The following is a 71,777-nucleotide window of genomic DNA, read 5'->3' on the forward strand; positions in this document are numbered from 1 at the left end:
ACTATTCAAGTTGTGATCTACTGTAGCATAAATTTCTAAGTGGAAGTTCAACTTCATAGTCTCCACTAAGCACCGATATATAAAACAATGTTTTGGAACTAAATGATGAGATGTGCCAATGAGACTTTGTGGGGGATTGTTGGAATTTTGCTAGTAGGCCTTTGGCCCAAAGCCCAACTAAAATTCTGAAATTCTCTTGGCCCGTCATGCACACATGTGAGTGGAGTGAGTGAGGCTAAAGTTTAGTCCCACCCTGGAAGTTGAGAGAGAGTTGCACCTTTTTATAAGGTGAGCTCTTCTACCACTTGTATGAGCATGAGAAGAGGAGACCTACACGCGCGCTCCTCCTCCTCGCTCGCCTCGCCACGTCACGACGCGCCGCGGGTTGCGGGATTGAGCCGAGCCGAGGACAGAGCTATGCACGTTGTCTATATTTTTGCTGCATGGGAAAATTAATGAGTCATTAATTAATAATTAACGGACGCGTTAATTACTGAACCGTTTCCGATTCTTTTGGATCGTGACGACTCGGACGTGGGGTTTACTCCCACGACCTACCCGGCCCGCACTATATAGTCAGGCAGACATCTACCCTAGCCGCCGCCGCTTCGTATGGTTTCTCACCACCGTTCCAGATCATTGCGCCGCAAGCATGTCTTCTCCATCCCTCCTTCCGGCGTGCACCGCGAGAAGGGACAACAGGCCTCCGGAACCCCGCCTCTCGTGATCCTGTACGGGAGAGGGGCGATCAGATTTTTGGGGAGCGCACTCGCGCGACTGCTGGCAGCGATGACTTCGCGAATGACGACTTCTTCCCCGACCTTGGCAACCTCGTCCACGACGACATGGGCGACAACGTCAACGCCGGCGGTGCTGCACCCGCTGCACCGTATGTGATTCTATTCTTCCTGTTCGAGATCGTGGTAGAATTCATGCTTCTAGTATGTGCCCTAGATGTGATATGTTCATCTGGTATGCTAGTTCGCATGATTAGTTTAATCTCTGCTGCTGTGGTCATGATTTATCTTCTACTTATTCGGATTAAATCTCGTAGTAATTTGCTCATATTTCCAACAAGAAGAAGGGAGTGTCTAACTAACAGCCTTCTGATTTTTTGTTTTGTTTGGGCCGTTTTTTCTACCGGTCCCATGAAGACACGTGTGTGTGCTGAGTACTCAGAACAAGAAAAACCCAAAACCTATAAAGAGGCGCTGGCTTGTTTGTCTTACAGAGCAAACGCGCTCGAGCGCCGTCCGATTCTCATCTCGCGGCCGCGCGCTTCCCAGGTGAAAACCGCTGTGTCGTCCGATTAAATCGGACCGGTCAGGAGGAAACCCACGAGGCCCTGATCGACCACCCACTCCCCGTCCCCTCACTCTCTGTCCCCTTCTTCCTCCTTTGGTCCTGCCTCAATCCCTGCCGACGCATCGCCGGGGACCCGAGCCACCGCACCCTACTAGCCCCTCCATCCTACCTCCGCCGACCTGTCCCGACCCCCTCCATTATCAACCGCTACCTGTGCTCCTCCCCTGGCGCTACCCCAGCAATCCCGCCGCGCTCTGGACGAACGACAGCATCACCCTGCGCCGGATTTGGGCCACCCCGTGCCGGATCCGCACCCCCAGCATCAGATCCCGCGGGTTGTCTTCTCGTACATGGTGGCCTCCCGCCCCCCAGGCCATGGATCGCCTACACGCCCAGCAGGGTCGGTTTGTTGGGGTGGTAGGAGCCCGTGGATGGAGGGCAACCATGGCCGCCGACATCGCCAGAACAGCTCCGCTTCTCGTACACCAATGGAACCGGGTAAGTTTTCCCCTGCATACTGCTAGCAACATCGTATCTTCATGGTTATGGCTCGTGCAAAAGACATGCGTACCATGGGCACCTACATAATCTGAAACAAGCAATTCAAGTGTCGGATTTGGTGCAGTAGCTGCAAGATTCATTCAATTTCAGCGCTGAATTCTCCCTAACATGGATTTGGCTTTTGGTCAGGTTCATTGGGAGAGGGGGTCCAAGGGGACTGGGGTGTTGTATAGAGCAATCTGATTAATGACTGAACTTAGCAAATTTTCCAAAAAAAAAATGGTGCGCATGATTCCAAGTTCTGCTGCACAAGCTCACAATATTAGCATATCTTCCTGCAGGAACTAGCAAGTAATGTATAAATGTGAAGCAAATAAATCGGTAACACAAGGCAACTAGGGTGATAAACACTAGAACCAAAGTGTTCCCCTCTTTTCGTGTTGTATATTTGCAGCAAACAATAAACAAGTTTTCTCTTTCTTTTTCATCTGTGTTCAATAGGTGAAATCAGAGGAAACATGGACAGAGGTAAAGCAGTAATTGAAAACAGCACAGGGAGGGTGCAGGCTCACACTTCTATGGCAATATGTTCCCAAAAAATTTAGCAAGCAACACTATAGCTAGTTACACCTTTTGTGTTTTTCCGTGTATCTCCAAAAAACAGTAGAGCATATTTGTTATCTGTGCGGGGGTCTGGTATATCGATGATTTTTTTTGGTGTACCTAGCCCTGTGAATAGCTCTATATGTGAACCTTTTTATTATCTCCATGCATATGAATTGCTTGTTCTGTGTAATGCGACTTGCCCTCGAGCCTGTGTATCGGGGATGCAGTACCAGTTTCACCATGTGTCCCTCTCTGTGCTTTTACAGTTTTTTGCAGGATAATTCTCGAAAAAAGGGAGCCCAGTAATCTGCACATTTACAATTAAGAAACTTCATCATGTGCTCCCAGGTAACCTACTAGACTTGCCTGGAATTAGTATGAATTTTGCCTAAATTTCATGCTAAATTGCGCACTAGCTGGTTGTCAAGTTGTCTAAAAGTACTAAAGTAAGCATATTGATTGAAGTTACAACACAATCTGCATCATCATACCTTTGTAGGCAATTTGTAGAAATAGTCGTGCAACTTAGAATCGTAAGTACATGTAACCATCTTTTTTGCTGTGATTTCGGAGTGTTGTTTTCGTGTGAAAGTATTAGTACTAGCACATAAGTTGCGTCGGTACCTAAAAGGGTCACCATTTTTTTGATTGACTCTATGTACCCTATTTTCTAGTAATATATTGGATCAGATGGTGATATGATCTGTTGAGATATAGGAGTGCTGATTATTGGTGAAAAAGGTGCTTTGGAACCCTATAGCTATAATGTTTAATGTGTTCACGTCATCCCTTCTAATTTACCCAAATTTAACTGCAAATTGCTTACACCATCAATTAATCGATTTTTTTTTTACTGGAGGTACGTATCATACAAGAGGACATTTTCATAGCAACAAAATGTTTTGGTATTCACGAAACTTGCTATATCACCAGGTTAACTAACCTACATAGCAATAGTTTTTGCTGAAGCAATTGGTAGAAGTTGCCTACATGTAGTTAATTTCTTGCCTGTACCAACAGTAAGTGCAGCTTCACTTTTCAATAGCTTTGGGTGCACACACGCGATCGCCGTCCGATTTAAATCGCTCGTCGTGCACGTGGTCAAGTGGCCTCCATTGTTTTTAAGGCGGTAAGGCGATCTAAGGCGAGCACACCCCGCTCTAGCGTCTAGGTGACGCCTAAGCGCCTAAGGCAGACGGCTAAGGCGGGCATATTTGTAAAGCGCTGCCAGAGCGCCTTATCGCCTAAGCGTCCAAGGTAGGACGCCTTAAAAACAATGGTGGCCTCTGGTCAGAACCGACTGTTTCGTCCGTGCACATCGCGAATTTATTAAAAACGGCCGAAGTGGAGACAGTGTTAGGGGGCCACCACTAACACAAGCGGCGCTCTCCATTTCCTCTATTGCCGCATACAATTCAAAATTCCAGGAGAGAGGAGTAGGGGCGGTGCTGCCTGAAGTTGGTTTGTTCGCCCAAATCGACCGCTGCCCAAATTCGCTATTATGATGGATTTGCTGAAGGAAATATGCCCTAAAGGCAATAATAAAGTTATTATTTATTTCCTTATTTCATGATAAATGTTTATTATTCATGCTAGAATTGTATTAACCGGAAACATAATACATGTGTGAATACATAGACAAACAGAGTGTCACTAGTATGCCTCTACTTGAGTAGCTCGTTAATCAAAGATGGTTATGTTTCCTAACCATAGACAAAGGAGTTGTTATTTGATTAACGGGATCACATCATTAGTTGAATGATCTGATTGACATGACCCATTCCATTAGCTTAGCACCCGATCGTTTAGTATTTTGCTATTGCTTTCTTCATGACTTATACATGTTCCTATAACTATGAGATTATGCAACTCCCGTTTACCGGAGGAACACTTTGGGTACTACCAAACGTCACAACGTAACTGGGTGATTATAAAGGAGTACTACAGGTGTCTCCAAAGGTACATGTTGGGTTGGCGTATTTCGAGATTAGGTTTTGTCACTCTGATTGTCGGAGAGGTATCTCTGGGGCCCTCTCGATAATACACATCACATAAGCCTTGCAAGCATTGTAACTAAGATGTTAGTTGTGAGATGATGTATTACGGAACGAGTAAAGAGACTTACCGGTAACGAGATTGAACTAGGTATTGGATACCGACGATCGAATCTCGGGTAAGTAACATACCGATGACAAAGGGAACAACGTATGTTGTTATGCGGTCTGACCGATAAAGATCTTCGTAGAATATGTAGGAGCCAATATGGGCATCCAGGTCCCGCTATTGGTTATTGACCGGAGACGTGTCTCGGTCATGTCTACATTGTTCTCGAACTCGTAGGGTCCGCACGCTTAAGGTTATGATGACAGTTATATTATGAGTTTATGCATTTTGATGTACCGAAGGTTGTTCGGAGTCCCGGATGTGATCATGGACATGACGAGGAGTCTCGAAATGGTCGAGACGTAAAGATTGATATATTGTAAGCCTATGTTTGGATATCGGAAGTGTTCCGGGTGAAATCGGGATTTTACCGGAGTACCGGGAGGTTACCGGAACCCCCCGGGAGCCATATGGGCCTTAATGGGCTTTAGTGGAAAGGAGAAAGGGGCAGCCCAAGGTGGCTGCGCACCTCCCCCCTCCCCTAGTCCTATTAGGACTAGGAGAAGGTGGCCGGCCCCCCTCTCCCTCTTTCCCCCTCGGGGAATCCTAGTCCAACTAGGATTGGGGGGGGGGGGGAGTCCTACTCCCGGAAGGAGTAGGACTCCTCCTCGTGGCCGGCGCCCCCCTCCCCCTTGGCTCCTTTATATACTGAGGTAGAGGCACCCCAGAAACACACAAGTTGATCCACGTGATCTATTCCTTAGCCGTGTGCGGTGCCCCCTGCCACCATAGTCCACTGTAGCGGAGTTTAGGCGAAGCCTTGCTGCTGTAGTACATCAAGATCGTCACCACGCCGTCGTGCTGACGGAACTCTTCCCCGACACTTTGCTGGATCGGAGTCCGGGGATCGTCATCGAGCTGAACGTGTGCTCGAACTCGGAGGTGCCGTAGTTTCGGTGCTTGATCGGTTGGATCGTGAAGACGTACGACTACTTCCTCTACGTTGCGTCATCGCTTCCGCAGTCGGTCTGCGTTGGGTACGTAGACAACACTCTCCCCTGTCGTTGCTATGCATCACATGATCTTGCGTGTGCGTAGGAAATTTTTTGAAATTACTACGAAACCCAACAGTGGCATCCGAGCCTAGGTTATTTATGTTGATGTTATATGCACGAGTAGAACACAAGTGAGTTGTGGGCGATATAAGTCATACTGCCTATCAGCATGTCATACTTTGGTTCGGCGTTATTATTGGACGAGACGACCCGGACCAACCTTACGCGTACGCTTACGCGAGACCGGTTTCCCCGACGTGCTTTGCACACAGGTGGCTTGCGGGCGACTGTCTCTCCAACTTTAGTTGAACCAAGTATGGCTACGCCCGGTCCTTGCGAAGGTTAAAACGGAGTGTATTTGACAAACTATCGTTGTGGTTTTGATGCGTAGGTGAGATTGGTTCTTACTTAAGCCCGTAGCAGCCACGTAAAACTTGCAACAACAAAGTAGAGGACGTCTAACTTGTTTTTGCAGGGCATGTTGTGATGTGATATGGTTAAGGCATGATGCTGAATTTTATTGTATGAGATGATCATGTTTTGTAACCGAGTTATCGGCAACTGGCAGGAGCCATATGGTTGTCGCTTTATTGTATGCAATGAAATCGTGATGTAATGCTTTACTTTATTACTAAGCGGTAGTGATAGTCGTGGAAGCATAAGATTGGCGAGACGACAACGATGCTACGATGGAGATCAAGGTGTCGCGCCGGTGACAATGGTGATCATAACGGTGCTTCGGAGATGGAGATCACAAGCACAAGATGATGATGGCCATATCATATCACTTATATTGATTGCATGTGATGTTTATCCTTTTATGCATCTTATCTTGCTTTGATTGACGGTAGCATTATAAGATGATCTCTCACTAAATTATCAAGATGTGTTCTCCCTGAGTATGCACCGTTGCCAAAGTTCGTCGTGCCCAGACACCACGTGATGATCGGGTGTGATAAGCTCTACGTCCATCTACAACGGGTGCAAGCCAGTTTTGCACACGCAGAATACTCAGGTTAAACTTGACGAGCCTAGCATATGCAGATATGGCCTCGGAACACGGAGACCGAAAGGTCGAGCGTGAATCATATAGTAGATATGATCAACATAACGATGTTCATCATTGAAAACTACTCCATCTCACGTGATGATCGGTTATGGTTTAGTTGATTTGGATCACGTAATCACTTAGAAGATTAGAGGGATGTCTATCTAAGTGGGAGTTCTTAAATATTTTGATTAATTGAACTTAAATCTATCATGAACTTAGTCCTGGTAATATTTTGCAAATCATGTTGTAGATCAATAGCTCGCGTTGTTGCTTCCCTGTGTTTATTTTGATATGTTCCTAGAGAAAATTGTGTTGAAAGATGTTAGTAGCAAAGATGCGGATTGGATCCGTGATTTGAGGTTTATCCTCATTGCTCACAGAAGAATTATGTCCTTGATGCATCGCTAGGTGACGGACCTATTGCAGGAGCAGATGCAGACGTTATGAGCGTTTGGCTAGCTCAATATGATGACTACTTGATAGTTTAGTGCACCATGCTTAATGGCTTAGAACCGGGCCTTCAAAGACGTTTTGAACGTCATGGAGCATATGAGATATTCCAGGAGTTGAAGTTAATATTTCAAGCAAATACCTGAGTTGAGAGATATGAAGTCTCCAACAAGTTCTATAGCTAAAAGATGGAGGAGAATCGCTTAACTAGTGAGCATGTGCCCAGATTGTCTGAGTACTACAATCGCTTGAATCAAGTGGGAGTTAATCTTCCAGATAAGATAGTGATTGACAGAATTCTCTAGTCACCATCACCAAGTTAGTAGAACTTCGTGATGAACTATGATATGCAAGGGATAACGGAAACGATTCCCAAGCTCTTCGTAATGCGGAAATCGAGAAAAACATCAAGTGTTGATGGTAGACAAGACCACTAGTTTTAAGAAAAAGGGCAGAGGGAAGAAGGGGAACTTCAAAAAGAACAGCAAGCAAGTTGCTGCTCAAGTGAAGAAGCCCAAGTCTGGTCCTAAGCCTGAGACTAAGTGCTTCTACTGCAAAGGGACTGGTCACTGGAAGCGGAACTGCCCCAAGTATTTGGCGTATAAGAAGGATGGCAAAGTGAACAAAAGTATATTTGATATACATGTTATTGATGTGTACTTTACTAGTGTTTATAGCAACCCCTCAGTATTTGATACTGGATCAGTTGCTAAGAGTAGTAACTCGAAACAGGAGTTGCAGAATAATCAGAGACTAGTTAAGGGTGAAGTGACGATGCGTGTTGGAAGTAGTTCCAAGATTGATATGATCATCATCGCACACTCCCCTATACTTTCGGGATTAGTGTTGAACCTGAATAAGTGTTATTTGGTGTTTGCGTTGAGCATGAATATGATTTGATCATGTTTATTGTAATACGGTTATTCATTTAAGTAAGAGAATAAATTGTTGTTCTGTTTACATGAATAAAACCTTATATGGTTACACACCCAATGAAAATAGTTCGTTGGATCTCGATCGTAGTGATACACATAATCATAATATTGAAACCAAAAGATGCAAAGTTAATAATGATAGTGCAACTTATTTGTGGCACTGCCGTTTAGATCATATTGGTGTAAAGCGCATGAAGAAACTCCATGCTGATGGGATTTTGGAATCACTTGATTATGAATCACTTGATGCTTGCGAACCATGCCTTATGGGCAAGATGACTAAAACGCCGTTCTCCGGAACAATGGAGCGAGCAACAGATTTGTTGGAAATCATACATACTGATGTATGTGGTCCGATGAATATTGAGGCTCGCGATAGGTATCATTATTTTCTGATCTTCACAGATGATTTGAGCAGATATGAGTATATCTACTTGATGAAACAAAGGTCTGAAACATTTGAAAAGTTCAAAGAATTTCAGAGTGAAGTGGAAAATCATTGTAACAAAAATGAAAATTTCTACGATATGATCGTAGAAGTAAAATATTTGAGTTACGAGTTTGGTCTTTAATTAAAAAAATTGTGGAATAGTTTCGCAACTCACGCCACCCGGAACACCACAGCGTAATGGTGTGTCCGAACGTCGTAATCGTACTTTACTAGATATGGTGCGATCTATGATGTCTCTTACTGATTTACCGCTATCGTTTTGGGGTTATACTTTAGAGACGGCCGCATTCACGTTAAATAGGGCACCATCAAAATCCGTTGAGACGACACCTTATGAACTGTGGTTTGGCAAGAAACCAAAGTTGTCGTTTCTTAAAGTTTGGGGCTGCGATGCTTATGTGAAAAAGCTTCAACCTGATAAGCTCGAACCCAAATCGGAGAAATGTGTCTTCATAGGATACCCAAAGGAGACTGTTGGGTACACCTTCTATCACAGATCCGAAGGCAGGACATTCGTTGCTAAGAATGGATCCTTTCTAGAGAAGGAGTTTCTCTCGAAAGAAGTGAGTGGGAGGAAAGTAGAACTTGACGAGGTAACTGTACCTGCTCCCTTATTGGAAAATAGTACATCACAGAAAACTGTTTCTACGACATCTATACCAATTAGTGAGGAAGCTAATGATGTTGATCATGAAACTTCAGGTCAAGATACTACTGAACCTCATAGATCGACCAGAGCGAGATCCGCACCAGAGTGGTACAGTAATCCTGTTCTGGAAGTCATGCTACTAGATCATGATGAACCTACGAACTATGAAGAAGCGATGGTGAGCCCAGATTCCGCAAAGTGGCTTGAAGCCATGAAATCTGAGATAGATCCATGTATGAGAACAAAGTATGGACTTTGGTTGACTTGCCCGATGATCGGCAAGCGATTGAGGATAAATGGATCTTCAAGAAGAAGACTGACGCTGATGGTAATGTTACTGTCTACAAAGCTCGACTTGTCGCAAAAGGTTTTCGACAAGTTCAAGGGGTTGACTACGATGAGACCTCACCCGTAGCGATGCTTAAGTCTGTCCGAATCATGTTAGCAATTGCCGCATTTCATGATTATGAAATTTGGCAGATGGATGTCAAAACTGCATTCCTGAATGGATTTCTGGAAGAAGAGTTGTATATGATACAACCGGAAGGTTTTGTCGATCCAAAGGGAGCTAACAAAGTGTGCAAGCTCCAGCGATCCATTTATGGACTGGTGCAAGCCTCTCGGAGTTGGAATAAACGTTTTGATAGTGTGATCAAAGTATTTGGTTTTATACAGACTTTTGGAGAAGCCTGTATTTACAAGAAAGTGAGTGGGAGCTCTGTAGCATTTCTGATATTATATGTGGATGACATATTGCTGATTGGAAATGATATAGAATTTCTGGATAGCATAAAGGGATACATGAATAAGAGTTTTTCAATGAAAGACCTCGGTGAAGCTGCTTACATATTGAGTATCAAGATCTATAGAGATAGATCAAGACACTTGATAAGTTTTTTCAATGAGTACATACCTTGACAAGATTTTGAAGTAGTTCAAAATGGAATAGTCAAAGAAAAGGTTTCTTGCCTGTGTTACAAGGTGTGAAGTTGAGTAAGACTCAAAGCCCGACCACGACAGAAGATAGAAAGAGAATGAAAGTCATTCCCTATGCCTCAGTCATAGGTTCTATAAAGTATGCCATGCTGTATACCAGATCTATTGTATGCCCTACCACTGAGTTTGGCAAGGGAGTACGATAGTGATCTAGGAGTAGATCACTGGACAGCGGTCAAAATTATCCTTAGTGGAATAAGGATATGTTTCTCGATTATGGAAGTGAAAAAAAGGTTCGTAGTAAAGGGTTACGCCGATGCAAGTTTTGACACTAATCTAGATGACTCTAAGTCTCGGTCTAGATACATATTGAAAGTGGAGCAATTAGCTAGAGTAGCTTTATGCAGAGCATTGTTGACATAGAGATTTGCAAAATACATGCGGATCTGAATGTGGCAGACCCGTTGATTAAGATTCTCTCACAAGCAAAACATGATCACACCTTAGTACTCCTTGGGTGTTAATCACATAGCGATGTGAACTAGATTACTGAATCTAGTAAACCCTTTGGGTGTTGGTCACATGGCGATGTGAACTATGGGTGTTAATCACATGATGATGTGAACTATCGATGTTAATCACATAGTGATGTGATCTAGATTATTGACTCTAGTGCAAGTGGGAGACTGAAGGAAATATGCCCTAGAGGCAATAATAAAGTTATTATTTATTTCCTTATTTCATGATAAATGTTTATTATTCATGCTAGAATTGTATTAACCGGAAACATAATACATGTGTGAATACATAGACAAACAGAGTGTCACTAGTATGCCTCTACTTGAGTAGCTCGTTAATCAAAGATGGTTATGTTTCCTAACCATAGACAAAGGAGTTGTTATTTGATTAACGGGATCACATCATTAGTTGAATGATCTGATTGACATGACCCATTCCATTAGCTTAGCACCCGATCGTTTAGTATGTTGCTATTTCTTTCTTCATGACTTATACATGTTCCTATAACTATGAGATTATGCAACTCCCGTTTACCGGAGGAACACTTTGGGTACTACCAAACGTCACAATGTAACTGGGTGATTATAAAGGAGTACTACAGGTGTCTCCAAAGGTACATGTTGGGTTGGCGTATTTCGAGATTAGGTTTTGTCACTCCGATTGTCGGAGAGGTATCTCTGGGGCCCTCTCGGTAATACACATCACATAAGCCTTGCAAGCATTGTAACTAAGATGTTAGTTGTGAGATGATGTATTACGAAACGAGTAAAGAGACTTACCGGTAACGAGATTGAACTAGGTATTGGATACCGACGATCGAATCTCTGGTAAGTAACATACCGATGACAAAGGGAACAACGTATGTTGTTATGCGGTCTGACCGATAAAGATCTTCGTAGAATATGTAGGAGCCAATATGGGCATCCAGGTCCCGCTATTGGTTATTGACCGGAGACATGTCTCGGTCATGTCTACATTGTTCTCGAACCCGTAGGGTCCGCACGCTTAAGGTTACGATGACAGTTATATTATGAGTTTATGCATTTTGATGTACCGAAGGTTGTTCGGAGTCCCGGATGTGATCATGGACATGACGAGGAGTCTCGAAATGGTTGAGACGTAAAGATTGATATATTGGAAGCCTATGTTTGGATATCGGAAGTGTTCCGGGTGAAATCGGGATTTTACCGGAGTACCGGGAGGTTACCGGAACCCCCCGGGAGCCATATGGGCCTTAATGGGCTTTAGTGGAAAGGAGAAAGGGGCAGCCCAAGGTGGCTGCGCACCTCCCCCCTCCCCTAGTCCTATTAGGACTAGGAGAAGGTGGCCGGCCCCCCTCTCCCCCTTTCCCCCTCGGGGAATCCTAGTCCAACTAGGATTGGGGGGGGAGTCCTACTCCCGGAAGGAGTAGGACTCCTCCTCGTGGCCGGCGCCCCCCTCCCCCTTGGCTCCTTTATATACTGAGGCAGAGGCACCCCAGAAACACACAAGTTGATCCACGTGATCTATTCCTTAGCCGTGTGCGGTGCCCCCTGCCACCATAGTCCTCGATAATACTGTAGCGGAGTTTAGGCGAAGCCCTGCTGCTGTAGTACATCAAGATCGTCACCACGCCGTCGTGCCGACGGAACTCTTCCCCGACACTTTGCTGGATCGGAGTCCGGGGATCGTCATCGAGCTGAACGTGTGCTTGAACTCGGAGGTGCCGTAGTTTCGGTGCTTGATCGGTTGGATCGTGAAGACGTACGACTACTTCCTCTACGTTGCGTCATCGCTTCCGCAGTCGGTCTGCGTTGGGTACGTAGACAACACTCTCCCCTCTCGTTGCTATGCATCACATGATCTTGCGTGTGCGTAGGAATTTTTTTGAAATTACTACGAAACCCAACATTTGCCCGAGTGGCTATGCATGGAGGAGGAGGGAGGCTTGGTGCTATAGCCACGATCGGCGCGTAAATTCTCATTTCCGAGGGGAGGGGACTCGGGATGGCGGCGGGGGGGGGGGGGGGGGGGGATTTTGTGCCACCTTCGACATTGCACATTATGGCCATCAAGGAGGTAGATTTTTCTCCGTAGTTGTACCATTGGGGGTGCGGCGCTCTGAGTGTTTAATTCACCACACACACACTGGGAGGGGGGACACCGAGGTAGTTTTTGTAGGCGGGGTGCTAGGAGGTGGACGTTGGATGGGGGGAAAGGTGGTAGGCCGGGTAGGGGATAGGAAGCAGATCTACAGATGCCATTTTCGTGTAGGGGCGAGGTTGATATGCAGGGCAAGAGGGGATGGTTTTTGATGGCAATAGCATTTTTCCTCGGTGTAGTTTGCCCTAGAATTTTTTTGAACATCAGGTAATTTTTGGTAGGGCTCGAGATGGAAGTTGCCCCGCGCAAAGGGGCACGAGTTGCTGCATATGTAATTTGAGGAACTACTAGGCAGAGGACACGACTGGAGCGCCTCTGAAAAATGCCAAAACTTGCCCAACATCTAAGACTGAAGTTGGCATAGATGCATGGTGTGAGTTGCCCAAGGATGTTTTTAACTTGCCTAACAATCGCCTTGTAGTTGCCTCAAAATCATGCAAACTTGCCATCTCTTTTCATTATATACTTATTAGATGATAGATTGTTGTTATATCGATATGCGTTACATATGCTATTCATTATATACTCAGATGGTAGACTTGCCCAACATCTGAGAAGTTCGTACATGCCTAAAAACCTCATTACTTGCCTAAAGTTTTTTCCAGTGATGACGGTAAAACTATCATGCACTAAAAAATACATACTCCCTCCGTCCCACAATATAAGTGGTTTTTGCATCAAAAACCACTTATACTATGGGGCAGAGGGAGTAGAAAGGAAAGCGGTGATGTACAAACATATGGATATAGTAGCATAGGAAGAAAAAAGAACAATCATTAATGGTTGCTAGATGTGAGAGAGGGTCTAGTTCCTGTTTTGTGAAATGAGTTATTTGCCAGATCTCCGTCCTACCATGGAGTATGGCCTTTTCTGTGTTTTGTCCATTTTTCAACTTTGGCTAACCATTGCTTTGTAGTTGCCTCAAAATGATGCAAAACTTGCCATTTTTTCATTTATATACTCAATAATATATTGTTTGCTACAAGGGGGCCTCCATCTTTACTGAACATGATAGGCAACTGCACACATCTAGACGAGGCAATTTTGATACACACATATCAAGCAACTTAATACAATTGAAATCAAATACTAGTTTTTCCCACTGTTCTGATAGCTCAGAAAACATACACATCAAGGTTAGGCAACTCCACATAGCTATACTAGCCAATTGGTACTCACAAATCAAGCAACTTAAAGAAACTGAAGTCAATCAAATATTTAGAATGCAGAGAAAAGTCGGGTAAGTGACATCTTAGGCACACATTTTAGGGGGATAGGAAGGGGGATTGGGCGGCAGACAATTTGTGTATGTGGAAACACAAAACTCATAATTTTTTTTCTAAACAACAGGCAAGTCACGCATAAAAATCTAGCAAGTCCCCCATAGTTTTCTAGCAAGTCACATACAAGACCACGGTAGCTTTCTTTGTTACGCAAACCATGGCAAACCCTTTTGTGTTTTCCTTTTTTTGTAGGACCCACCTAAAACATGTCAAAGCTATCCAAGGAATGCCTAAGTAAGAAACCTCCACCAACTACTCACATGTAATCTTCATACCCTTGCCCTGGAGATTAGTTGCTTACTATCTAGAGAGAAATCAATCATGTGTGATTACTTATTGTACTAAACTTGCTTAAGAAAACCTAGGCACTTGCCTACAGTTTCTTTTCAGTGAGGACCGTAAAACTGAATAAGAGCCTAGTATACTAGTGATTGGTAGGAAATCAGTTGCTCACGACCAGCGTGCACGAGCACGAAGTTGCTTAATGGCAGAACTAGAGTTGCTTAAAACAACCCAGCTAGATGTTTGTGTTGGGGAACGTAGTAATTTTAAAAAATTTCCTACGCACACGCAAGATCATGGTGATGCATAGCAACGAGAGGGGAGAGTGTTGTCTACGTACCCTCGTAGACCGAAGCGGAAGCGTTGACGCAACGTAGAGGAAGTAGTCGTACGTCTTCCCGGTCCAACCGATCCAAGCACCGTTACTCCGGCACCTCCGAGTTCTTGGCACACGTTCAGCTCGATGACGCTCCCCGGGCTCCGATCCAGCAAAGCTTCGGGGAGGAGTTCCGTCAGCACGGCGGCGTGGTGACGATCTTGATGTTCAACCGTCGCAGGGCTTCGCCTAAGCACCGCTACAATATGACCGAGGTGTAATATCGTGGAGGGAGGCACCGCACACGGCTAAGGAACGATCACGAAGATCAACTTGTGTGTCATGGGGTGCCCCCCTGCCCCCGTATATAAAGGAGCAAGGGGGAGGGGGCGGCCGGCCTAGGAGGGGGCGCGCCAAGGGGAGTCCTACTCCCACCGGGAGTAGGACTCCCTCCTTCCTTGTTGGAGTAGGAGAAGGGGAAAGAGGAGGAGAGGAAGAAGGAAAAGGGGGCTGCGCCCCTTGTCCAATTCGGACCAGAGGGGGGGCGCAGGCCTCCTTCCTTTTGGCCTCTTTCCTCTATTCCCATATGGCCCAATAAGGCCCATATACTCCCCGACGAATTCCCGTAACTCTCCGGTACTCCGAAAAATACCCAAATCACTCGGAACCTTTCCGATGTCCGAATATAGTCGTCCAATATATCGATCTTTACGTCTCAATCATTTCGAGACTCCTCGTCATGTCCCCGATCTCATCCGGGACTCCGAACTCCTTCGGTACATCAAAACTCATAAACTCATAATATAACTGTCATCGAAACCTTAAGCGTGCGGACCCTACGGTTCGAGAACAATGTAGACATGACCGAGACACGTCTCCAGTCAATAACCAATAGCGGAACCTGGATGCTCATATTGGCTCCTACATATTCTACAAAGATCTTTATCGGTCAGACCGCATAACAACATACGTTGTTCCCTTTGTCATCGGTATGTTACTTGCCCGAGATTCGATCGTCGGTATCCAATACCTAGTTCAATCTCGTTACCGGCAAGTCTCTTTACTCGTTCCGTAATACATCATCCCACAACTAACTCATTAGTTGCAATGCTTGCAAGGCTTATGTGATGTGCATTACCGAGAGGGCCCAGAGATACCTCTCCGACAATCGGAGTGACAAATCCTAATCTCGAAATACGCCAACCCAACATGTATCTTTGGAGACACCCCAGTTACGTTGTGACGTTCGGTAGCACACAAAGTGTTCCTCCGATAAACGGGAGTTGCATAATCTCATAGTCATAGGAACATGTATAAGTCATGAAGAAAGCAATAGCAACATACTAGACGATCGGGTGCTAAGCTAATGGAATGGGTCATGTCAATCAGATCATTCAACTAATGATGTGATCCCGTTAATCAAATAACAACTCTTTGTTCATGGTTAGGAAACATAACCATCTTTGATTAACGAGCTAGTCAAGTAGAGGCATACTAGTGACTCTGTTTGTCTATGTATTCACACATGTATTATGTTTCCGGTTAATACAATTCTAGCATGAATAATAAACATTTATCATGATATAAGCAAATAAATAATAACTTTATTATTACCTCTAGGGCATATTTCCTTCAGTTTGCTTCTTTTCTTTTAAAATTTTACCACATACGTTGTACAAAGCAAACTAAATTCATAAGAGACAAATGAGTTGCTTATCCTTTTTCCACATTTTTTTATTTTGCTTAAAAGTGCCCCAGTAATTGCCCACATGGTTATGCATAGCTACGAGAGAGGAGAGTGTTGTCTACGTACCCTCGTAGACCGAAAGCGGAAGCGTTAGCACAACGCGGTTGATGTAGTCGTACGTCTTCACGGCCCGACCGATCAAGCATCGAAACTACGGCACCTCCGAGTTCTAGCACACGTTCAGCTCGATGACAATCCCCGGACTCCGATCCAGTAGAATGTCGGGGAAGAGTTCCGTCAGCACGACGGCGTGGTGACGGTCTTGATGTTCTACCGTCGCAGGGCTTCGCCTAAGCACCGCTACAATATTATCGAGGATTATGGTGGAAGGGGGCACCGCACATGGCTAAGAGATTATTGATCAATTTTTGCGTCTTTGGGGTGCCCCCTTGCACCCGTATATAAAGGAGCAAGGGAGGAGGAGGCCGGCCCTAGGAGGGGGCGCGCCAAGTGTGGAGTCCTACTAGGACTCCCTAGTCCTAGTAGGATTCCACCTCCCATATGGAATAGGAAAAGAGGAAGGGAAAAGGAGAAGGAAGGAAGGGGGCGCCCTCCTTCCCTAGTCCAATTCGGACCAGACCAAGGGGAGGGGTGCGGCCACCCTTGAGGCCCTTTTCCTTCTTTCCCGTATGGCCCAATAAGGCCCAATATGTATTCCCGTAACTCTCCGGTACTCCGAAAAATACCTGAATCATTCGGAACCTTTCCGATGTCCGAATATAGTTGTCCAATATATCGATCTTTACGTCTCGACCATTTTGAGACTCCTCGTCATGTCCATGATCATATCCGGGACTCCAAACAACCTTCGGTACATCAAAACTCATAAACTCATAATATAACCAACATCGAAACGTTAAGCGTGCGGACCCTACGGGTTCGAGAACTATGTAGATATGACCGAGACATGTCTCCGGTCAATAACCAATAGCGGAACCTGGATGCTCATATTGGCTCCCACATATTCTACGAAGATCTTTATCGGTCAGACCGCATAACAACATACGTTGTTCCCTTTGTCATCGGTATGTTACTTGCCCGAGATTCGATCATCGGTATCTCAATACCTAGTTCAATCTCATTACCGGCAAGTCTCTTTACTTGTTCCGTAATACATTATCCTGCAACTAACTCATTAGTTGCAATGCTTGCAAGGCTTAAGTGATGTGCATTACCGAGAGGGCCCAGAGATACCTCTCCGACAATCGGAGTGACAAATCCTAATCTCGAAATACGCCAACCCAACAAGTACCTTCGGAGACACCTGTAGAGCACCTTTATAATCACCCAGTTACGTTGTGACGTTTGGTAGCACACAAAGTGTTCCTTCGGTAAACAGGAGTTGCATGATCTCATAGTCATAGGAACATGTATAAGTCATGAAGAAAGCAATAGCAACATACTAAACGATCGGGTGCTAAGCTAATGGAATGGGTCATGTCGATCACATCATTCTCCTAATGATGTGATCCCATTAATCAAATCACAACACATTCTATGGTTAGGAAACATAACCATCTTCGATTAACGAGCTAGTCAAGTAGAGGCATACTAGTGACGTTTGGTTTGTCTATGTATTCACACAAGTATTATGTTTCCGGATAATACAATTCTAGCATGAATAATAAACATTTATCATGATATAAGGAAATAAATAATAACTTTATTATTGCCTCTAGGGCATATTTCCTTCAGTCTCCCACTTGCACTAGAGTCAATAATCTAGTTCATATCGCCATGTGATTTAACAGCAATAGTTCACATCACCATGTGATTAACACCCATAGTTCACATCGATATGTGATCAACACCCAAAGGGTTTACTAGAGTCAGTAATCTAGTTCACATCGCTATGTGATTAACACCCAAAGAGTACTAAGGTGTGATCATGTTTTGCTTGTGAGAGAAGTTTAGTCAACGGGTCTGCCACATTCAGATCCGCATGTATTTTGCAAATTTCTATGTCAACAATGCTCTGCATGGAGCTACTCTAACTAATTGCTCCCACTTTCAATATGTATCCAGATTGAGACTTAGAGTCATCTGGATCAGTGTCAAAACTTGCATCGACGTAACCCTTTACGACGAACCTTTTGTCACCTCCATAATCGAGAAATATATCCTTATTCCACTAAGGATAATTTTGACCACTGTCCAGTGATCTACTCCTAGATCACTATTGTACTCCCTTGTTAAACACAGTGTAGGGTATACAATAGTTCTGGTACACAGTATGACATACTTTATAGAACCTATGACTGAGGCATAGGGAATTACTTTCATTCTCTTTCTATCTTCTGCCGTGGTCGGGCTTTGAGTCTTTACTCAACTTCACACCTTGTAACACAGGCAAGAACTCTTTCTTTGACTGTTCCATTTTGAACTACTTCAAAATCTTGTCAAGGTATGTACTCATTGAAAAAACATATCAAGCGTCTTGATCTATCTCCATAGATTTTGATGCTCAATATGTAAGCAGCTTCACCGAGGTCCTTTCTTTGAAAAACTCCTTTCAAACACTCCTTTATGCTTTGCAGAATAATTCTACATTATTTCCGATCAACAATATGTCATTCACATATACTTATCAAAAATGTTGTAGTGCTCCCACTCACTTTCTTGTAAATACAGGCTTCACCGAAGTCTGTATAAAACTATATGCTTTGATCAACTTATCAAAGCGTATATTCCAACTCCGAGATGCTTGCACCAGTCCATAGATGGATCGCTGGAGCTTGCATATTTTGTTAGCACCTTTAGGATTGACAAAACCTTCTGGTTGCATCATATACAACTCTTCTTTAAATCCATTAAGGAATGTAATTTTGTTTATCCATTTGCCAGATTTCATAAAAATGCGGCAATTGCTAACATGATTTGGACAGACTTAAGCATCGCTACGAGTGAGAAAATTTCAACGTAGTCAACACCTTAGACTTTGTCAAAAACCTTTTTCAACAAGTCTAGCTTTGTAGATAGTAACACTACTATCAACGTTCGTCTTCCTCTTGAAGATCCATTTATTTTCAATGGCTTGCCGATCATGGGGAAAATCCATCAAAGTCCATACTTTGTTCTCATACATGGATCATATCTCAGATTTCATGGCCTCAAACCATTTCGTGGAATCTGGGCTCATCATCGCTTCCTCATAGTTCGCAAGTTCGTCATGGTCTAGTAACATGACTTCCAGAACAGGATTACCGTACCACTCTGGTGCGGATCTCACTCTGGTTTACCTACGAGATTCGTTAGTAACTTGATCTGAAGTTACATGATCATCATCATTAGCTTCCTCACTAATTGGTGTAGTAGTCACAAGAATAGATTTCTGTGATGAACTACTTTCCAATAAGGGAGAAGGTACAATTACCTTATCAAGTTTTCTACTTTCCTCCTACTCACTTCTTTCGAGATAAACTCCTTCTCTAGATAGTTTCCGAGTTTAGCAACAAAAGTCTTTCCTTCGGATCTGTGATAGAAGGTGTATCCAATAGTTTCCTTTGGATATCCTATGAAGACGCACTTCTCCGATTTAGGTTTGAGCTTATCAAGTTGAAACTTTTTCACATAAGCATTGCAACCTCAAACTTTAAGAAACGACAGCTTAGGTTTCTTGCTAAACCATAGTTCATACGGTGTCATCTCAAACGGATTTAGATGGTGCCCTATTTAACGTGAATGTAGCTGTCTCTAATGCATAACCCCAAAACAATAGCGGTAAATCTGTAAGAGACATCATAGATCGCACCATATCAAATAAAGTACGATTACGACGTTCGAACACACCATTACACTGTGGTGTTCCAGGTGGAGTGAGTAGTGAAACTATTTCACATTGTTTTAACTGAAGACCAAACTCGTAATCCAAATACTCTTCTCCATGATCAGATCGTAGAAACTTTATTTTCTTGTCACGATGATTTTCCACTTCACTCTGAAATTCTTTGAGCTTTTCAAATGTTTCAGACTTATGTTTCATCAAGTAGATATACTCATATCTGCTCAAATCATCTGTGAAGGTTAGAAAATAACGATACCCGCCGCGAGCCTCAACACTCATTGGACTGCATACATCAGTATGTATTATTTCCAATCAAGTTTGTTGCTCGCTCCATTGTTCCAGAGAACATAGTCTTAGTCATCTTGCCCATGAGGCATGGTTCGCAAGTACCAAGTGATCCATAATCAAGTGGTTCCAAAAGTCCATAAGTATGGAGTTTCTTCATGCGCTTTACACCAATATGACCTAAACGGCTGTGCCACAAATAAGTTGCACTATCATTATTAACTTTGCATCTTTTGGTTTCAATATTATGAATATGTGTATCACTACGATCGAGATCCAATGAACTATTTTCATTGGGTGTGTAACCATATAAGGTTTTATTCATGTAAACAGAACAACAATTTATTCTTTTACTTAAATGAATAACCATATTACAATAAACATGATCAAATCATATTCATGCTCAACGCAAACACCAAATAACACTTATTTAGGTTCAATACTAATCCCGAAAGTATAGGGAGTGTGCGATGATGATCATATCAATCTTGGAACCACTTCCTACACATATCGTCACTTCACCCTTAACTAGTCTCTGTTCATTCTGCAACTCCCGTTTCGAGTTACTACTCTTAGCAACTGAACTAGCATCAAATACTGAGGGGTTGCTATAAACACTAGTAAAGTACACATCAATAACATGTATATCAAATATACTTATGTTCACTTTGCCATCCTTCTTATCCGCCAATCACTTGGGGTAGTTCCGCTTCCAGTGACCAGTCCCTTTGCAGTAGAAGCACTTAGTCTCAGGCTTAGGACCAGACTTGGGCTTCTTCACATGAGCAGCAACTTGCTTGCTGTTTTTCTTGAAGTTCCCCTTTTTCCTTTGCCCTTTTCTTGAAACTAGTGACCTTGTCAACCATCAACACTTGATGCTCTTTCTTGATTTCTACCTCCATCGATTTCATCATCATGAAAAGCTCGGGATTCATTTTCGTCATCCCTTGCATACTATAGTTCATCACGAAGTTCTACTAACTTGGTGATGGTGACTAGAGAATTCTGTCAATCACTATCTTATCTGGAAGATTAACTCCCACTTGATTCAAGCGATTGTAGTACCCAGACAATCTGAGCACATGCTCACTAGTTGAGCGATTCTCCTCCATCTTTTAGCTATAGAACTTGTTGGAGACTTCATATCTCTCAACTCGGGTATTTGCTTGAAATATTAACTTCAACTCCTGGAACATCTCATATGGTCCATGACGTTCAAAACGTCTTTGAAGTCTCGATTCTAAGCCGTTAAGCATGGTGCACTAAACTATCAAGTAGTCATCATATTTAGCTAGCCAAACGTTCATAACGTCAGCATCTGCTCCTGCAATAGGTCTGTCACCTAGCGGTGCATCAAGGACATAATTCCTCTGTGCAGCAATGAGGATAAACCTCAGATCACGGATCCAATCCGCATCATTGCTACTAACATCTTTCAACACGATTTTCTCTAGAAACATATCAAAATAAACACAGGGAAGCAACAACGCGAGCTATTGATCTACAACATAATTTGCAAAATACTACCAGGACTAAGTTCATGATAAATTTAAGTTCAATTAATCATATTACTTAAGAACTCCCACTTAGATAGACATCCCTCTAATACTCTAAGTGATCACGTGATCCAAATCAACTAAACCATGTTCGATCATCACGTGAGATGGAGCAGTTTCATTGGTGAACATCACTATGTTGATCATATCTACTATATGATTCACGCTCGACCTTTCGGTCTCCGTGTTCCGAGGCCATATCTTTATATGCTTGGTTCGTCAAGTATAACCTGAGTATTCCGCGTGTGCAACTGTTTTGCACCCGTTGTATTTGAACGTAGAGCCTATCACACCTGATCATCACGTGGTGTCTCAGCACGAAGAACTTTCACAACGGTGCATACTCAGGGAGAACACTTCTTGATAATTAGTGAAAGATCATCTTAAAATGCTACCGTCAACCTAAGCAAAATAAGATGTATAAAAGATAAACATCATATGCAATCAAAATATGTGACATGATATGGCCATCATCATCTTGCACCTTTGATTTCCATCTCCAAAGTACTGTCATGATCTCTATCATCACCGGCATGACACCATGATCTCCATCATCTTGATCTATATCAATGTGTCGTCACGTGGTCTTCTCGCCAACAATTGCTCTTGCAACTATTGCTATCGCATAGCGATAAAGTAAAGCAATTATTGGACGCTTGCATCTTATGCAATAGAGAGACAACCATAAGGATTTTGCCAATTGCTGATAACTTCAACAAAACATGATCATCTCATACAACAACTTATATCTCATCACGTCTTGACCATATCACATCACAACATGCCCTGCAAAAACAAGTTAGACGTCCTCTACTTTGTTGTTGCAAGTTTTACGTGGCTGCTACGGGCTTAGCAAGAACCGTTCTTACCTACGCATCAAAAACCACAACGATAGTTTGTCAAGTTGGTGTTGTTTTAACCTTCGCAAGGACCGGGCGTAGCCACACTCGGTTCAACTAAAGTTGGAGAAACTGACACCCGCCAGCCACCTGTGTGCAAAGCACATCGGTAGACCCAGTCTCGCGTAAGCGTACGCGTAATGTCGGTCCGGGCCGCTTCATCCAACAATACTGCCGAACCAAAGTATGACATGCTGGTAAGCAGTATGACTTATATCACCCACAACTCACTTGTGTTCTACTCGTGCATATGACATCTACGCATAAAACCTAGACTCGGATGCCACTATTGGGGAACGTAGTAATTTCAAAAAATTTCCTACGCACACGCAAGATCATGGTGATGCATAGCAACGAGAGGGGAGAGTGTTGTCTATGTACCCTCATAGACCGAAGTGGAAGCGTTGACGCAACGTAGAGGAAGTAGTCGTACGTCTTCCCGGTCCAACCGATCCAAGCACCGTTACTCCGGCACCTCCGAGTTTTTGGCACACGTTCAGCTCGATGACGCTCTCCGGGCTCCGATTCCGCAAAGCTTCGGGGAGGAGTTCCGTCAGCACGACGGCGTGGTGACGATCTTGATGTTCAACCGTCGCAGGGCTTCGCCTAAGCACCGCTACAATATGACTGAGGTGTAATATCGTGGAGGGGGGCACCGCACACGGCTAAGGAACAATTACGAAGATCAACTTGTGTGTCATGGGGTGCCCCCCTGCCCCCGTATATAAAGGAGCAAGGGGGAGGGGGCGGCCGGCCTAGGAGGGGGCGCGCCAAGGGGAGTCCTACTCCCACCGGGAGTACGACTCCCTCCTTCCTTGTTGGAGTAGGAGAAGGGGAAAGAGGGGGAGAGGAAGAAGGAAAAGGGGGCTGCGCCCCTTGTCCAATTCAGACCAGAGGGGGGGCACAGGCCTCCTTCCTTTTGGCCTCTTTCCTCTATTCCCGTATGGCCCAATAAGGCCCATATACTCCCCAGCGAATTCCCGTAACTCTTCGGTACTCCGAAAAATACCCGAATCACTCGGAACCTTTCCGATGTCCGAATATAGTCGTCCAATATATCGATCTTTACGTCTCGATCATTTCTAGACTCCTCGTCATGTCCCCGATCTCATCCGGGACTCCGAACTCCTTCGGTACATCAAAACTCATAAACTCATAATATAACTGTCATCGAAACCTTAAGCGTGCGGACCCTACGGTTCGAGAACAATGTAGACATGACCGAGACACGTCTCCAGTCAATAACCAATAGCGGAACCTGGATGCTCATATTGGCTCCTACATATTCTACGAAGATCTTTATCGGTCAGACCGCATAACAACATACGTTGTTCCCTTTGTCATCGGTATGTTACTTGCCCGAGATTCGATCGTCGGTATCCAATACCTAGTTCAATCTCGTTACCGGTAAGTCTCTTTACTCGTTCCGTAATACATCATCTCACAACTAACTCATTAGTTGCAATGCTTGCAAGGCTTATGTGATGTGCATTACCGAGAGGGCCGAGAGATACCTCTCCGACAATCGGAGTGACAAATCCTAATCTCGAAATACGCCAACCCAACATGTATCTTTGGAGACACCTGTACAGCACCTTTATAATCACCCAGTTACGTTGTGACGTTTGGTAGCACACAAAGTGTTCCTCCGGTAAACGGGAGTTCCATAATCTCATAGTCACAGGAACATGTATAAGTCATGAAGAAAGCAATAGCAACATACTAAACGATCGGGTGCTAAGCTAATGGAATGGGTCATGTCAATCAGATCATTCAACTAATGATGTGATCCCGTTAATCAAATAACAACTCTTTGTTCATGGTTAGGAAACATAACCATCTTTGATTAACGAGCTAGTCAAGTAGAGGCATACTAGTGACACTCTGTTTGTCTATGTATTCACACATGTATTATGTTTCCGGTTAATACAATTCTAGCATGAATAATAAACATTTATCATGATATAAGGAAATAAATAATAACTTTATTATTGCCTCTAGGGCATATTTCCTTTAGTTTGCTGCTTTTCTTTTAAAATTTTACCACATACGTTGTACAAAGCAAACTAAATTCATAAGAGACAAATGAGTTGCTTACCCTTTTTCCACCTTTTTTTATTTTGCTTAAAAGTGCCCCAGTAGTTGCCCACATTTTTCCCCACATCTTTTTAGTTCTAACATGCATGATCACAGATGAGTTGCTCGCTCTTAACACGAATTTTGCTTAAAACAAAGCTTAGAAGTTGTTTCTTTTTTGTTCTGTTTTTCAATACACCTTTTTCTAGTCCCAAAGCAACCTAAAAATACAGCAGTCGATACATGAAAAAACGAAAAACAGACGTTGTGGTTCATGTCCTGCCAAGAGTTGCTTGCTGTCAATACCTGATTTTCTTATAAAATCCACTATAGTTGCTCACTTTCTGTTTTTGTTTTCTATTTTGCAACAGGAGCAGCACAACAACCATACTTGTTGCTCATGGATCTGGGAAAAACAAGGGAGAACACTGCGAGGAAGAAGGTGCAATCAGATATGAAAAAACAAGGTGAGAAAATCACACCTCCCATCTCTTCTTACTTTGTCTGTATATTGGTAGATTCTTCTTTCAGTTTTTAAGCTTCAATGGGGCAGCCATTGCAGGGTCCCTCCGATTTTGGGGGAGAAGAAGAAGGGCGTGGGGGTAGGTAAGGAGAGGGAAAGGGGGGCGTTGGGCGCAGGGGTACGTCAGGCAAGCTACACTTCCTATTTGATGACCGGCGTTGATCAAGCACGTGATGGGAGAGCTGAAGAAAAGCGTGCAAGCTGAAGGAAAGCATGGGAGCAGGAGAAAAGCGTGGGCCTTCCTACTTTCCAAATCTGGATCGGGGGACCAAAACATGCCTAAATAAGAGAGGCTGCCAGGAAGCGCTAGTGGGCAAACGTTTGCTCACTAGATGCGTCCCAACAAAAAACATCTGTTTTCATTCTTTGTTCCGGTCGAATTTGTGTAACAATTGTGCGCCGGGCTGTCCCTTCTAGCCCGACGACTGACAACCCGGTTAACACGCAAAACACACAGACCACTACTAGGAAAAGACCTACTAATGGCGCACTGGTTTTGCCTACTAATGGCGCACTACCGGTGCGCCATTAGTATCACGCCACTAGAATTTTTTACTAATGGCGCATCACTGATGCGTCATTAGTATCTGGTATGCTAATGGCGCACCAGGAAGTGCGCCATTAGTATGTAACACCATGCGCCATTGGTATGCCTCCCGGGGGGCCATATTGTTGGGGAACGTAGCAGAAATTCAAAATTTTCCTATGTGTCACCAAGATCTATCTATGGAGAGACTAGCAACGAGGGGAAGGAGTGTGCATCTACATACCCTTGTAGATCGCTAAGCGGAAGCGTTCAAGAGAACGGGGTTGATGGAGTCGTACTCGTCGTGATCCAAATCACCGATGATCCTAGCGCCGAACGGACGGCACCTCCGCGTTCAACACACGTACGGAGCAGCGACGTCTCCTCCTTCTTGATCCAGCAAGGGGGAAGGAGAGGTTGATGGAGATCCAACAGCATGACGGCGTGGTGGTGGAAGTAGCGGGATTCCAACAGGGCTTCACCAAGCGCTGCGGGAGGAGGAAGATGTGTCGTGGGAGGGAGAGGGAGGGCAGGGCTTAGGTTTGGTTGCCCTCCCTTCCCCCCACTATATATAGGGCCAAGGGAGAGGGGGGAGGCGCAGCCTTGGCCCTTCCTCCAAGGAAGGGTGCGGCCAAGGGGAGGTTTCCCTCCCCCCCAAGGCACCTAGAAGGTGCCTTCCCCTTGTGGGACTCTTCCCTCCTTAAAACCCTAGGCGCATGGGCCTCTTGGGGCTGGTGCCCTTGGCCCATGTAGGCCAAGGCGCACCTCCCACAGCCCATGTGGCCCCCGGGGCAGGTGGCCCCACCCGGTGGACCCCCGGGACCCTTTCGGTGGTCCCGGTACAATACCGATGACCCCGAAACTTGTCCCGATGGCCGAAACAGGATTTCCTATATATAAATCTTTACCTCCGGACCATTCCGGAACTCCTCGTGACGCCCGGGATCTCATCCGGCACTCCGAACAACATTCGGTAACCACATACAAACTTCCTTTATAACCCTAGCGTCATCGAACCTTAAGTGTGTAGACCCTACGGGTTCGGGAGACATGCAGACATGACCGAGACGTTCTCCGGTCAATAACCAACAGCGGGATCTGGATACCCATGTTGGCTCCCACATGTTCCACGATGATCTCATCGGATGAACCACGATGTCAAGGACTTAATCAATCCCGTATGCAATTCCCTTTGTCTAGCGGTATTGTACTTGCCCGAGATTCGATCGTCGGTATCCCGATACCTTGTTCAATCTCGTTACCGGCAAGTCTCTTTTACTCGTTCCGTAACACATCATCCCGTGATCAACTCCTTGATCACATTGTGCACATTATGATGATGTCCTACCGAGTGGGCCCAGAGATACCTCTCCGCATACACGGAGTGACAAATCCCAGTCTCGATTCGTGCCAACCCAACAGACACTTTCGGAGATACCTGTAGTGCACCTTTATAGTCACCCAGTTACGTTGTGACGTTTGGTACACCCAAAGCACTCCTACGGTATCCGGGAGTTGCACAATCTCATGGTCTAAGGAAAAGATACTTGACATTAGAAAAGCTTTAGCATACGAACTACACGATCTTGTGCTATGCTTAGGATTGGGTCTTGTCCATCACATCATTCTCCTAATGATGTGATCCCGTTATCAATGACATCCAATGTCCATGGTCAGGAAACCGTAAACATCTATTGATCAACGAGCTAGTCAACTAGAGGCTTACTAGGGACATGGTGTTGTCTATGTATCCACACATGTATCTGAGTTTCCTATCAATACAATTATAGCATGGATAATAAACAATTATCATGAACAAGGAAATATAATAATAACTAATTTATTATTGCCTCTAGGGCATATTTCCAACACATATGTAACCATCTGCTTTGTCATACTAATGGCGCACTCTGTCTTGATGCGCCATTAGTATCCTTTGGCATACTAATGGCGCACCTTGTGGTGATGCGCCATTAGTATGAATATTTGGTTTTTTTTTTCACTTTTCTGATTTTTGCACAGGTTACAAAATATATTATTTGACAGAATATAGACAGTAGCACACAGCAACAGCAGATTCATCGAATACAATAGAAGATTAGTCTCCAAATACAATTCATCATATTAGCCTCTGAATTCAAAAGACCGAACAAAGATAAAACATTACAAGTCTCGAGACCGCGAGTATCGAGTTTGTCGGAAATAATACTAATCCTAACAAGTCCTACTAATCATCATCATACAACTTCTACTCGTTATTCATAACAAGTCATACGATCATCATCTTGATAGTCATCGAACCAACCCTACTTAATTGTTCTTAGCACATGATTATCAGTATTAGGCAGGACCTAAATACCCTATTTAAGCTAAAATAGCATAAAACAATATAGACCCTGACTCTCCATTATGGAGAATGGAGAACATCCTGTCTCCAATTCTTGCGCTTCACTTCCTTTTGCTTCCAAGAAGCTCCTTACGACTGTCCATACATTTTTTCCATCCTTTGATTTTCATGTCTCCACTTCTTTTAGAAATCTCGTATGGACAGTTGAGATTCGTAGGACGACCTGGCTGTATGTTCAAAACATTAACACTACCTTTCTGATACATCATATGAGGCACACAATTCTCTGGGATTATCTGTTGAAAAACATAGTAATAACTTCATAGTTAGCAATGATGTACTAGTTTTAGAAGTATGCAAAAGATGCACGGATGTCGTAATAGTAAAAATCGTACCAGGGTATCTCCATGGTAGTTACCGTAGTTGAACACATGCACTAGTGGCACGTATTTACCATAATGTTGAGGAGTTTGATTGTGGATAGTGTAATTCTCAATGTCAGTACAAAATCCGACCAGATGATTTTTCTCCTTGTAAGTTGTTAATTCGGAGCCATCGGTGTAGTGGGTTTTGTCTACCATCTCCCGCACATTCTTTGAACAATAAAAATAAGCTGTCAATGGAAATAAGCTGTCAACTATTTTGAAATAAACAATATAAATTAGCTAATAACTATGTTTGAGAAACTCACATAGCGGTAGAACTGGAGGCGTATCAACAAGGACCCAAATGTCCATATTGTCTTGGTTGAAGTCAGGATTACCAAGATCCATGGTGATAAGCATACCCTCATCAAAACCATACATCTTGCAAAATGCTTTCCAATTTTTGCAACCAAAATGGGTTACGCTCTCAGAATTATATAGATTTACTTCAAAGTCCACATCGTGATGAGTCCTTAGGTGAATTTTCTTTGTTTCAAAAATTTCATGGTCTTCAAAATCCATCCTCTCCAAGACATAGCGTCTTGCATGGCATGGGATAAGCTATACTCGAATTGTAAAAGATGAAAATTACACGTTGAAATAGTTGAAGTCATGCTTAATTATGAAAATAACACTTGTCGTCGTTGTGTACCGTTTCAACTTCGAAGGTCTCCTCGAGCTTAATGCTGAAGCGCCGATCATCGTCCAGGTGAGGCATGTCGCACAGACCTTGATTGTCGTGGCACCAGTTGCACTCCGTCGGGAGACTTTCCTCGTCCGATGATGATGACGACATATCCTACGTTCATAATTCAAAACTACATCATTTAGGGTTTGTTGACACCGAGGCATCCTAAAAGCTAAGCTTTTATCATTTAGGGTTTGTCGACGCTGAGGCACCCTAAAAGCCTAAGCTTTCATCATTTATGTTCTTATCGACACCGAGGCACCCTAAAAGCCAAGGTTTTATCATTTAGGGTTTGTCGACGTCGAGGCACCCTAAAAGCCTAAGCTTTCATCATTTAGGTTTTGTCGACGCCGATGCATGCATTAGTCGCAAGTACCCCATATGTCCTATTTTTAGCAAAGTCATGCTAAAATTCACGAAAAATTTCGGCATGACCTTTGCTAAAAATAGGACATATGGAGTACCCGAATTTGCCGGAACAGAAGTTAATCGACATTCTGGCAAACTCAAGGGCCTCTCGGGGTACCTGCAAATTCATCACGACACAATGGTCGGAGACAAAACCCAGCAAACTAGCAAGATGATCATCATCTTTAAAAGTCATTACTTGTCCAATACAGAAGAAGGAACAATTTATTTGTGACATAGTTGGCCCATACAGAAGAAGCAACACCCTGCACTATCCTAAAAACAAGTGAAGTTTCACCCATATAAGAACAACTTTATAAAAACAGAGAAGTTGCTATGTTTTTTCTACTGCTAGGAAAAACATCACTCATTGGAAATGAAAATCTCAGTACCAGCATTTTGAACTTTGAAATGAAATACAGTAGTAGTATTAGTAGTATATGGAGTAGTATCTTGTCTAGTAGTAGTATTAGTTGTATGTGGAGTAGCAAGTTTTACCTCAGAGACCGCAAAAGCTATGTTTTTTCTCAATTCAGATAGCTAAGTGGAAAACCATGTCAAGTACGGTTTTAATACTCTATTTCTCAATGCATGCAATTGGTTTCATCTGGACTACATCATAGAACCACCAATAAAGGACACTGAAAAAATATATAGAGATGCCTACGGTTCCCATCCTTGAGTAGCATGATTAGAGATGAGTAGATCTCCTAAAGGTGTCATAAGCACCTGCTGTTACTCTTGGAAGCAATGCAAACATGTAAAAGTTATTATTGTTGACAATACTACTCAAATATCCAACTATCAGGACACAAGGCATGATAATCCATCTAATCTAATGAAATCTGAACTCAACTTGATCATGGTTCATGCCCTCAGACACATCAGCACCTCAAGAATGCCATGACAAAAATGAAAAGGACCAAGACAATCACCACACAAGTGAAGAGAGAACTCGGGGCCTCTTTGACAAAAATGAAAAGGACCAATACAATGAAAAGGACCAGTGAGATGAAAAAACTAAGGTAAGGGGGGACATCAAAACGCAGAAGTGCATAACACAAGCTCACCGACATAGACACACATAACAGCCGCACAATAGCACAGACATTAAACATGTGCAGAGATCACAATCAACAGAGGCATAACAGTAGAAATTATAGGTGTAGATTGCTCTGTTCAACAAACCTCCTATCAGTCCAACAATGTTTCTGAATCTAAAAAATTTCAGTTAACAGAACCTAAACCTGACAATGTTCAGTTAACAGAAGGGGGGAGGGGAACTGGTGCAGCTCACCGAGAGGAAGACGATGGCGAGCTCGTGCGGGGATCGACGGTGAGGCCGCGGTGGCCGGAGGTGGAAGAAGGCGCAGACGCCCTAGACGGTGGAGGCGTCAGTGTCGTAGAGGTGCCGGAGACCTTGCCCTGCGAGACAGAGAAGGGGCCGTCAGTCCCGGCGCAGGCGAGGGGCAAGGGGAGGAGGAGGAGGGGAAGGGGAGGAGGAGGGTCGGGGGGGCGTACGGTGCTGCGTCGCTGCTCGGCGCCGACGGCGAGGAGGAAGGCGAAGACGTTGAGGGTCGGGGCAGCGGGGGTGGGGCGCGGGGGCGGCGGGGGTGGGGGCGCGTGGGCGGCGGGGGTCGGGGCGGTGGCGTTGTGGGTCTGGCGAGGGAGAGAGGGACGAAAGGGGATCTCTGGCGAGGGAGAGGGAGGACTTAGCTATAGGGGGAAGCTTACTAATGGCGCACCACCTGTCGGTGCGCCATTAGAAATCTTTTTTTAGATAGCAATGGCGCACCCACCGCCGGTGCGCCATTAAAAATCTTTTTTAGATAGCAATGGCGCACCACCAGGCCGGTGCGCCAATAGTATATTTATTTTTATTTTTTTAATAAATGAATATGAATATGAAACAGTAATATTTTTTTATAAAAATAGTAATAATTGTTGTTTAACAACAATTGTAGTCTACAATTTTTTATAATTATTTTTTAGAAAATGAATATGAATATAAAACAGTAATAATTTTTTATAAAAACAGTAATAATTTTTTTAAAAATATTATCAAATTTGTTATTTGAAAATATCATCGGCGGCGGCGGTGGAGCGGGGGAGGGTGCGGGGGGTCGTCGGCGGCGGTGGAGCGGGGGAGGGTGCGGGGGGTCGTCGCGGCGGTGGAGCGGGGGAGGGTGCGGGGGGTCGGCGGCGGCGGTGGAGCGGGGGGAGGGTGCGGGGGGGTGCTCGGCGGCGAGGGGGATCTAGCGAGGGGGATAGCTATCAAGAGGGAGGGGGATCGAGATCGAGTGTCCTCATGAATATTTAATATTTTTTCATATGGAATATGAAAAAATATCATCAATTTGAAAAAATATTCATGAATTCAAAAAGTGCCCTGAAATTTAAAAATATTCATGATATCAAAAAGTAAAAAAAAAGTGCCCATTACTAGTTTAAACTAGTAATGACGCACTATGCAACGGTACGCCATTAATAGTTTTGCAAAAAGATAAAAAAAAATACAGTAGTGGCGCACTCTACGGCTGGTGCGCCATTAGTAGTTCTAACTACTAATGGCGCACTCTGCCCGGATGCGTCATTAGTATGTTTGAAAAAATGAAAAAAAACATTTTGTTACTAGTGGCGCACCGTGTGGCTGGTGCGCCATTAGTGTCTTCCATACTAATGGCGCAGCAACAGATGGTGCGCCATTAGTATATAGTAATGATGCATCACATGGCTGATGCGCTATTAATGTCATTTCCATCTATAGCTCTTTTCCTAGTAATGGACCCCCGTGGCTCTTCCCTGGTAACCTCCTGCTTGTGGGCTAGTCTAGCTTGCAAAATCACCACCCACCCCCTGTGTTGCGATCTTCCTGCCACCATGCCGATCCTCCCATCCTGGTCTTCTTTTACAAAGTAAAAACACAAAGCGCACTGCACGCGGGCGGCTAGTGGGAAAGAACGCAAGCCCTCCGACGATCTCAACCGGTGCCATCGTTTGCTCACGACACGCATATGCCCTCCATCTCGGTGTATATTACGTAATGGGACACGGTGAAGCAATTGGTAATAATAGTAAGAAGACATACCCCTTCCACCCCGGTGAACATTATGTATATTATACATGATAGAGGAAGTACTACTATGTAGGAGAGAAGAAAATGACTTGACTTTTAAAGTTAGTACAAAGTTGAGACACTATTTTTGGGAGGGATGGAGTACTATGTAGGAGAGAAGAAAATGACTTGACATTTAAACAATGACATGGAAGATTCGATTTCTTTTTTCTTTAGGAAACAATGACATGGCGCCAGGGCCGAATTCTTGGCCCCGGTGCGAAAAGCAAAATGGGGCCCTAACATTTGAAAAAATAATCATAAAATTTAAGCCAAGCATAATAACATAATTATACAATTTAAATTTATGTTATTTAGTAGTACAATCTTTAGAAAATTCTCAAGTAGCAATGCAAATTCTTACGACAAATTTATCAAGAGCACCCCTTTGAGATTGAGCATCTTCTTCTAGTTTGTATTTCTTCTTACGCTTTAAGGCACACAATCATACTTTTTTCTAGAACTAGAATGCATGATTGTTTCTGTTTATGAACCAAACAAAAACCCTCTGATGTGCTACAAAACCAGGTTGTGAAAATGCAGATGCAACATGCGGCCATGTGGTTTGCTGGAAGCAGCGGGAGAGATGCTGGAACCAATGTCGGTAGGAGCTGCAGATGTTGCCCGGGGGGGGGGGGGGGGGGGGGGGGAGGTGGAGCTCGGATCAGTATCGTCGAAAGCTACAACCATTGGCTGGAACTGCTGGAACCAGCAGGTAAAAAGGCTGGAACTGACTACCAACGGAGCTCCATTAACAAGCAATGGTACGACGGTGGTGACCTTTTTTGCTGCAATAGTTGTCCTCTTTTGCTACTACCGGCGAGGGAATTTGCTACATCCATCATGGCGGAGCTGCATGGTGCTACGACCGGTAGACGATTTTTCTTTGCTGGAACCGGTTACTAGCAGAGTTGCAACCATGCTATGTGGATGCTGAAACCGTTCTCCACCAAAGCTGGAAACCGTAATGAGACAATGACAGCAAAGCCTTGGTGACTTGCAACTGGCACCAGCAAAAGCTACATCCTCCTTTTCATGTTGTTGCGATGTTCACAATGGGCGAAGCAATGGAGTTCCAGGAGATGATGGGGAGGGAGACAGCGGATGGGTGCCACCCGCGCGCTGAGCATTGTCGGCGAGGACGGCAGGGCAGCGCAACCCGATGATGCAACCATGGGGCCGTGTGCTAGGAACTGCACTGCCGGCCAAAATAAAAATAGTAGATATATGGGGTTGAGAGCGAGCAAACCACCGCGCCGGCCGGTGCTAGGAACGGCACTGCCGGCCAAAATAAAAAGAGTTGAGAGAGCAAGCAAACCAGAGACGGGGCCACGGCTGGGGATGATACAGCACCACCGCGAAAGATGAAGCAACGAGCAGGCAGCCCACAAGCGCGAGACACCGCTGTACGTTTTCCAGCGGGCGACTAATGTCAAGGGCTTGCTTCTAGCCCAAACAACCCCACACCCCAACTCTTTTGCCCTCCGTAAGCTGGAGAGACAAGCGTGCACCACCACGCTCGGCGATGTTGTTGGCGAGTGCTAGGTATATAAGCTAGTGGGACTCGCAGCCGTCTAGCAGGTGGTACTATTTTCGGTGGGACACTCTGGTCCGATTAGCGTTATTATCTCCTCTGCGTGCATGAGACATGCGTGGGTCCAACACACCCGTGCACAAAAGCGATGTCCCAGCCAGTCACTAGTCTACTCACTAGTCAGGACTATGCCAACAGAGTAAGTGCTAATGACTAAGTGCCGTGCGGCCAACAAAACGTACACTTGCCGGCTAGCTCTAACTACTTTAGTTGATAAAAGAAATTGCCATCTAAACAGTGATCTTGAGCAAAATATATTAGCAAAATTAAAATAAGTACAAGTTAACCATCTATGATCTCCAATCGATAAACTCAAATGCTAACTGGCGTGGCGAACCAATGTGTGGTTGGATGGTTAGTAAGATAGTGATTTCCTCAGCCCAGTAGGTTCAAGTCCTAAATTTTACACTGGTGCTCACATTTCCCTCGATTTATTTCAGGTCTTCTGGTGATATGCATTCAGTTGGAGGAGATGTTACCGTTAACTACGAAGGTGTCAGTGGCGACTTTGACAACCTCAAGATGATGTGCCGGCTCAGTCTCTCGGAGGTGCGCTATCTATGCCTTCATAAAGGTGAGTGTATATGCGTATGTATGAGATGTCGCGTCTGCAATATGTCAAAAAAATGTTGACTAGCCTGTGTCCATTTTTTATTTCTTTCCCGAGCGTGTTCATGCATGAAATGCATCTCTCTGCATGGATAAGAGAATCTACTACCGGAGCCCCATTTCCGCCGCAAAGGTCCGGGCGGCCTTCCCGGTCACTGCCCGGAGAGAAAATTGCCACACAACCGGACCTGGAAAACTCGGCCCAAACATTCAGGCAGACCGACACTCCACATATCTAGCCCACACCCGAGGCAGATATGGGCACGCCCGGACACGTCCGCCACGCCGGATCTGACATACGTGACCCATCCTAAATCTGCTCAAATTGACTAGTCCACCAAATTGATCACACTCCTCCAGCGTTTTCCCTCCAATTCCCGATTCCGCGTAGCTTTCTTCTTACATCGTCGGAGATGTTGTCACCGACAAGCCTGTTGGCCACCATCGGCATGGATGATGTCTCCACGGAATTGGTGGGGCCCGACCGTGGTGGTCAGTTGCAAGATGAGGAACGACGCCTTGAGGAAGCGCCGCTGGAAGTAACAGGAGTGTCAAGCGGTGGGGAAGGTAGGTGAAGAGAGGGCCAGTGCGGATACGGCCAGTGATGACGAGATGGGCTTGGGCGCAAGCAGTCTGGCGACCACGAGCGATTCGCCCATCCTAGCCGCAGGTAAAAAAAACTCGTCAGCAGGGCCCGACTCTATTCCAGCCTCCCAGTGGGCGGACATCCCAGATAGCTTTCTAGAAGACGCCACAACCAAGGATATGATGGCTGACTCAGCGCAACTCCAAAGGCACCGGACAACGTTGAGGATCATGTTAAGTCTTGCAAGAGAGATGGATGAGTCAAGGATCATGTTGCTGGAGAATAGCCTCTTAGATGATGAAGGCAAGAGGTGGTTGATTGGCACGAATAAGAGGATCAACGACCGGAACAATGGAGGTGTTTGATTCATTCTTGTATTGCCTATCTATGTATGAATTGTTGAATTTTATTTTAGCATGTAATGAATTTTTAAACTATCATTCATTTTTTATCGTCAAATTGTTGTATTGGTGACGAATTTGTGCTACATGATGGGCATGCATGGATTTACATGGACATGAGGATTGACATATGGGGAGTGTAGTTATCCGGGAGGACATATGAGGGCCCAGCACATGCGCGGATGTAGGCCCCGATTTGTGCAGTCTAGTTGTAGATGCTCCAAGTAGCAAAGAAAACATAATACCATATATGGACGAAAAAGATTATGTTACTGCGTGCAAATATGTCCCGGCAAAAAAATATGGCATACAAATGTACTATGTGTGATTAATTTAAGATGCATTACTCTCAAACTGAGTGTCCAAATCAAATTTTATTTCACCATTATACATTTCTGGGTATGAACTTTGAAACTAGCTAGATCCATATGGCATATTCTGTCAAGCTTTTTTGAAAAAACAATTTCTCCTATAGTAAAGAATGTTTCTAGTACAAAGATATTGTTCTAGAACAACCCAGTAAGTAGAGAATTATTTTGAATAAAAGTACCCAAATGATAAGTATCACATATGTGGCACCAAGCAACCCGGTCCTGACATTTTTTTACAACTAAAGTAGCCATCTAAAAAGAACACAAAAGAGAAAAAACTAAAAATTGCCATCCAAAAATAAAGTTGCCATGCTTGATAACTAAACTTATCATCCTAGCATCATTAAACTTTCCATAAAAATGTCCGGAGTTGCCATGTGTTTGTGCCACATGTGTGGCACTTATCAGGGTCCTAAAAGTAAGCTTCTGGTATATAGTTGTAGCATCTCATCAATTAAAGAGTTGTGCTACAGTGGTCGGCAAGTACCACTTGTGAGGCCTTGGGTTCGAACCCCCATCTTTGCACGGTGGTCGGACATCCTATGTAGAAAACAGAGGAGAGGGCCCCTTGTCGCCCGCTCGGGCGACTCAGGCGGCGTCTAGGGTTCCCAGCACGCCGCCACTCCCTTACCCCGCCCAACCTCGCCGCCATATCCAAGGTGGTCGTCGAGCAAGCTCGGGCTGACGTGGGTAAAGGTGGCGGCGAGGCCTTCTTTGCTCCATATGGTGGTGGAGGACCTCGAGATCTTAGGTGCGGCCTGAGCAGGTGACGTCACGGCGTCCAGCGGAAGGCGTTGGTTGCATGTGATCTGGTCGGCGTCCCCGACTTCTTGAGAGGTGGGACCATGGTGGGCGACAGCTGTCGTGGTATCGATTCCGACAATAGAAGAGCGGTAGGATAAAGGGGCACGATCTACCAAGATGCAAATATGTGACACGATTATTTTTTACGTCGGATCTCTCGCGTTGGAGATAACAATCCTACATCTCGTGGTCCGTAGAGTCTTTCCTTGATCTGCGTATGAACATGGAGTTACATAGTGTGTGAGAGAGTTCAAATCAGTATCTGAGCTATGTGATGCGGGGGGACTTATAAAGAGTGTGCCATCCCCTTACCTCGTATGTTACAAGTGGAAAAATTAATGCAACCCATTAGAAGAATGTTATTATCATCCATTCCGAAGGTGATGCTTCAGCCGCCATGTGTGATTGTCGGCCTTCTCATACCTGAGTAGGTTACATGGCAGAGTAGTTGATATTCAATTGAATAGATGATACGGATGTTGTCCAAGTAGTGTTGTCATAGATGTCTTCGGAGTATACGGTATATCTGACATCCGAGTAACTTCCTGTAAGGTATGTATTTGCCTGCACCCATCCACTTGATGTATGGACCCCATGCCTTATGATACTTTGACCCTTCATGAGCCTACCTATTACAGGCATCGTCATCAGCGACGCGAAGCTCCTCCTCTACATCAAATATGAGGTTGGACTCCTCTCTGTTAGAATAAATCCGAAGCACTTCGTCGATCATCCGAGGACCAAGCAATCACACGAGTACGACACCGAGATTTGTTAACGAGGTTCACCGATATGGCTACATCCCCGGGGCTTGACTACGGGCGCTCCTCCCCGTGACACCGTCACAATACCGCACCCGGCCACCCGGGCGCCGGCACACGCGCCGGCTCCCCCTTGCATACCTGTGCTATTGTGTTGGCATAGGTTACATCGTGTGTCTACCCCCGCTATATATGAGAGGCCTAGAATACAAGTGTCCTATTAGGACACGACTCCACATCCTATGTAAACACAATACAACTCCTAATCCAACTGTAACCTACCTTGTACACAATATTCGACACAACTCTAACTCTCTCTCTCTCTCTCTCTCTCTTGTAGATTGGGAATAGGGGAAACCCTAGGTCGGTAGGTACGGCTTGGCGGTGGCCGTCCTTCCTCCTTGGAGGCGTGGCTCTGGTCCCTTCTATTCACCCTCGACCCGTCTCCAGGAAGAAAATCCATCATTAGCTGACTGGGTGGCATGGGCGCGTTGCGCATTGTGTCCTTCTTGGAGGCGCCACCTTGATAAAGATTTGATCTCGTGTGAGTGGAGCAGAAGCTGTGAACTTTGGGTAGCTCCGGTTCTTGAGCGGCAGCGGAGTTTCAAAGTTTGGCGTGGCTGGCGTTGTACTTTTTTCTCATGGGTAGTGCCACCTGGCGGAGTGTGTGTCTCTGTTTGGGCTGCACGGCGCCTTCGATCTGACAGAAGGAGATAGGGTTCGCCTCCTGATAGAAGCTGCTGGCCGTTGGCCGTGGGCGCTTGATTCCTTCTCTTTGGTGGTCGTTGTGTGTGGTTCCTCAACATCCCACTGTCTTGTTCAGGTGGTTTGCCGCCCCTTCCTCCGCAGTAGCGCCAGGTGGCTTTCCTGTCACTCTTGGTTTCCCCAAGTGCTGGGTCGGTGTGGCCGTTATGGTGTGCTCTCATGCCAATGTTGTCGTGTTCTGGAGCTTCTCTGTGTCTTGATGAATCCAAATTATGTGATATTTTTACCTTTATTTTATGCCAATATGGTAAGTTTTTGGAATTGTACTTCGTTCGCGCACATCTCGTTAAGGAGAAAACTTCAGGAAATGATGGTAAAACCCGACCATAAATATGATATTTTATTAACATAAAAGAATGAAGCACTTTGGAGGAAACAGGAGGGCATGAGGCATCTCTAGAGTGCAAGATGGCATCATGTACGAGCGCACGCGCTCGTGCCAGCGGTCATAGTGGCCGTCGTTGTCGCCTCTTGGTCGACTACTTCCACCCCGTGGAAGCGGATCGGGGATCAGACGTACACAACTTCTAGAAACACATCCAGTGTTGCCCTGCCAGCTTCTCAACACGCCGCACCTTGTTGTCATGGCAAACGGCTCCTATGTTGCTCTCCTAGTACCCTTTCCTTCGGTTCCACCTTCACTTTCATGGACCGCAGACTATACTCATTCTGATGGTGTCCTAGATTAGAGGCCACTCACCATGTCATCTCCCGGACAGGTGGGCCGGGCCGAGGACACTCATGGCGGTTCATCAGCAGGTCATCTCAAGAGGGCCCATGACATGTAGAAGGAGCATTCCTGAAGACTTGACGCATACTTCAAGACATAGAAGTTGTCCACAACACATTTACCCTCTACATAGCCGACCAAATTATAACCCTAGACCACCTCATACCTATATAAACCGAGGGGTAGGGCTTGTAGACAACACAACGATCTTATGGTAGGTCAACCTGTATTTTGTACTCTATCCAAATCAATACAACACAAGCAGGACGTAAGGCTTTATCTCCTTGGAAAGGCCAAACCTAGGTAAAACCTCGTGTCCTTGTTATTATCACATCTAGACTACTAACTCAGGATCCCCGTACCCGAGATCTGCCGGAATCGACCCTATCAATTTCCCCGGCCCAAGCGGTGGCTGATCATGCACCGGCGATTGTGCTCCAATAACGTAACTTGGCCCATATCTCTGTGGAAATCGAATAATGCAACTAGGTTGCAGATTGGGATTTTTTTTAATCCAGATATCCAAGGAACGTTAGATTTTTATGTATGACAAATCAAACGTTTTTTCATGGTAGGTCGTGTTCATCGAGGATGGCCAATTTTGTTCGTGAACATGGCAAATCAGCTTCAGTTCATTTTTTGCATGGAAAATTATCATGCTTGCAGACTAAAATTGCAGTCATCGCGCCAATGTAAATTGACATGCAAATTGTTTTGTCGAGGATGACAAATTTTGTTGCGAACATAGCAAATCCGCTTCAGTATTTTTTGCCAGAAAAATTGTCATGCTTGCAGACTGAAATTGCCATCCTCGTGCCAATATAAATCAACATGAAAACCATTTGATTTTTCACGTCTAAAAATCTGTTGTTATATTTTTTTTCGCCCTTTCGTTTTTTTTAGAAAAAAGTGGATATATAAGGGCATCTTCAAAGTAGACATGCAAAGCTCCGGTATATGTTATCCGGACCACCTTTGTTAAAAAAATTCATTAAATGCGGACCCCTATCAGCCCGTGGAGCAGTCCGGACGTCCGTTTTTCCATAAGTTGGGAACAAAGTGGGGGAGCTATGCGAAATTCCGGACATCCACTTGACCAACACAAAGCCTCCGCATGGTACTCCTTTATTTTCTTTCTCCTCACATGCATGGTTCCCCTCTCCTCTCTCCCCTCCGAACCGGACATCACACCACAATATCCCACCACATGCATGCCCCCTCCCCCCCTCTACTCTCTCTCCTCCCAGCAAGATTAATTTGTGAATACAATTGGATGGCTCCCACCCGCATCATGTCCGCGGACCATGTCCGGATATAAAAACGGACTTTTGCCGTGTCCATTTGGTGGTCAGCTTTGAAGATGCCCTAAGTGAACTTTGAAAAAATACTAAAAGAATAAAAGAGTTGGTATATGGAATTTGAGTGAGAGAACCCGTGCACCATGAAAGCAGGCCCCATGAAAATGGATATATAAGTTCACTTTCAGACAAATATAAAGAGTTGGTATATGGAGTTGAGTGAGCGAACCCGGTGCACGTGAGAAAACCGAAGCACACAGCACACTAGGCTACGGCTGGGGAATATTTCCCAGCACACACGCCTGAATGCCTAGGACCTAGGCTTGCTCTAGGCCTAGGCTGTTAGAGCAAGGGGGAAGGATCAGACCCCTAAAGATCAGATAGCGAGCACGCAGCAGGCACCGACCTTTGCCACGGGCTCCTAGCCCACAACCCCACACTACCAACTCTTTAGCCCTCCGTAGCCGGAGTCACAAGCGCGCGCTGCCACGCTCGGCCGTAGCGAGTAACGAGTGCTGGTACATAAGCTGGTACGTGTGCTTGTCGCCTAGCAAGGTGATACTAATCATCAGGGTCAAGAGCTCCTGATTTAGCCTCATCTCCTTTACGTGAGTGGGACGTACGAGCTGGGCCGGGTCACGTTTTGTGAGCCATCCGTCAGTCATTAGGTTATGCACAAGCATAGCAACTGTCTAGCCGTCGGGCGCAGCGATCTCCACGGCGCAGGCGTTCGGGAACATCCACGCGTCCAACGGCAGGCACTTGCACCGCGGCGTCGACTTCCCCTCATACGGCAGTGAGTCCACCTCAAGCGTCCCCGCCGGTGCCGGCGCTGGCTTCTCCACCCCGGCCGCGGCCTTCATGACAGCACCTCAGCTAGGCAGCCAGCAGTCTCTTCTATTTTTTCGTTTTTGGCTTGTTTTCTTCCACAGCGAATGTGATGGGATGGAATTAGGAGGAGCGGTGCTCACTAATTACATGATGGTTTTGCAAAGGTAATGCTACAGCAATCAAAGGATTGGCTCGAGGATCACAAAGCCGCGACAGATGGCTACCTCTAATGGTAGATGATTGGATTTTGTTGTCAACTTTTCTTTGTTGTTTATTCAGTGGGTGGCAAACAAAGATAGTGGACAAGGACAAGCTCTTTGCATTTATCAGAGGCTTTTCAAGATTTTGTGCGGATGCAGCGTGTTCCTTACGACACATGCATCTGGCGGAACTGGGCCCCGCTCAAGTGCAAGATCCACATGTGGCTGACCGTGCAACACCGGATTTGGACCTCAGATCGTAGAGCGAGACATGGCCTGCAGGAGGTTCCATCACCTTGCTACACTTGCCTCCAGGAAGAAGACAACGCAGAGCATATACACATCCAATGTGGTTATGAGAGAGACACATGGAACCGTTGCCTCACGGGCCTAAACATAAATGTGAGAAGACCGGACACGAACGACACTCTCCTTGAGTGGTGGCTCCAGGCGAGGGGTAGTTTCCAAGGTGCAAACAAGAGAGGGTTCGATACCCTAGTTACGACAGTCTCCTGGAAACTATGGAAGCAACGCAATGCTAGAGTGTTTAGCCGCACAGACCAACAAATGACAGTCGCACAACTTCATGGACACATCCTGGATGAGATCAAGATTTGGAAGGAAGCGGGTGTGGGTGTTGGAGTTCTTCATAGATTTGTAAGAGAGTAGGCTTAGGCGTTTTCTTAGGTGTTGGTGAAGTTGTTCCCTTGTGGGGATGTTCGCATCCTACACAAGTTCTTGTAAATATTTTTCTGCCTTCTATAAAAGTAAGGTATGCCATTGGCATACTCTCGAAAAAAAAGCTTTTGTGCGGAGGAGATACTGCAGGGAAATCCAGCCTGACTTGATATGCTACTTTTTTTTTGAAACTTCAGGAACTTGAGACAAGGAAGGAAGTGACTTCTTATCAGCACCATACTTACATAAGCTAGATGACACCCTGCGCGTTGCTGCGGAATCGTTGCAATATATTTTGATCAAATTTGGTTGTCCTGATCTTTACCACTCCATATATGAAGACCTATCATCATCAGCGTAAAATATATTCACTATCTATGAAAGGAAGCTACCTAGAATCGATATAAATAACCACCACAATTAATTTGAAATTGCACACGAACAAAATGACTATCCTTAAGTTGCACCTACACATGACAAAAAATGTGGAATGGAATTAATAACAAAAGTCATATATATCTTATGGAGATAATATAACAAAACTACATAAAAACATGTTTCGGCTACACATGACAAAAAATGTGGAATGGAATTAATAACAACTACGATTTGTTTCCTACCAATGATACAGTTTAATGGGCACGTCTTATAATTTCTTGATCTGCTATTGGTTTAAAAATGGAATTTAAGATTAATAGAGAAAATAGTTAGAACAGATATGTATTGCATGAATAACTTATTGCCGCCAGCAGAAAATATTCATGAATCAATAATAGGCATCAACAAGGAAAAATAGCAGATAAAATCGTAATTTATTTAACCTGTTGGGAAGAGAATGTGTACACTAACATGTTCAAAGGAGTAAATTCCAAACTAGTATATAGTCAGAAAAGAATAGTTCCAAATTCAGAGATGGAAGGAATGACACCTCAGATAGTATGACACAACATAACTGGCAACAAAGGCAGATAAGTGGAAAGGCTTATTTGTGAAGGAAGCACAATTATGCCTATGTAGGCATCATACCGGTACACGTTTGTAATTGGTGGAACCGAACGAGAAAAACAAAGACATATATTAGCAATCAAAGACATACATTGTCAATCCTTAGTTAGTAAATTGAAGCTGATATGATGGAATCCTTTCATATAGCTGAAGGTGTAATAATAAATAGCCCCATTAAATCTTACCATTTGTGGTTCAACTTCACAAAATAGTGGCCCATCCTATTAAAGCATTGATGTGTGCCTATTTCCACTCCATAAGAATTTAAGATACGAAACATGGAAATCATCAAACAATAGAGATACAATTTCAGTGTGTTTGCTTCCTGAAATGAACATTTGTAAACTAAGTTCCAAATCATACCCACGAAGATGATTAGAAACACTAAAAATCTTCTAGTGACTTATTTCTTCTAATATAATGGTTTAATATTATTTATTAAATAAGTCTTTCATGACCTTTAATAGTTTTTCATGTTTTTGTGGACGAGTACTATTAAAAATACTCGATGCTCGTGATCATGGTGATTAAATCAACTCAATGGCTAGACACTGTGTAGGTATACTCAATAAGATCTCCCGTTTATGATTTTTTAATATAAACATGGTCAATATATTCATGGTAAGATTGTATTTTTATTTAGTATATTATGTTATATATATATATATATATATTTCATTTATTAAATGAGTGCTTCGTGACCTTTAATAGATTTTCATGCTTTTGTGGACGAGTACTATCAAAAATAGTAAATGCTCGTGATCATGGTGATTAAATCAACTCAATGGCTAGACACTATGTAGGTATAATCATAAGACCTGTCGGTTATGATTCTTTAATATAAACATGGTCAATATATTCATGGTAAGTTTTTTTAGTTAGTATATTATGCTATATATATTTCCTATTTTCCCCTTTAGCTAGAGTAATGAAGGTATTTTATTTCCTCTTACCAAAACCCGTCACAACTTTGTTATATACAATGATTTTATTACTTTTGGGTAATTTATAAATATCTATGTATCACTATACGCATGTGCCAATTACAAGAAAGTTTACTAAATGAACTCAATGAAGTTAAGCTTCATTATCCAAACTTAAATAAATGTGCGGTAGATTGAGAAGCTACCATCCATCAAAGCCTCTTGGAATATTAAATTCGATTTCATCCCCACCAGTGAAAGTGGACAAAGATTTTCCATGATCACAGATGCACTTATTGCCTTCTTATTGCTATTATTTTTCACATGCAACTACTAACGAATTCCAACCTGCATGCATGAAAATTAACAATTTCCGCACGAAGTATTTTTATTTATGTGGAATTTCCTTATTTAAAAGTAAATGTATGTATTTTTTATGGTAAAAGTAAATGTATGTATACACATGCACACAGATGCACTTATTAATAACATGCACCAAGCTGACCGATTGCCGCTGCTTGATCGGAAGCCGGCGTGGGTGAGTGCGTCCTCGGCGTAGTGGACCTTGGCCTGCCCAGTTATTGCATGCTGGCGTTGCAGATCACCTGTGTAGCTCCCCATTTTATGAAAATTTGCGCACGTGTAGACGCCCGATCGATCCGCTGTAGGTTAGGACGAATTGCGATAGCGGTCATATGAGGTGAAGCTAGCCGAAAGCGGCAGGCAGCGGGCTTCGAAATCAATTAGCTCGTATGAACGAATGCAGCGGCGGCGGCGTGAAAAGAATCTACTCGAACGCGCGCAGTGGCAGCAACGATTTGGGAATGACTGTGGTTGCATCTGAAGATTTTTAGGATAGTTTTTTTTACGTGAAATAAAGGTATATTTTAATTAATGACAAAGGTGGGTAGCTTTATTTAACCATAGTGTCTAAAATTTACTTACACAGATGGTTGGGTGGTGGTTCGTTGAGTATCAAATAGACGGTTGGATGTTTCTAATTATTATGGGAATTTCTACGATATTCCCCTATTTTTATTCGTATTTTCCTTATAGTATGTAATAGGTAGATAGATAAATAATAGATACTAGTACAGGTGCTAGAAATACGTGATTTTGTTGTTTTTGTGTAGCTCGCATACAATGGTATTTCGTCATGAAACTTCGCAGATGATTAGTATTTATCCATATGTTTAAGTGCATTTTTTTAGAATGTTTTGAAACTTAAATACTCCCTCCATTTTTATATACAAGGCTACTATGGAATATAAGTTTTGCATCTATACAAGGTCACCAACAGTAATCGAGGCAAAATTAATGATATTTTCTCGTACTAGCAACTTGTTTAATAGTTGCATGCATGCAGTCATAATGACAATCAGTTACTTCCTCCACTCAATTTTCTTGCATGCATGTGGGTATTAATGATCCCAGTAAACGAAAAGAAAGACTGACTTTCAAAGCAGACATTAAATTTTATATTGGTACCTATAATTTGAGTTTGTGGCCTTGTATATAAAAATGAAGGGAGTATTTGAATTTAAACATTTTGAATTTCGAGCTTCATGGAGCTGGAGCTCCATTTGGCATTTCCATCATTCTCTTAGATATATAAAATAAAGCACACGGCCAAATGATACTTGGTGTTGTAGACATCCTTAGAAACTGGTCATAGTAACAAAAACACGACAACACACATCAAGGACACGAATAACGCAAAGGACTGTACTATCAAATGTCGCCAGTGTGCCTCCGAAGCTTTGCTACACGCACAGAGCGATTTCACGGATGTTTATAGGGCGTGCTGATGTGGAAAGGTGTCATTGGGAAGAAGAGGTGAAGCGGGCCCACCCCATGAAAATGGAGGGGGGGATTGACAGTAAGATGAAAGGAGTCCGTTGTAGCCCTGTAAAGATCCGTGCGTGTAGAATTTTCTCTCCAAGGAGAAGTGCAGGAGCTATGCCGCCACGACGGCTAGCCATCCACACTCAGCGAATAACTCTTTCGCACTGCATCGATGGATCTGAGAAATGTCAACTTAGTCAGCCAATAAACTATGGCGTGCATCAAAGTGAAGTCAGACCAAGCATTCCATTACCATGACTTGGCTCTAGCTTGGACATGACTGATGACTGTACGGGCGCCGGCCATGGGTAGCTCGCACATCTGTGATCCGTACCGGAGTACTTAGCTACTCGTTTTGCGCGAACGATGCTTTGGCGTGCAGTCAGTTACATGTGTTCCCGTGCTAAGAATCCTCCGGAGGCGTCGATAGACGTGAAGTTTCAAAGGAGATCGATCCAGGAATCTACAAGTGAGGGTCAAATAGGTCTAGGGGGGAGGTACACCATTGCATAGCTATAGCTTATCACGCTCGTCCGTACTTATATGGTATGTTAGTGTTATTTCTCACCAGGATCGATTGAAGCGAAGACTTTTGAGTTTTGAGCAGTGCCAGCTGTGGACTTCCTTAACCGCCAAGGCCTCCAACTTGTCATATAAATATTTAAATAAATACTTACCGAATACTCTCTCCGTTCTAAAGTAAGTGTCTTAAGTTTAGTATAATTGTATTAAAATTAGTACAAAGTTGACACTTATTTTGAGACGGATGGAGTGGTATCTAATTTTCGCGGTAGACAAACTTTTGATACAAACATGTTAGAATGGTCTAGATAGAGACCAACTTTCGATGCAAACATGTAAGGGAAACTATAAACGATCGCCTAAAAACCTTTCGAGGTGGATAAATGTGGTTTTCCTCTAAAAAGGAACTGGCGGAAGCCCTGAAAGCTTTAGTGGATGAAAAAAATTTACTCTGAGCAGGCCGTGATGCTTCAATATCCTCTCTCGAGCCGTCGCGGAGTAACCCCCCCCCCCCCCCCCCCCCCCCCCAACTCAACTTTGCCTCACCTACAATGACCCCCGCCGCCTAATCCACGTCGGCGCGCCCTAACCATCCACTCCACCGCCGATAACCGCCGGAGCCAACCGCCACCCCTCCCTGCCGCCCAACCCCAACGACCGCCCTATGGATCCACGACATCATCAGCATCACCACGCCGACGCTTCCTCGCACAGTTGGCCTACGGATCCACAACGGCATCAGCATTGCCAAGCCGACGCTTCATCATGCACTGCCAAATCCTCCTCCCACGCTACCAAATCCGTAGGAGCCAAATTACACCAGCGTGCGGCTGCACCGGTGGGGGACATGGGTCCTAGGGATATACGACCACGGCACCGGTAAGCGGCATTGGCCGGGATCCTTCCACTCGGTGATGTAGGTTGAACGCGCATATGACATCAAGTCGGTCCATCTCTATAGCACCGCCACCCCGGCGCAACTTCCCCATGGCCTGCGGCCGTTGGAACTGGTCGACCGCGGGTGGTCACCCTAGGGAGATGCGGGAAGACCGCCACGCCCGTGAGCGGATCGTGTCGGAGCAAGCCGGCGGCAATAACATGACGGAGCTCTATCACCGCTACCAGGCGCCCGTCGAGGTAGAGCGCCGGCTTTATGAGGATTACATGTTCGGGAGGACGGACATCGTCAACCTCTCCAGCGACTCCGACAACAGAGAGGGCAGGTGCCGACGGTGACGAGGGCAATGCCAGTGATGCGGGACATGGTCGTCTCATCCATGGGCTCATCGAATTGGAATAGGAGACGATTGAGAACGAGAACCGATAATGAGTAGATTAGGTTTTTTTAGTCCAAATTTTATTTGGTTTGCACCCAATTTGTTTTGAATAAAGTTTGTATCGACTCAGGTTTGAATCTAGTCTAAATTTGTGTTGAATTTTTCACTCGTTAAACTAAAGAGATCGGTTTGAAACCGCTTATATTTAGTGGAGCAAATATACTCCATTAAAGGATACTCGGCCGTACCCTCTAAATTTTAGAGGATCAGTTAGAGTTATCCTGAGCTAGCCAGATTAGAGCATCTCGCTGAGATAGCCAGCTCTGGTCCTCTGTCGAGGATCACTACTACTACTGTCGAGGATCACTACTACTACCTCCATCCTGTTTTATAAGTCCCTTTGTATTTTGTGCCAAACTTTAACTAAAGATTTAACTAACAAAATATTAACGCATGTCATCAAAAATTATATCATTAGATTCATACTTGAACATAGTTTCCAATTATATTATTTTTATGACATGCATTAAAATTTTGTTAGTTAAATTTAAGGTCAAAATTTAGCACAGAATATAAAAGTTACTAATAAATCAGAACGGAGGTAGTACTGTTTCAGGTGGTAATATGTAGTCCTAATTCAGAGTTGACTGAATCCTATATATAGTATACTACTACGAGGAAGTTAATTATGTCTCCCGATGTCTTCCATTTGCAGGGCAGTGCTCAAGTTGACTTGGGTTGCTCATTAAGATTTGCTCCTTGGTATTCCAACTTAGATCTACCGATCGATCAGCAGATAAGGTATTCAAGCTTACCCTCTACTCCTTGACGATTTTGGATCTCAAACAAATGGTCAAGAATTCTAAACGTTCGGACATGACTTCTCAAACGATGCAACTGTCTACGCGAGATGAAAATCCCAGGCGGCAGGCGGACTTGACATAGAAAAGAAGTCAGACTTCGTTTTGCTGCCTGAGTCGTAGCGGCTGTATTTCTGTATGCGCTGAGAGTCCAAGAGATCGTACTTCTTGTGCTAATCCGAACTAGGGAGAGCTTCTACCGTGCTTGGGTGATACTACTACGGCACTGCCTTGGACTAGATCCACAGTTTTGCACTAAGACGCCAAAACTTGCTACTACAAACACACGACTGTCCATTATTGTATTTTTTTTTGAAACAAGGCAAAAGATTTGTCATTTTCATTAATTAAGAAGAGGAGTAGACATGGTTCCGCCAAGCGCGTGATTACAAATTACTCACACGGCATTATATTACTCAAATACTTCGCACCCGCATGAGCCCAAACAGAGGCTTCATCCTTAATCTTGGCGATGACGACGGTAGTAGGGGCGGCGGTGTTGCGGAAGATCCTCGCGTCACCCCTCTTGTGACAAACCTTGTCCCACCAAACTCTCACCAAGGGCACAAGTCTCCAATCTGTCGGGTCGATGTCGTGAAAACCATGCGAAGTCTTAATCTCCGTCCACACTCTCACTGTGAACCGGCACTGGAAGAGGAGGTGGGCAGCCGTCTCTTGAACCTACTTGCAAAGAGGGCAAAGGTTGCAATTCGGCCATCCCCGATGTTGCAACCTATCGGCGGTCCACACCCTATTCTGGATTATCAACCAAGCAAAAAAATTGCACTTGGGGGGGGGGGGGGGGGGGGGGGGGGGAAGCTTTCCAAACTGTTGAGATCATGGTTGAGGCCATGAGACCCTCAAACTGAGCATTGTACGCAGAAGACGCGGAGTATACACCATCTTTAGTAAACTTCCAAATAATTGTATCGTCGACTCCAGGGGTGAGTATGACATTATAGAGCTTCTCCCAAAGGGTGGCGAATTGCTCAACATGCTCAAAGGTGAGGCCCTGAGAGGTAATAATAGGATCTCTAGGAAGTGTTCCTTATTTCTTCGGGAAATTAATGCTCAAGGGCCAGTTATGTTACACAGCACCGAGGAACAAATAGGCAAAGAGAAAAGAAATACGTATATGTGTATCTCGAATGTCAACTGCTTGGCGCCGGAATGAGAAGACACGTCTCACTCATTCCCAAAGTTCTAGTGTGTGCATGAATACATAGAGCTAGCGTGCTTAATTATTAACTGCTGATGCTGAGCCTGAAAGAAAAACGGAGCACCGCCGGCAGTACTAGCAGCTGGCAGCAGCCCATCGTGCCCGTGCCCACAGATGAAGCTCAGGCGTTGTCATCGACTAACTTGCACTGATTTGGCCGGAAGTTGTCCTCAGACAAGAGCGACGTGACGAGCCGCTGCAGCCGGGCTGCTCCAGGGCCAGGACGCAGTGGCGTCGCGTCCCTCACGATCCAGAAGGAGCCATCGCCGCCGGTATCACCGATGCTCCAGCTGCCGGGGGCAAGCATGCCGGGCTGCCGCGACAGGAGCCCTACGTCGATTCTGTCAAGCACTGGGTCGTCCTGGCCAAACTTGCATGCGAAGGCGGCATCACTGTCGAGCATCCTGTCCCAGTGGCTGGAGTTGATGAGTTCTGGTTGATGCGCAGGGAAGTCGCCCCGGGAGATGTAGCGCATGTGGTGGTTCACGGTGGTGTTCCGGAACTCCTCGGCGTTGCAGGCCATGGTGTGGAAGTAGGCCTCCGGGGAGGAGACGAGGTTGGCGTAGGAGACGAGGAGGGTGCGCGGGAGGTTGTTCCACCCCCGGATCAAGTACTTGACGAATGGCCGTGACAACACCGTCCAAGCAGAACCTGGTTATCACACAAATTGAAGTTCAGTCTAGTTGTATGGTTGTAAAGTACTATCCAAAAGTCTCAAACAGTCAATTCATCCAAAAGACCAAACTGATGAAGAGAGGCGGGAAATATATTTCAACAGGTGGCAATGGATGCACCGTGTGTAGTTAACAACATGTGGTACGACTTCCACTTCTAGAAGACTTATATGCGGCAATGAAAATTACCCTGGGGAAAAAGACCTAGTCTATCTTCATACACCAAAAACATGGCATTTGGAATACCAAGGTTCATACCTTTGAAGAGTGTGAAGGCGGTGGGCAGCTCCTGCTTCTCGGTATCGTTCTTCCACAGCCCCGGGTCGACGATCCCCGCCATCGCCCTCGAGGACCTGTTAAGAAAAACCATGTGTGCGGTACCGAACTCAGTCGCAAGTGTCGACGCCATTCTCTGCAGATTTTATTACGGAGGAACGTACGCTTTCCGGCCCATGTCGCTCGTGTGGTCGATGAAGTTGAGGTCACGCGGCAGCCGCGAGAACACGTCCATCAGATCTGCAGAGGTTGATAATGTCACCACGAAATCATGAATGGAAGCAGCTATATAAGCGTATATGTGGTACCGACCGTCCTGCGTGACGAGCGGGTAGTCAGAGGCGGAGAGGTTGATGAACCAGTCCCAGTCGGCGCCGGGGCCGGGCAGGAAGTTGGCGGCGGCGTGCAGCGTGGTGGTTACCATGGTGATGCTCCCTTGGTGGTTGGCCTTCTGCAGCACGCGCACGCTGCCCACGGCGGCAAGAACCGGGTGCTCGGCCACGAAGGCCGCCAGCTCGGCGCGCTCCGAGTCGGACGCCTCCGCGTCCAAGTGGAGGATGTAGTGGTTCCGTGGGTGGTAGAGCGCGAGGAGGCAGCGGCGCAGCCTGCCGGCTTCGCCAGCCGAACCGGAGACGAGGTAGGCGAAGCGTGGGGTCCCGGCCTGCGACGAGGTAGACGAGGTGGCAGAGGAGGGGTACCGTTGATGGAATATTGTGGTGGAGGGGAATGCGATCAGGTAGGCCGCGAGGAGGAACACGGAGAAGATGCCCCCGGCGGCCACGGAGCGCACCCACCGCAGGTCGATGCCACCGCAGGAGCGTCCGAACAAGGAGGAGGGACTGCCGATATCCAAGGTGACAGAGTAGGGATGCGAGTCGGCTGGCTGGTGTTGGGTGGGTGGCATACTCGGAGTATCCATGGTGGCGAAGCGCGGTTGTGAATTGGATAAACTTGTGAGGCTTCCAGCATATAAATTGCAAGCGGATGGAGCAGGAAGGTGACGGCGCGGGCAAAGCAGCAGCCAGATGCCGCGAATAACGTCTTGCCTTGCCTTGGTTGACTGGGTGGAGGCAGCATGTGGAAGAGAGAGAGAGTGAGGGAGGGGAAAAGTGCTTGCAGCTACCGGGCTCCAGGGTTCTTTTTTGCGAGAAAAACTTCCAGTCTATTCTTGATATTTGAAATTTTTGAAAAACACACTTCGGTTGCTAAAAATAAATAAATCAAATACGTGAATGCATAGACACATTTCTAAGACCCGGTAAAAATCTAAAAAAGAAATACTTTGTATTTTGAGAAATACAAAAAAGAGAAATTTCTGATAAAAATGGCACCCCTTTTCTCTTATACATTGTCAGAAATTTGTTTTTTTTCTATAGCCCAAAACAAAGCGAGATTTGTACCAAAACTTGCCACGGGTATTCGGAATGTGTATATGTATCCCCAGAAAAAAATTCATATTTTTTGAAACTTCCAAACACGAATTTCAAAGTGTTTAAATATAGGGAGCAGTGGAGCTCGGGTGCTGCAATCCCTCACTCAGATCTAACGTTCTAAAGAATCTTTCTGAATGGGATCTCCATTGTTCAACTGAGAATTTGAGGTTCTATTTGATAGGTCTTTTTTATGGGAAACGCTACCTTTCAACCGGCGGATGGGTCGTGCGTATCCAGCACCTCCGTGGCCGTCCGATTCAATTTTAATCATACAACACATAGCACTACACAAGACTGTCCAATAAGTTTTGCAACATTGGGCATGTTGCACACACAAATTTATAACACATGCTATGTTACAAACATACAAAGCACCAACAAGTTGCCAGCGTGTACATAACTTGATCATTTTTCATAAAAAAATTCTGCAACATCATCCTTGTTGCAAAAATCTTTCCGTAACATCATCTATATTGCACAAAGGTGAAAAACGAAAAAAATTCTGTAACACAAACTCTGTTGCAAATATTTGTATGCAACATGACCTTTGTTGCATAAATAATGCTTAAAATAACGTGTCACGCCGAAGAAACGTTTCCGGTTGTTTTGCAACAAAGCCGTTGTTGCAGAGTGGCCATCGCAACAATCAGCTTGTTGCAGTTCATGAGGCGCATGTTTGGAGAGATCCCATGGCTATTTTTGTGTCAATCCGATGGTCGCGGAGGTGGCCGATGTTTTTCTTTTATCCGCCGGCAGACATGTAGCATTGCCCCTTTTTTATTGTGATGTCCCTTATCCATCGAGTCGATTTTTTGTTCTCGGGGTCCATTGAGAAAAAATGCTCTTGGGCTCCCCTGAAGCCAAAATTTTCAAAAACTAAACAATCACTTTTTAAGTTTCAAAGAAACCTAAAAAATACACAAGTAAGATATAGAAGTATACTAGATGTGTATATAATTTCATCACGAAATATGTTTTGATGTGAGCTGTAAAAAATCATGTATTTTGTAGTGAATAGTATATGTGCTAGAAATACGTGATTTTTTCATTTCTGTGTAGCTCGCATAAAATAATATTTCACAATGAAACTTTGCAGAAAAGTACTATGTGTCCATATCAAAACTTAAATTTAATATTTTTACCACATATTTTTCAAAACTTAAATTTTATTTTTTTAATTCAAATTAAGTGCTTCATAAAGCTTGAGCTCCATTAGCATTTATTTTTTGTTATTTTCTATATGTCTATCAATTACTCCTGTCATTCCTTTATGTAAGGTGTATTATTTTCGGCGCCATTATCAAGGCTCATAATTATAGACAATTTAAGGCGAAATTATCCTTGGCTAAATTGTTGATATGTTCCTTTATATCCCTTATCCATTGTGAGTGTATTTTCTTGCTCTCGGGCTCCATGGAGTCCTATTTTTCTAAAACTAAAAAATTATATTTTTATTTAAAAAAACTACAAATAAATACATGACTACACATAGATGTATATTTTATATTCATCACAAAATAAGTTTTGATGTGAGTTGTACAAAAAACATAGTTAATAATGCATGAGTATGTCATTTTGGAGACCATGGCCTTAATTTTGAAAAATTCAAAATCCAAGCTTTTCACTTTCAAAAAAAAATCTGAAAACAGATACACATGTATACAAGGATAGAATGTGTATGGGTGGATGAAATATCTTGAAATGCAAGCTGCACAAAAAAACCAAAACTTGGATTTTGACGATAAATAGTACATGTACTAAAAAGCCACAGGTTTTTCTTTTTTGAGTAGCTCTCGTTTTAATGTATTTTTGTTGCATGGTAATATGTGTCTGATTCATATCATATAGTACAAAGTACAAGTCACGTAAAGACCGAGATGTCAAAACTGAAAAGATAGCAGAACATCTCTGAGCTTGACACCAACGCCCGTCACTCTCGTTTTAATGTATTTCATCTTGGAAATTTACATACATGTACATTATATCTCTAGGTATATGTGTACGTTTTCCAAAAACAACTGAATAGTTTGAATCTCTAGGTACATTCTTTATGAAGCTCGGCCACCATTTGGCATTTTCAATAATACATGTGCTGGAAATACATGATTTTGCCATTTCTCTATAGCTCGCACAAAAATGTATTTTGCAATGAAACTCTGTAGACAAATAGTATACATCCATATGTATAATGTTTATTTCTTTTAGATATTTTTGAAACGCAGAAAATCAAATTAAGGGCTCCTTGGAGATTGAGCTCTATTAGCAATTTCCATTCTCTATATAGCCGTCTACCTATTATAATAATAGATAGATTATATAATAGGTACATGACAGTTGCGACTAATACCGGCAATTAGAGCATCTCCAATGCTGACCCGCAAATTCCCTCTTGCATCCGTCCCCGGACCAAGGGACCAGTCCGCAAACACGGATGCGGGAGCTGGCCATCCAACGCTGTCCGCATACATATGAACTACTATCTGAACTAAGCGGGCGAAATTCATGCAAACTGGCGAATTTTCATATAAACCAGACGAAATTCATTACATTTTGGACAATTTTTAACTAAACCCTACTCTAAATGATCGTTGGCGCCCGTTATTTTTTGCATCATGTTTTCCTCAACATGACCTCGGTCCTGTATTTTTTGTATATGTTGCTTCTTTTTTATTGCATCAATGTTGTGTTTGCCATATAATTAATCTTATTGCTAAATACGCTTTAAAGAAATGCAAACAACACACTGAAATTTTGCGGACTGCAATTTCTTATCTTAGTAACTCTAATTAGCGAACTGCAAACTACCAGATATATTGCATTGCTATAGCCTATAGGAGTAAGATATATTGCATTGCTATAGGAGTAACTCCTCATAAGTATAATTTGGACATGCATGTTAGGTGGAATTCTACATATATGGTGCTTAACTATCTTATCCGAGACAAAGATGCATTCTCCAGATTTAATAATGCAAATTATGGAAGAAAGCTAATCACCCGTGATAATTGCTTATTGCTAAAGTATTGATTAAGTTTTTGGAGGTGTTTTATGATGCAACAATTTCTTTCTCTAGGTTTTATTATCGCACCTCTCCTCTGAAAGCATACGAAGGCGGTAAATTATTACTTCAAGTTGTTGCTCGCATGAAACTTAAATATTTGTAATACTGCGAAAACAATTCCTATGTTGTATGCATTTGCATTTATGTTGGATCCTAGGCTAAACTTGATCTATTTGGTAATGCACTCAATGTACGAGCTAGGTCCCAACATTTAGATTATTTTGCTTATTTCATTAATATTTGTGATAAGCTTTCTGAAGTTTATAGTAAGTACGAGCAAAAATATGCCGGAGTTCGGATGCAATGGCATGCACCAAGCAACTGCAGGAAAATAAAGGAGTGTGGAGCAAGTTATTTTCTTCTTCCTCCTCTATCCCGAGCTCTTCCATAGCAGCACACTACTAGGGAAAAGGCTAGCAGAAGCGCGGGTTTTTAGGCTAGCAGCAGCGCGGACAGCCGCGCTACCAATAAGGCGCTACAGCTAACTATTACTAGTAGCGTGGGCTAAACCCGCGCTACTACTAAATGATTAGTAGCGCAGGTGCACACGTGCTACTACTAAGCTAACACCCACTCTACTACTAACCTAACTACTAACCTAACTACTAGTAGCGCTCACTTTTAACCCACGCTACTACTAACAATTTAGGAATTAAAAAAATAAAAGTTAGATGTGGTATTCATGAATGGTAATACGTCCATTGCAAAGCTAACCAACGTCACAAAACCATCTCAGGATTCCATTTAACATCAGACACACAACCATCATCGAAGTACCTCCCCTAGTGGTCCACCACCAACCTAAACAAATCACTTCTCTAGATGTATCTACCAAGGCTTGGAGTTCAGACGCCAATGTACCCGAATCCTCCTTCCCCCGGACGATGGCGTCGAGGACCTCCACCTCGAAGACCTCCGATGTCAAAATCACCTGGACGTTCATCTGTTCGATGTGGCCACCGTGCTTCACAGCAAAGTCCGCCTCCAAGTGGTTGAAGAGCACAACGCCCACCGGGCCACGCTAGTCAGCGTCGATCACCCCTGCGCCCACGTCGGGAAAGTGAAAACTTGTTAGTACGCAAATTGCATCGGTTAAACTAAATAGTATATTACAATTCACAAGACCCATTAAGTTAAGATTCCTTATCATCTAGCAATTTAAAGGGGCTCATGCCGAATATATATCCTTAATTCCTCACTTCTTATTCAAACTAAATATATAGATTTGGCAAATGCATAGAAAAACATAAAGTCCAAAAGAAACACAGAAATGCATATGTGAACTAAATTACTTTGTGTGCTAGCAGATTTCTTGTTAGGTTATTCACTATATATAGTACCACATCAGGCAGGGTGATGTGTTTACTTCGCGCCGCAATGTTTGGCACCAAGTTCAGTCTTGGAAGACAAATACAATACATTGCTGGGCGGGACAAGGCAAAGAAAAATACAGAAATTTGTAGTTACTAAATCATTAGCATTAATTAGTGCCTTCTGTCGTGGGGGTCATGTGTTAACTGATTTCAAGTATGTTCTTGCAAGCTACAAAGATGTTAAGAATTACTTGCAATCTGGTTTTTGCAAGCCACAAAGTTGTTCAGAATTACTACTTATCTAGTAGTACAAATGTTGAAAACAGATTATGAACTAGTCCAGACTCTACATACACGTATGTGATGAGCATTGAAGCATTCACTCTCCCAGGCTGTTTAGGATCATCAACCTAGTGGATGTCGTCCGGTAATAGAGGAAGTGCGTCCTATATAAGGCACCCAACAAAAAGCTAAGTGACGGCTACTGTTTTCTCAGGCAGGGTGTACAAATTTAACAAAAATGAAAATGCACTCGCACTATAGAGTCCGGTATATCCAGTTGCTAGGGAAAGTACTAAGGTTTAAGACGATATGCTACTAAATGATTGATTTTGCTGTTGCTCATGGACATAGACATGAGCAAGCACATGGCAGGGCCATGAACCTATGCAAAGCATCAATTGTTTTCAGCTCCATGGCAATATGTCCAGTGGAAATCAAGATACTACCCACTTGCACAACTGAATCTACCATGCGCATGCGGGAGGCTACAGCTTCCTCAAAAAACAAGTAAAGAAGAGCATCATGGTTTCCTCACCCAAATACATTGACCCACTCGCCATCTGCCTTCCCTTCGCTGGGCGGAGCCATCGGCTCCGTCCTGGCAGCCTCCGTCGCCAGGGTCATAGAGAATAGAATGGTCCATGGCTCCGCATGAACATCGAACATATCTCTCATAGAATTACATATGAAGAAAGCATCACTCCTGACAATTTCATCAAGAAAAGGGAAGTTAGCTAACTTATAGGGGAAACAAAACATCAAGATTCTAACTGAACAAAAGGAAATCTAGTCCAACTGCGCATTTTTTTAGAACAGGAGGATGACCCCCGTCCAACGGCGCATAGGCCTAGTGGAATTTTATTCAAGGACCAGACAAGAGCATCTTTCAGTTTACTACAATAAGTAATTTAAATAGCACAAAGCAAACAACTATAAAATGACAAGTGAACTATGATCCAATATTGTGCAGAATATTAAAATGAAGGTGGATTTTTTCATATTCGAGTTTTTCTTAATAGTAACTTAAAAAATAAATGAATATATGCATAAGGTGGATTTTCACATGCAACCTGTGGTAGTTTCAGTTTGTGCCGGCTTCAATTGTCACTCCAAACCTCTATTTCTCTTGTGGGCAACTCAAAATTGTTTACAATCCGTTATCTGCAAAAAATAAAATGGACTGAACTGAGTTAAAATAAACACATTACATGAATAGGCCAGACATAAACCTCTATATGCTATGCCGAATTAAGATAAAATAAACACATTACATGAACTGAGTTAAAATGGACTGAACTGAGTTAAATCGGCCATTTTCATTTATAAGTGATCTATATGCTATGGCAAGCAACAGCTCATTACATGAACAGGCCGACAAGCCATGCCGTGCAATGATCTGTTCATCGCAGAGCGTAGAACCATTCACAGGGCAGCCATTCAACAACATATATATAGAGATTGATCCATCATCCAACACATTGATCCGCTACAAAATTACCACACGACAGTATGATGATATTCACATGAACACAACAACAGGCCTGTCATACACACACATACTACTTAATGATTCATTCAATAATAGTTCATGAACTAGTAATAATTCCCAATAATAGTCAGCAGCTAGAGGAAGGACACCACAAATAGGTGGAATCCCAGCGAACCTAATGATTCATTCAACTCAACTCTACTTTGAACAAAGTTGGCCTCATTTAAATAAGAAGAATTGGAGAAGCGGACTTTTAGATCTACAGTACATACATTGAGCCAAAATTAAGGTCAAATTTAACTACAGGACGACATGTATAATAATAATAGTAGTAATTCACCACTGAGATAGATGAGAAGATGAATTGATATGGGATTGTGAGACTCGACAGTGACGGGTACAGTATCAAATTTGTCCTTCCTTTGCAAGAGAGGAAGAGAAATTAGATTGGGGATCGGAAGAAGGTGGGTACGGCCGGTGGATCTGTTCATTGTTGTGGAGGAAGGAGGGCTTGTAGGCTCTTGGGGTAGTCCTGTCCTGCCTCACCTCACCTCGCCTGCTGCCTCACGCAACAAGTCAGCAACGCTGCTATGTGTGTGCGTCTGCGTCTGTGCAAACCAAAGCTGGCTGCGCATGAGGGAGGGAAGGGAAGGAAAAAAAGGAAAGGGAAAGGGAAGTAGATCGAGAGAGTACCTTGGCGGCCATGGCGTCGTCGGCCGAACGGAGCGGAAGCAGACGGACAGATGGAGGTCCTGTCCAGGCGCGCGAGCTCGCGATTGGGGAGATGCGGCCAGCGCCATGGATGTGGAGCTCCAGATCCTAGCCGCCGGCCATGGATGTGGATCTCCGGGTCCAAGCCCTTGGCGGATCTCGGACTGAGAGCTGCCGCCTGACCTATTCTCTTCTCGTCGTCTTCTAGTGAGGGGAGGGGCGAGGGTGGCGGTGGCGGCGGTCGTGCGGAGGCCTGGCCGGCCGGCTGCAGCGCTCGGGGCTGCACACACTCGTGGATTGGGAGGGGATTTGGATCGAGGTTTGGGTGGAACTTTTTTTTTTGATAAACGTGGGTGGGTGGACGGTGGAGTGGTTGGTGGGGTGGGAGCAGATGCAGGTGGTAGCATTGGGTTTATAACCCGCGCTACTACTATCGACTTAGTAGTAGCGTGGGTTTATAACCCGCGCTACTACTACGACTGGTCCCGGGAGGCACAGTGGAAATCACTTAGTAGTAGCGAGGGATAAAAACCCACGTTACTACTATCGGGTTATTAGTAGCGCGGTTTTCTCAAGCTCGCTACTGCGGCGTTTGTTTTTAAACCGCACTGCTGCTAAGATTCTGTGTATAAGGTTTTTCCTAGTAGTGGCAGCAATGCCAGTGCTTTCAAGGGCGGGGAGTTAGCAAAGTATCTCAACAGCGACTAAGTCAGCTTCAATAAAGTTGACGAGGATGACTTCGACATACCGCAGTGGTGGCATGACCACAAGATTACGTATCGGATGATCTTTATATAAGCACATGATGTCCCGTTAGTACCAGCCTCAACGACATCATCAGAGTTTGCTTTCAGCCTAGCTGAAAGAATACTTCAGGGATAGAGCAACTAGTCTCACAACGGATATGGTGAGAAATCTAATTGCCATGAAAGATGGGGGACTAGCCAGAAGGAGCCCAACACACCGCAGATAAAAAGAAATGGAAGCCATGTTTGAAAATCTTGCCGTCGAAGAAGAAGATAGTCGTAGTAGTATTTGTATATTTTTTCCCTTTTTCTTTTGTAATTTACTTATCCTTTCATAATTTTCTTTTCCTTTTGTAATCTACAGCATGGCATTGTACCATTTTTCGTCCCCGATCGAGGATAGAAGGGTTTAATGAGGCAGCCACTAATAAGGCTCAAGATTTATCCCATTTAACAGTCTGCTTATTGTTATTTTTTCCTGCATTTTTCTGACTTTTTCACATTTTCCCTGAATTTTTCGAGGTATTTTACACGATAAACTGGCCAAACAGGACAAACGGGCTAAACGTGCCTGTGGGCCAACCCGTTTAATAGCAGTGGCCGTGCCATGGACCTGAAGGCTGGCATGGCACGGCCCACCTAGCCAGGCATGTCTAGCCCTGGGCCGTGCCGGTGCCGGCCCTGGCCAGGTTTGTATGGATGGCAACACTAAAAAATATCAGTTCCTCGGAAAAACAGAGTGTTGGATAACTGAGCCACGCTGAGGCTGCCGCTTCCCGGATCCGGGGGAGGCGTCGAGATGCAGTCTGCGGAGCAGGGCCGCGGCTGGAAGCCCAACCTGAACCTGGGACGCACGCGGGGGGAGACCGGGAGGCGGATGCGGGGCTCCCGGATTTCGTGGTGGCCACCGCGGGCTTGACTTGGTGGCTTGTCGGGGGTCCGCCCCGCGCGTCGTCGGGCGCGGCTTCTGCTGTCATCACCGACCGGCAGGTCGCCGTCGCCCGAGTCGTCGGCGTGTAGGTGGGGGCGGCTTCCTCTGTCGCAAATATCTCCAACGACGAGTGGCCCTGGATTTCTGTGGTTCCATTTGGTGGCCGCTCGAGCCCGCGCTGTCAATGGCACCCGTCGCCGTCGCGCTTGGCTCTTGTTGGCACTCTCCCTCCGGCGATTGGCCGCCTGGGGTTTCCCGGTTGCTTCGCGCCTTGTCTTGTCGCCCGTGCCGTCAGTGCCACGCGGTTATCGCCGTCGGCAGGACTGCTCGCGCGTACATATCCACTGGTTGTGGCCTCTTTTGCAGTTCGTGACGTATTTCCTGCTTGGCTCCACAGTTCCCTTCCCCTCCATTAGCGTCTTCTCTGTTCCACAGGTATCCTATCTTTGCTGTGCTGTGGTCTGGTGACCAGTGAGCAGTTGCGCAATTGTTCAGACTTCAGACTTGAGAGTTCAGACCAAGCAAATTGGCTTCAGACTTCAGCTCGTGAGGTATTTACCTGCTTGGCTCCACCGTCACCTTCCCCTCCCTTCCTACTGAAAGTCCGGCAAATTTTCGGCTCCCCGAGCCTGCCAATTGCCACAGGGTCGGTGCAGTGGGTGCCATTAGCATCTTCTCTGTTACACACGTATCCAATCCCCGCATCAACCATGGTTTAATTTTGGCTCCTTGATTTTACAGGTGCTCTTTGCTGCGCTGTGGTGACCCGTCAGCAGTCGAGCAATTGTTTCAGACTGAGCAATTAGAAATCGAGGCCCGATGGAGGTGGTGACCGGAGCTATGACCACCCTCCTGCCCACGCTCGCAGGCCTGCTCAAGGAGGAGTATGACCTGCACAAGAACACCAGGGGTGAGATCAGGTTCCTCAAAGCCGAGCTGGAGAGCATGGAGACAGCCCTGCTCAAGATTTCTGAGGCACCTTTGGATCAGCCACCTGACGTCCAGGTCAAGCTTTGGGCGAGGGAAGTCAGGGAGCTATCCTATGAAATCGAGGACAGTGTCGATAAATTCATGGTGCGTCTTGATAGACGTGCACAAAAAAATCCGCATAGCTTCATGGGCTTCATCCATAAGAGCATAGATCTGATGACGAAGGCTAAAATCCGCCACAAGATGGGCACTGAGATCAAAGACATCAGGAGCCGTATCAAGGAGGTCAGCGAGCGACGCGATAGGTACAAGGTTGACAGTGTACCTTCCAAGCCTGCCAGACCAACTATTGACAGCCTTCGCCTATCAGCCCTATACAAAGAGGCAACAGAACTCATTGGCATCGAAGAGAAGACAAATGACCTAGTTAAGAGGCTGACAGAGGGGGAGGGGGCGTCCAAGCAACAGGTCAAGACAATCTCCATTGTTGGTTTTGGAGGCTTAGGCAAAACAACCCTTGCTAATGCTGTGTATCATAAGTTTAAACCGGAATTCGATTGTGGGGCCTTTGTTTCCGTGTCTCTTAATCCTAACATGGAGAATATTTTCAAAAACATGCTCCATCAACTTGACAGGCACAGATACTTTAACATCAACGAATCAACATGGGGTGAAGCAGAGCTTGTCAGCGAGCTAAGAGATTTTCTTCTAAACAAGAGGTACGCGTCTAAGCATCAACCGCACAATAGAAGCTATGAAACGTTATTATGACTTTAGCATGTTATTGATACAGCTTGCTCAATCTGGATCCAGTTTTGATTTTTGGTATGTCCCGTGTTCGTAGTTGTGGACCACTTTGTGTGCAAGAGGTCTTTGGTTCTGAAATAATTAAATATTTGAATAATATTAATATGGGAGTACTGGACTTCAAGGCAATCCGACCCATGGGCGGCCGTGCCCATGGGCACCCGACCCGAATGGGTAGGGTATGGGTCGCCATCTTCACCCATGGGTAAGCCCGATGGGTAACCCGATTAGTCGTGGGTAGGGTAGGGTATGGGTCGCCATCTTCACCCATGGGTAAGCCCGATGGGTAACCCGATTAGTCGTGGGTAGGGTATGGGCATAAGGTCTTGCCCATGGGTCACCCGATTAATATTAGTAATTAGAATGTATTTTATTTTAGATGACACATGAACATTTTAAGCTTACATTAGAAACAGAAGTTTACATTGAGCTTAACTAATGCATGGTCATTTGATATCGTCTTATAGGTACTTCATTGTGATTGATGACATATGGAACAATTTTGTATGGAAAGAAATCAAACATGCTTTGATTGAGAACGAATGCGGAAGTAGAATAATTACAACAACTCGCGCTTTTGATGTTGCCAAACAAGTTGGTGGTGTTTATGATCTAAAGCCTCTTTCTCTTGCGCACTCAAGAAACTTATTCTTCCAAAGAATATTTGATGCTGAAGAAAAATTTCCTTCTAATGAATTAGCCGAAGTATCTGATAACATTATTAAGAGATGTGGTGGAGTACCATTAGCTATTATTACGACAGCTAGTATGTTAGCCAGTAAAAACAGAAATGATTGGTCCAAGGTCTACCAAGCTATGGGTTCTGGGCTACAAGATAGTACTGATGTGAAGGACATGAGAAGGATATTATCAGTCAGTTACTATGACCTACCTCCACAACTAAGAACATGTTTATTGTATATAAGTTTGTATCCAGAAGATTATAAGATCATTGCTAGAGATTTGATATGGCAATGGATTGGTGAAGGCTTTGTTCGGGAAGAACATGGAAAGAGCTTGTATGAAGTAGGAGAAAATTATTTCTGTGAGCTCATTAACAAAGGCTTGATCCAACCAGCAGATGTCACTGATGATAAAGCGAGTGCTTGTCGTGTACACGATATGGTGCTTGACCTTATCACTTCCATATCAAGGGAAGAGAATTTTCTAACATGTATAGGTGGTCAACAATCTGGATCTGCACCAAGTAAGATCCGTCGTCTATCAGTCCAAAGCATAAATGAAGACGACGCCAAGCAGATGGCAACTATGAACTTGTCCAATTTGAGGTCAATCATGGTGTTTGGACGATATATCAATTTGTTACCAGTCCTTTCAAGGTTTTCAGTGTTGCGTGCATTGGACATAAGTTATTCTTGGAATGTGGGCAATCATCATGTAAAGATTATTTGCAATATGTTTCACTTGAGGTATTTATGGCTACACAATACATGTATCTCTGAGATCCCGGATGAGATTGTGAATCTTCAGTTCTTGCAAGTACTGGACATAAGTGGGACGACAGTACAAGTGTTACCAGCATCATTTGTTCAGCTAACACAACTAGTGTACCTTCATCTTGGTATGTCCACGGCCCTGCCAGCAGGATTGGGGAATTTAAAATCGCTGCAAGAATTGCTAGGTATCAATATTGCGTCTCCATCCATGCTGCATGATCTGAGCAAGCTGACTGAATTGAGGAATCTTCGTGTCAGGTTTTATGGATGGAACGATGACTATAAGGAACTTTTCCAGCGGTGTCTCTCCAGCCTGTTCAATCTCAAATGCATTAAAATAGATGGTGTCCGTCGAAATATAGATTTCGGAGGTGACAACTTGTCGCCTGAGCAGCTTCACTGCATTCATCTGACCTCTAGCGAGATTTGTGATGTGCCAAGATGGATATCATCGCTCTCCAACCTCTCTACCCTTAAAATCCAGGATCTAAAAACACTTAGTCAGGAGCATCTTCAAGTGCTTGGCATCATGCCATCACTCCGTGATCTCGATATATGGGTGCCGGAAATCGCACAAGGCCGACACGAAAGGTTTGTGATTGGCAGCAGTTATCCATTCCGGTGTCTAGCAAAGCTCAAGATCGGCAGCCAAATCATGGGGCTGAAGTTCGCACAAGGGGCCATGCAGGAGCTACAAACCTTTGAGATTATTTTATCAGTGCAGCGGACATGGGATCGATTTGGTAATTTGGACTTTGGCCTGGAGAACCTTTCTTCGCTTAAACAGGTCTATGTTGGGAGGTGGTACGCTGTGTCATGGTCCAAGCCAGAGCCGGAAGAGGCAGAGGATGCAATTTGGCAAGCCGTACACATGAATCCCAACAAGCCGACGCTCGAGTTCGTCATGGTAACTACTAACTACACCGATTCACCCTTCCAATTAACACATATTTAGTTCTTCGCCTCGGGATTAGTTGCTTCTATAATTTTGTCTTTCTTTACCATGCATACATATTTGATTTCTTACCGCGTTCTCTTTTGACAGTTCAAGTTGTGATGATGAGTCGGAAAATCATTTTGGAAAATCATCCTCGTTAATCTGCAGGTGTGTATCATTACACTAGTATTAACTGCTAGTATTATCTTGGCCAGCAGATGATGATTAATAACCCCTCTAATATTTTGCCATCTTCATCTACAGCGATGTCTCCTGGTGATTCTTCAGGAGCTACAGTTATTACATCAAATAAATAATCTGTTGTGCAGAGGATTCCTGCAAACTTCTTATGCGATCTGTATCATTATATTGACAGTTTCATGTCATGTATCTATTATGTCCCTGGATCATATTTTCCGTGACGGTGTCCATGACAGGATGAATGAACTGAGACCACATCTTGTTTCTCTTCCTGAGGTTTGTTCTGAATATACAGGGGAGTATTCACTTGCAATCACGGGTCTTAAATCTGCAAACAAGATGGTGAACTGCTCGGATCTAGGCTAAAATGCAGAAGCTAGTTTCTTCCAGAAGTGGCGCATTTAATTTCTTCCAGAAGTTTGTTCTGAATATACAGATGAATATTTACTTTGCAAGTGTGGATGCCTACTTTTTCTTTTATCTGGTGCATGCTTACTAGTACTATTGTTTACTGACATCTGAAACATGTAAGAGCAACTTGTTAAAAAAAATTAGCTCAGGGCAAGGGCAAGTGATTACTGGGTTGCTTTAGTTTGGGCTTCTTCCTTTTACAACACTGTTCATCCGGGCTGAGCAAGTTTAGGGTTTAGGGTTTTTCAAAGCCAATAGGAATTTTCAAAGCCAATCCTATGAAATTCCTGCAAAATTCTTTTGTTTCAAACAGGGTATAAGATGGTACTACATGTATGGGGACTTATGCCTGAGAATATGATTCTGCAACAGAAAGCATGTGATGGAACGCAAGCAGAGATGATGCATCTGCCCAGATTTGAAGGTTGATATGTAGCAATTCTATGGAAAATTGTTGCAGTTTCTATGGTTGACCGGTCTGGTCGGAGCGACGCTCACATTGGATTTGCTCTTGAACAGGATTCTTTGCCCCACACCCTAGCCCTTGTCCCATCTCTCATTTTCGCTCACCCGTGCTCGCCATGGGTTCAGATTTTTAGTCAGGGGAGTTCGCTGCCTCTAACCGCTCATGAGCGCCACGGAGCTTAGCTCGAAGACATTGGAGGAAGGGTCGGGCCTCTTGGTACACAACCAAAGAAGGTGACATATTGGCCCTGAGCATGCTCTCGACCTCATAGAGGGTTTGAGCAATGGGAGCCTGCGAGGACACGATTTGTTCCTCGACCAATATCACCGCCTCACTAGGAATTTCCCCTAGTTCAAGGTCGTTTGGTGTGACTGCCTCATTGTTTGCATGCTCGCAACCCTCCCCAAAGTTTAGCACCTTGCTTTTTACATGGTCTGGCCCTTCTTGTCAATTTTACCTTTATGACCATGCAAATCAAACACAAAAAGGGTTGTTTGATCCATAGCCCGGTTCGTAAAAGGGATTGCCATCTGATCTGACATCCGGAGGAACATCTAGGCATTCAAAACTGATGGTCGGGACGAGAGGCATGCCCGCCTGCCATTTGGTGCTCACACCTACAATGACTTTCTTTGTGAGGCACGCCGCCTCAGTACCATCATTGTGTAGCCCCGCCATAGTAAGGTGTGGAAGCTGGAATAGAAACATTTTGCTGGTGACGAAGATGCTAGGCATTATCTGGAGAGAGGTGGACTAAGTTATGGACGAAATCCGTGATGGATGACAAGTATCAAGGATTAATTTACTGTTGATCTCGGGATCGTGCGATGAGTCAGGGAGGCGAGTAGAGATGAGGCAAGGAATCCGGGATCACTTCAGAAACAACAAAGTCATAGAGGTTTCCCAAGTTTGGACCTTAACATGGATAGTAGGCCTACTTGTGCTACAAGTGTAATTGATATGTATGATTAAAGATTACATGAACTAGATTGCATATATAAAGCTAGATTTTCAGATAATGGCAATTGAAATGTCTTAAGGCTCCGGTAGGGGTCTGTAAGCCTTTTTATAGAGGCATATTCATTCGTAGCAAATTATCAGTCTTCGATATCATACAATATGTCATCCCCAAACAAAATAGGAAAATACATTCTAATTATGATAGGATCCCAGAGTTAGCATATCTGTCCATCTATATTATACAACCATGGGGAAAACTACAAGTGGTTTTATTGAACATGTTATGACATACTATATGGCAACAGGAAGTATAGTATAGACAAAAATCATACACAGAGTTGAACAAGCAGTTACTAGTAATTAAGCCCCATAGAAAAAATGGCTAAAGATCTACTCTTACTTAGGGTGAAGATCATTATAATCATCGGGACCGTAGGACTCAAATAATTCGGCAAAAAATCCATTCTTCCTTCTTGGGTTGCATCCCATGTCTTCACATAATCTATCATTGTACCAAGTAGGAAGAAGTCCAATGCACGGTGTACGGGATTCTTCACGAGAGTAACGCTTCATGACCTTTTCACATTCAAGGACATCCCTCTGCATTGCTTTAACAGTTGGTAATCTAAATCCACCATCCATGAAATATGCTAGCCACTTAGACTGCAGTTCCGATGTGTAGACATTCGCGTAGTTGTCAGAATATCCGATGACCGCAAGTTGTGGAATCTTAGGATGTATGCACTCCCTGTGAAACAATAATCAAATAAATTATTCAATAAAGACTTAAAGTATGTAAAAAAATATGTCTAGCAAAGTGATGACCTATAAAGTGGTGTTGTCGTGGATGTTGAGCCAACGACAATAGCATGAAAGTACTTTGATATGAACATGTCCTTGATGTTTTCATCACCATTGAATCCTGTTCCGAATATAACTATGTCACTCTTTACCAACGTAGATTCACCTTCAACAAGCACGCCTTCTTTGCAAAAGCCGAAGGTCTTTGACTTTTTAATAACTATGATGCCTTCCTCTAAATTCTTGTAATGATCCTTGGGTGTAGTGGAAAGCATACATCCCACCATCCCCTCAAAAAAGCTATGGTCAGGCACCATCTCATGTTTCTTCATTGGAATGGAGTAGTAGCTCTCAGCAAACTTTGAAATCATCAACCTCTTCTCACACACAAAGGAACAACACACATGTCTGAAATTAGTCTAAAACAAAACCATTTACACTTCGAATAATATTAAGATTATGAATTATATAAAATGGAAACATGTTGTAGTACCAATGGAGTCAAGACGGTAGCTAATATGCTAAGAAGGAAACCTTCACCGGGCTTGTGAATAAGGAGTTCAGCAAAACGAGTTAGATAAAAATTTGATATGTTAATACCCCAAGCATAGAAGTTCGGTATGATCCATTGCTTGGTTCGGACTACCATTGTGCATGGTTTCTCCGTACCTAAATAACAATTAAAATAGAACGTTATAAAAATATAATCACAATGTTTCGTTTTTATCTAGGCAACTATAGAGATGAAGATTATATAAGCATGATAGGCAATACATTGGAATGCTTTAGAAAAATGGACATAAGAATGTTTAAATTTCATTAACCGAGAGAAACAAGGTATGTTTAATTGAGGATTGAATATTTTTACCATTTATAGTTGCACATTCATTAGCAATGTCAAGGGCTGAATTTCCATAGCCAACAACAGTCACACACTTGTCCTTGATCATCTCCTTAGCTTTCTCGCTACCCATTTTGGAGTAGTCCATGGAGTGGATCACTTTCCCATCAAATGCTTCTGGGCCTCTACCGGGAGGGAATTTGGGTATGCTGGGATAATTGCTAAACCTTCCCGTACAAAGAATCACAAAGTCTAGCATGTGTACCTGGAGAAAGGGAATACATGTTTATGAACAATCACATGAGAAAAGTTAATTAGTGTAACACCCTGGCCTAATATGAGTTATAACTAGCCCACCTGCACGGTGGACCCATATATATGTAGCATTCCCCTTACACTTTCATCTTTGCATCATGTAAAAGGGTTAGCTCAATGGTGCTATATTAGGAATACAAGGCTGGACCAAAGAAAGGGTCGTCGTTTACTTGGCAAACTATTGTGGCTGGAATTCAGACTTTCAAGAGAGGTTGTGTATGGCGGGTTGGAACGGGCTCGCAAATAAATATTTGGGATGATCCTTGGATTCCTTCTAGTGCATCAAGAAAGGTTATAACACCTAGAGCAGGAACAATGTTATAACACACCTAGTGGAGGAAATTATAGACCCTCACACAGGACAGTGGGATCTAGAACTTATTAGCTATGTCTTTAAACCGGTTGATGTCAAATTCCTCTCCGGAAGGAGGCCATGGAAGATCTTGTGGTGTGGCATTATACAAGGTCAGGAACCTTCTCGGTTTGATCGGCGTACCACGCAGAGTTTAACCATCGGTTTGGGAGCCAAATAGCCAGGTCGGACAGGGTAGCGTTCACTTAAACTCCATATGGAAACAACTTTGACAAGGAAAATAAAACACTTTGGGTGGAAGGTGCTCGGGGGGGGGGGGGGGGGGGGGGTACTACCGTGCATAGGAGTCTTAGCCGTAAGACACATTCCAGTCCTTCTGCAATGTCCAGTTTGCAACACCGGGATTGATGACATTCAACACGTTATTTTCTGTTGCCCCCAGGCACGCAAGGTTTGCATAGAGCTTGGGCTAAAATCTTCTATAGATGAGGCAGTAGCATAAGAAATGCTAGATTAACATTTATCTTTTGTTTACCTCAGGCACGCAATATCGGGATTGATAACATTTTCTCTATACACATTTAATATTTTACAAATGGTAGATTAACATTTTTTCAACAATTTTATGTATAGTGTATTTTGTAATCTATATATTTGGAAGTATAAACAAAAAAACAAAAAAAAGTGAAAAAGAAACAGAAAAAACAAGGTTGTGGCCTCCTGCGAGCTGAGCTGGCCCAGTCCCTCGCTCCTGCCCTGCGTCTTCCGTCAAGGGAGACATAGGCACGCCCGTAGGTCCTTCTTAAAAAAAGAAAAAAAGAGGCGTGTCCGCAGGTAGTGACAGTAACAAGATGGTAGTCCAACCCCCCACCACCACAAAAAAAAGAAAAGAAAAACGGTGTGGTTGGTGTGAGGAGTGAAAAACGGTGCCGTAGGTGTGGAGTGTAACAATAGGTCGCCATCCTTCAAAAAGAAAGTATAGGTCGCCATCCAAACCAATATATATAGTCGCCATCTTGACTCTCGAGAGATTAGGACTACAGCCATTTACATGATGGTTAGGTGATGGTTGCGTGGATGCTTATCTAGAAAGAATTGAGAATTCCATACATGACATTTCTTCCCTCAACGCTCGACTCCCATTGCTATGTGATTATGAGAGCAAGCTCGAATAAAGAAGGCTCTCGGCAAGATAGGATTTGCGGTCAGAAGATATTGGAGACCATGATCACAGAGAAACCAAACAAGTTCATATCTAGTACCTGCATACCACCATCCTAATCCTATATGGAAAAACGCTTGTGCACTAGCATATCATATCGTTACCTCTGTGTGCCCCTCGGCGTCGGCCACCGTGAGGCGCCACTCCCCGTCGCCGGAACCGAACGCCTCGCCGCAGCCGGCCCACTGCTCCCACGCCACTACCTCCTCCTCTGCGACGCCGACGTAGTCCATGCTGGTCACGCGGTGGCCGAGCCTGACGCAGTCGAGCACGCCGAAGCGGCGCGCGTAGGCGTGGAGGTAGTCGGCGACCTGCCGCTGGTTGGGGAACATCTCCGTCACCGAGTCCGGCCAGGGGAAGTCGGAGTACCGGTACATGTGCCGCGGCGCCTGGAGCCTGGTCCCCTCCATGGCGTTCGGCCACACGCCGCCGACGGCGTCGCCCGCCTCGAAGACTACCGGCCGGCAGCCGCGCTCCAGCAGGTGCTTGCACGCCGCCAGCCCACTCACGCCGGCGCCAACTATGGCCACGCTCTTATTCTCCAGGCCCATCGGTCGATTTGTATGTGTGTGTGTGCGCCGTTGACGACAGCCGGCGTGAAAGAGGGTGCTACGCTACGCTACGGGACTCTGAACTCTGAGTCTCTGACCACTAAGCAGGGTGGACTGTGTTTATAACTTTGTAGTAGAGGTGAGCGAAAAGCCAGTGTTCCATAAAGAAACTCTACTGAATCACAGCTAGCAGCACCGAATAATGAAGAGAAGTGGTTAGCAATCCGACAATTCCGTCAACTGGTCCATGTCCAATCCTTATCTTTACAGATCCTAGCGTGCCAGAAATAAATTACGAGAAGGCCTTAGATCTATTGGTCAACCAGTATTACACACTACAAAATAAAGAAAATACGCTGAGGTCCATCGTGGGCATTCGTCTTCTTCCTCACGAACAGGCTGATGAG

At 44.4% G+C, this 71,777-nt stretch overlaps 3 protein-coding genes and 2 long non-coding RNA genes across 7 annotated transcripts; 2 read left to right on the forward strand and 3 right to left on the reverse strand.

Annotated features, from left to right (window-relative positions):
- The first annotated feature begins 1,345 nt into the window (after positions 1-1,345).
- LOC125525496 (uncharacterized) lies at positions 1,346-26,107 on the forward strand. The gene is made up of 4 exons (XR_007291315.2): positions 1,346-1,803; positions 2,679-2,760; positions 25,303-25,398; positions 25,485-26,107. It is a non-coding gene; the product is annotated as an uncharacterized LOC125525496 (long non-coding RNA).
- A 24,027-nt stretch (positions 26,108-50,134) lies between these two features.
- LOC125523760 (beta-glucuronosyltransferase GlcAT14A-like) lies at positions 50,135-52,170 on the reverse strand. Its single transcript, XM_048688826.2, has 4 exons — positions 51,505-52,170; positions 51,357-51,432; positions 51,175-51,269; positions 50,135-50,893 (listed from the first exon to the last, which is right to left on the reverse strand). The coding sequence occupies exons 1-4, from the start codon at positions 52,109-52,111 to the stop codon at positions 50,364-50,366; spliced, it is 1,308 nt and encodes a 435-aa protein (XP_048544783.2). The 5' UTR covers positions 52,112-52,170; the 3' UTR covers positions 50,135-50,363.
- Positions 52,171-56,390: 4,220 nt separating this feature from the next.
- On the reverse strand, positions 56,391-58,442 carry LOC147962483 (uncharacterized). The gene is made up of 3 exons (XR_015612366.1): positions 58,352-58,442; positions 57,817-57,984; positions 56,391-56,727 (listed from the first exon to the last, which is right to left on the reverse strand). It is a non-coding gene; the product is annotated as an uncharacterized LOC147962483 (long non-coding RNA).
- A 2,496-nt stretch (positions 58,443-60,938) lies between these two features.
- LOC125518592 (disease resistance protein RGA5) lies at positions 60,939-66,007 on the forward strand. 2 transcript variants are annotated; one of them, XM_048683418.2, is made up of 5 exons: positions 60,939-61,804; positions 61,900-62,807; positions 63,363-65,259; positions 65,398-65,457; positions 65,554-66,007. In XM_048683418.2, the coding sequence occupies exons 2-4, from the start codon at positions 61,978-61,980 to the stop codon at positions 65,407-65,409; spliced, it is 2,739 nt and encodes a 912-aa protein (XP_048539375.2). In that variant the 5' UTR covers positions 60,939-61,804; positions 61,900-61,977; the 3' UTR covers positions 65,410-65,457; positions 65,554-66,007. The 2 variants fall into 2 exon arrangements, with proteins under 2 accessions (XP_048539375.2, XP_048539374.2); XM_048683417.2 differs by having other exon boundaries at positions 60,941-61,709.
- Positions 66,008-67,542: 1,535 nt separating this feature from the next.
- On the reverse strand, positions 67,543-71,544 carry LOC125518593 (putative flavin-containing monooxygenase 1). Of its 2 annotated transcripts, none has more exons than XM_048683419.2 (5): positions 70,924-71,544; positions 68,997-69,234; positions 68,622-68,797; positions 68,153-68,547; positions 67,543-68,075 (listed from the first exon to the last, which is right to left on the reverse strand). In XM_048683419.2, the coding sequence occupies exons 1-5, from the start codon at positions 71,368-71,370 to the stop codon at positions 67,724-67,726; spliced, it is 1,608 nt and encodes a 535-aa protein (XP_048539376.2). In that variant the 5' UTR covers positions 71,371-71,544; the 3' UTR covers positions 67,543-67,723. The 2 variants fall into 2 exon arrangements, with proteins under 2 accessions (XP_048539376.2, XP_048539377.2); XM_048683420.2 differs by having other exon boundaries at positions 68,153-68,505; positions 70,924-71,542.
- Positions 71,545-71,777: the final 233 nt, after the last annotated feature.

The sequence above is a fragment of the Triticum urartu genome, chromosome 7A (genome assembly GCF_056163025.1).
Source record: "Triticum urartu cultivar PI428250 chromosome 7A, HENAU_Tu73, whole genome shotgun sequence".
Classification (NCBI taxonomy): domain Eukaryota; kingdom Viridiplantae; phylum Streptophyta; class Magnoliopsida; order Poales; family Poaceae; genus Triticum; species Triticum urartu.

What these genes read in the sequence shown, in the direction of transcription:
- LOC125518592 (XM_048683418.2), top strand. Translation starts at nt 61,978, where the DNA reads ATGGAGGTGGTGACCGGAGCTATGACCACCCTCCTGCCCACGCTCGCA. An exon ending in GATTTTCTTCTAAACAAGAG is followed by an intron (nt 62,808 to 63,362) that starts GTACGCGTCTAA and finishes ATCGTCTTATAG; the next exon opens with GTACTTCATTGTGATTGATG.
- LOC125518593 (XM_048683419.2), bottom strand. Translation starts at nt 71,370, where the DNA reads ATGGGCCTGGAGAATAAGAGCGTGGCCATAGTTGGCGCCGGCGTGAGT. An exon ending in TGAATGTGCAACTATAAATG is followed by an intron (nt 68,798 to 68,996) that starts GTAAAAATATTC and finishes ATTGTTATTTAG; the next exon opens with GTACGGAGAAACCATGCACA. An exon ending in ACGACAACACCACTTTATAG is followed by an intron (nt 68,076 to 68,152) that starts GTCATCACTTTG and finishes ATTGTTTCACAG; the next exon opens with GGAGTGCATACATCCTAAGA.
- LOC125523760 (XM_048688826.2), bottom strand. Translation starts at nt 52,111, where the DNA reads ATGGATACTCCGAGTATGCCACCCACCCAACACCAGCCAGCCGACTCG. An exon ending in CCCGCTCGTCACGCAGGACG is followed by an intron (nt 51,433 to 51,504) that starts GTCGGTACCACA and finishes CAACCTCTGCAG; the next exon opens with ATCTGATGGACGTGTTCTCG. An exon ending in AGCGACATGGGCCGGAAAGC is followed by an intron (nt 51,270 to 51,356) that starts GTACGTTCCTCC and finishes TTTTCTTAACAG; the next exon opens with GTCCTCGAGGGCGATGGCGG.